This window comes from Mytilus californianus, unplaced genomic scaffold (assembly GCF_021869535.1).
Source record: "Mytilus californianus isolate M0D057914Y unplaced genomic scaffold, xbMytCali1.0.p SCAF_3, whole genome shotgun sequence".
Lineage (NCBI taxonomy): Eukaryota > Metazoa > Mollusca > Bivalvia > Mytilida > Mytilidae > Mytilus > Mytilus californianus.
The window spans coordinates 8,311,459-8,383,547 of record NW_026262679.1 but is presented as its reverse complement, the minus strand read 5'-3'; the positions used below and the strand labels follow the sequence as shown (position 1 = coordinate 8,383,547).

At 33.2% G+C, this 72,089-nt stretch overlaps 1 protein-coding gene across 1 annotated transcript; it reads left to right on the top strand.

The window, feature by feature from the left end:
* The first annotated feature begins 29,421 nt into the window (after positions 1-29,421).
* LOC127733420 (lachesin-like) lies at positions 29,422-66,177 on the top strand. The gene is made up of 7 exons (XM_052242784.1): positions 29,422-29,682; positions 57,504-57,619; positions 60,923-61,136; positions 62,517-62,540; positions 63,271-63,573; positions 65,004-65,027; positions 65,361-66,177. The coding sequence occupies exons 1-7, from the start codon at positions 29,616-29,618 to the stop codon at positions 65,468-65,470; spliced, it is 858 nt and encodes a 285-aa protein (XP_052098744.1). The 5' UTR covers positions 29,422-29,615; the 3' UTR covers positions 65,471-66,177.
* Positions 66,178-72,089: the final 5,912 nt, after the last annotated feature.

Below are 72,089 nucleotides of genomic sequence, written 5' to 3'. Positions count from 1 at the left end.
CCCCCTCTATATGATACATAACCGTAACCCTAACCCTAACCCTAACCCTGAAAAACTGTGTAAAATTATCAATCCTGAGGTACCAAAGGAATAAAATGTTTATGCCGGTAAGAAATAATCAAGAAAAAAGGTAGATATATAGATAAGTAAAACATATATAGCAAACGTAAAATCCTTCACTTTTATATCCAACAATCTATCTTAAGGTACTAAATTAACCAGCCAATACAAGAATATTACTTAAAAAAATATAAATTGTTTCTGTTATCGACACAAATATAAGTAACCGTAAACTTATACAGCTCTCAATTTGCGTAAATTCTCCATCATAAGAATAAAATGTTCATGCCGGCACAGAATATATTGGCACCATTTATACATGCCGGCAACGAATACAGCAACCTCAAACCTCAAACCTTAATTCCTTCACTTTTGTGTCAGACAATCCATCTAAACCTATAAATATTACTCTATTGTGAAGTCAGTACAAGAATATCATAAAAACAGAAGAAATATTGGCACTTTTTATTCTTGTCGACAAACGTTTTAGTAACCGTAGAGTTGAAAAGCTCTTAATTTTGGTAAAAAAACTATCAATCCTGAGGTACCAACCGAATGAATTGTTTATGCCGATAATGAATAACTAGGAAAATGGTAAATATTGCCACCCTGTATTGATGAATAAAACACATATAGCACTTTGAAACCTTAATTTCTTGCTATTTATGTCTGAGTATCCATTTTTACGTATAACAAGTACTATATTATCATGCCAGTACAAGAATATTATGAAAAAAAGAAATAGTGTCACTTTTTATTGTTATCGACATAAATATAAGTAACCGTAGACCTATAAAGGTCTCATTTTGTGAAAAAAAATATCCATTCTAAGAATAAAATTTTGAATAATCAGGACAGAGGGAAAATATTGGCACCATTTATAGATGAATTCAACAAATAAAGCAAATTGAAACCTTTACTCCTTCACTTTTCTTTGTTACAATGCATCTTGAGGTAATAAAAAGTCCTGTATTATGAGACTGGTACAGGATATATAAAAAAAGAAGAAATATTGGCACTTTTTATTCTTGTCGACAAAAAGTTTTAGTAACCGTAGACTTACAAAGCTCTAAATTTTTGAAAAAAAAACTATTTATCCTGAGGTACATAAAGAATAAAATGATTATGTCGGTAGAGAAGATTCAAGAAAAAGGTAAATATTGGCCCCATATATTGATAAATACAACAAATATAGCAAATTGACACTTAAACATCTTCATGGAAGGCTATCATTTCATAATTATTTAGGTGGAACACATTGGATTGTTGTACCAGCAATTCATGACACAGAAGTCAGTACCGTCGTTTTATACCAAATTACTGCTAATTCAGTAAAGTATGTTTAGGTGGAAATTAACCCTTTTTAACACCCTTCACAAGTCATAAGAAATAAATTCGCATTCTTGAACACAGCTTGCTATTTACACATGGTGCACTCGAAAATGTTGTACAAAGGAGTAATAAATTGTAACCTGGTTTTCTTAACGACCTATAACTTTTGAATACCCCAATTCATTTTCAATATCAAGGCATCAAATTGTGTGCAAATAAATTCCGTTTCCTAAACACTAAACAGTTTGTAAATCGGACCATTAACAACAGAGGCAAGATTTTTCAAATTTTGCCTATAAGCCTTACCAGATTATCTCCCCTAAATTGCAATATGCAAATTTTGAAAATTTCAAAACACGTTTGTGTGCTACCTTAGTAGTCATCATAGTATTGCCATTTTCTCAAATATTTATTTCTCTATCGAGGTGTTTTTTCTAAAGGTGTTTTAAATAACTAAGAAATTTTACATTACCACGACTTCATGTGTGTACCGTGTGGTTCTGACAATGTTATGACATATAAAGTTACCAAACAGAAACGGAGATTTCAAGGCGGTGGAATAAGGACGGGAAATCAAACACCACAAACCAAACTAAACAAAGCTAAACTAAAACAACTAAGCTTGTCGACTCCATAACACTCATCAGTGGCGCAAGAATCAGAATAATTGAAATGTCACATTAATTGCGCAGTGAAAGATAAATTCAAAAATAAAAAAGTTGATAAACTTTTGTCATGTCTGTCTAAGTTCATCTATGTGTGGGCTACACGAACAGTCATATATAATGCTTATAATTTAGTAAATAAGACACGTGCTTCGTCTCCGTAAAACACATCAGTGGCGTTTGAATAAAAACAGCTGAAAGTCCAAATTAATTACAATCTGAAAGATAGACGAACGATGGCAAAAAGAAATAACAGCAACAAACACAACAGTCAAGCAGCACACATACATATAATGATTCAGCTATGATAACACCGTCAAAATTAAAGATCGGTTTGAATTTAAGACTATACTCCGCTGGTGGAAACTGTTGTTTAACTCATGAAAAGAAAGGAAAATCAACCAAAAAATCAAAATTAGTCGTATTTTGGGATGCCAAAAAATCAAAATTAGTCGTATTTTGGGCTGTCACCAACCAGGATATGACAATGTATTTATTTGCATGTGCATGTATCCGTATATTAATGAAATCCTATTTTTATATTGCTATGTGCTTGATAAAAAATTTTACAGATACAAATTTTGGTAACCTCAGGAAATTTAATTTTTATTGTAAGTTAATATTGTTTTATTTGCAAACGGTGGTCCTTTGTTTTATTTGAGACAGTTTCTTGCATTTTATTTCATAGTTTAATCATTTACCTTAGGAATAGATTGCCTCAACTGTATTTGGCAAAACATTTAGGAATTTTGGGTCCTCAATCCTCCTCAACTTTGTACTTTATTTGATCTTTTTATTTTTTTTTTATTCGAGCGTCGCTGATGAGTCCTTTATAAAAGAAACGCGCGTCTACCGTACACAATTGTAAGCCTGGTAACTATAATGAGTTTGTTAAGTAATTCTTACTACTTTCATTTGCTCGGGAAATTTACAACAATTGGGAGCTCAAAAATCTAGAAATGCCTTTCTAGAAAAGCAAGCATCATGGAGGATCAATACATAAGGGAAATGCAACATGTTTAAATACAATAACTTAGTTTTTATGCTGACATTTCATTAATCCAATTACCTGGCTTTTGCTCTTGATACCATCAAGTTTCAGCAGTCAATGATTAGCATTTCCGACCTAATGAAAGTCATTTATTGTTACATATTTAAGTGCGTAATAACGAAAGCAGATATTTTGAAACAAGATCACAAATGTTTTTAATGGGAGTAAACTAAAAAGAATAGAAATATGAGCCATATCTTCAAAAATTGCACGGTCATCTTCTTTACTTGGTTACTAAACCGATGACTATGAATAATTCAATTGTCATAGTAATGTTGTTATTCCTCATTCATTGACCTGTTGGTGAATGGAATTGGTGATATGGTGGTAAAATCTCACTAGCAACTCTTCATGTGAAGGTTATTGCATAAATATGAATCCAACTCACTGACAAGGGTTTTACTTTGGTCTGCAATTCATAACTCGTTGTCCTAACGAGATATAATTTTTACAAAAAAATGGCTTTTCGACTGGGAATAATATATACAAATCAATAAGATATTCTCGTTGAAAATGTTGACATGGATGAAGTATAAACATATCACTCTAATCGATTCTGTGACAGGTGATTGATTAAATTCATCTATGAATTACACAATCTTTCAGTAAAAAAAGTAAAGCTACGTTAAATCTTTTTCTCCTGTTAAACTTGCTACAACGTCAAGAGTTAAGTGATAATGAAACTGAATTTCTTTTTTTTTTATTAGTTACTTTTATTGCATCTATATGATCTATCCGTGATAACTACGATTCGATCAACGGCTTTATATTAGAACAGACATAAAATTTTAAATGTTTTTTTTTCTTCAAATTTTAGGGCAATTAAAGTTAATTGATAGATTTTCATCCCCGCCCGCCCCTCGAAAATCGTGCCGCCCCGATTTCTGTTATTTTCTAAAATTTACGATTTCCGGACTTTGTTCATCTCCGTTACCGGTATCCGTGTCAATAATTTCGTTTTTTGTAAACTTCCTGTAACAATTCAACATGGTTTACGTGATTCTTAGAGTAGTAAGCGGTGTGAATGAAAAGAAATCGTGGTACGCTACGAATTTCAATGATGAAAAAACCATTTTTGATTTATATAATGGCTTCGCGTCAGGAAATTTGGACCATAAACCTTCAGTGAATGAAATTCAAAACGCTTGAATAACGGCACACATTGGAACAAAAAAAAGTGAATTAAGTACGGAAATCGACCCCTGCACAAAGTTGTGCGACGCGGTACCTTGTCTTGGACCCTACATTGAATACAGAGTAAATAAAGATGAAAATCAAAAATGTGTAAATAATGCTAAAGTTGATGCTTTCACGATTCTAATGCAGGGTGCAAATAAAGCCAATCATTTGCCAAACATTAAACATGAATTAAACCAAAAGAACAAATTATTTAATGACATAATTGAGTGGCTAAGGGCACAAGGTGTGGGTTTTTTGTCAACAAACAAAGACAGTCTTGGGGTGAATTTGGTGAATACATTGACAGACATTTTGTGGTATGTGGATGGTAACCACCACACATTAGCTAGCCGAGCCTGTGGTCTTCCTGAAGCACTGATTCATTTTAATGGTTACTATAACCAGAATTAAGAAAGAGAAAGAAAATAGATTCAACTAGTCTTCAAGAGAACATTTTACGCAGTCATGCAATTGCACTTTTGCTTCTTACTGAAAATGGCTTTTTAAAACGAGAGAAGTGGTTGCCAATAAGAACTATTCTTTTAGAATTTGGACAAAATTTTAAAAAAGTATGCTGACTTTTTAGTTTCACAGCAATATAGATCTGAATGTAGTGCTTCAAAAAAGTATTCCAAGGGGATAAGGAGAGGTGGGAATATCTAGCACCCGTGTCCAATGTCAATCCTACAAAGCAAGCGAGATACAATTTATTGCATACTGCTATCATACATAGAGACTTTTTTCTCCTGTTGTTGTCAATGACTACTCTCCGGGTGAACCAAACAGACGATATGACTATTTCAAAGACCTAGTTGTTCCAGTCAAATGTTGTCAATTTACTTATACAGGATCAAAAGAACACTTGATGTTTCTGTGGAAAGTTCCCATTGTATCTGAGAGTGACTCATTGACAAAGAACATACAAATAGCATGCAAGTTTCGCAAATCACTCCCGGTTTATCACAGTCGGGCAATGCGACGTGAATTTCTTTCTTTGTTTGGTCGCACAATTTCAAATAAATCTGCTTTTTTAAGAGAAGCTTATGGACGTTTGACCAAGGATCAGTCTGCCTCTCTTACTGCTTCACAAACAGAAGTTGACAAACGTATCAGTGAAATTCTAGACAATGAAGACTCTGAACTTATTTGTGACTTAAGATTGAATAACCGGGGTCTACCTGAAAGGTATAATGATTTTCTTTTAGAGTGCCAAAATTATATCAGTGAGAAGCTTGAATTAGCTGTTGACGATAGAACTTGACTTAATCCACATCGTCCCATGGGGGACATAGGGCGACCACAGTAGCTTTCCATCTTTTCCTGTCCTTGGCTAGTTTCTTTGCTTCACCCCATGTTTTCCCAATTTTCTGTAGATCAGATGTAAGATCTCTGCGCCAGGTGGATTTTGGTCGCCCTCTTTTACGATGACCCTGAGGATTCCAATCTAACGCCTCTCTAGTTACATTTGTGTTGTTTTTACGTAAAGTGTGTCCAATCCATTTCCATCTGCGTGTTGTTATCGTTCTTTCTATTGGTTCTTGTCTTGTCCTCTTCCACAATTCTTTGTTGCTAATGGTGTTTGGCCACTTGATTCCAATGATGTTTCTTAGACACCTGTTCATGAAAACTTGTAATGTTTTTGTAGATGCAGCTGTTAGTCTCCAAGTTTCTGACCCATAGAGAAGTATAGATTTTACATTTGAGTTGAAGATCCTGATTTTGGTGTTTGTTCTAAGTGCTTTGCTCCTCCAGACTGGTTTAAGGATAGCAAAGGATTGTTGAGCTTTTCTTTTTCTTGGTTGGATGTCTTCATCTGTCCCTCCTGATGTACTGATGACACTTCCAAGATATGTAAACTCTCGGACATCTTCAATTTCAGCATCTCTCACTTTGGTTTTGTTAAGTTGGTTTGCGTTTACCCTCATAGATTTTGTCTTTTCCGAATTGATGTATAGTCCTACTTGTTTTGCCGTTGTTTCAAGGTTGGTTGCTTGGTTTTGTGAGTCTTCAAGGCGATGGGAAAGCTGTCAGATATCGTCTGCAAAGTCAAGGTCTTCGAGGCATGACTGTAATGTCCATTTAATACCCAGAGGAATGTTGTATGATTTCCGACTTACCCAATCTATAACTATCAGAAAAAGGAAAGGGGAAAGTAAACATCCTTGTCTGACACCGGTTGATACATGAAATGGATCTGTCAGAGTCTCTGCATGGCTCACTTGACATGTAAAACCGTTAAGAGCTGTTGGAGGACGGATATGATTTTTCCAGGTATTCCATAATATCTAAGGATGTTCCACAGTACTTGATGGTTTATACTATCAAAGGCCCTCTCGAAATCTACAAATGTTAGGTATAGGAATGTCTGCCACTCAATGGTTTGCTCAATGATGATTCTTAATGTGGCAATTTGGTCAATACATGATCTCGCTTGTCTGAAACCGGCCTGTTCATCTCTCAGTAACTTCTTTCTTTAACCTCTGTAGGATGATGTGACATAGGACTTTGCTAGGAATGGAAAGCAAAATATTACCTCTCCAGTTGCTACAGATTGATTTGTCGCCTTTCTTTGGTAGTTTAATAAGGATTCCTTTACGCCAGTCATCAGGTATATGTTCGTCATTCCATATTTTGTTTAGTAGTTGGTGAAGTTTATCAATACAGATGTTATCCATTGCCTTTATAGCTTCAGGGGGTATGTTGTCAATTCCTCCTGCTTTTCCATTCTTTAGTTGTTTTATTGCAGCATTTACCTCTGTTTTAGTTATATCTCCTGTCTTGATATTCAGGACCTGTCTCCCTTCGATGTTAGGTGGGTCTGTTGGAGGGGGTCTGTTTAGCACTTCTTCAAAATGATCTTTCCATCGTTTTAATTGTTGTTCAATTTTGGTAATAACATTGCCATTTTTATCTTTTACTGTAGCGTTTGAGTTGGATCTTCTGCCACTTAGTTGTTTAGTTGTGTTGTAGAGAGATTTTATGTCTCCTTTGCTACACGCAATTTCTGTTTCTTGTGCTAGTTGTTCAACATAGTCTCTTTTATCATGTTTACAGTTCTTCTTCACTTCTTTGTCTTTCTCTCTATAAAGGTCTTGTGTTTGTCTTTTCTGTTGTCTTGTGGGGGCATTTAAGACTTTTTCTTTGGCTTTTCTCCTTTCTTCAACCTTAACCCATGTATTATCTGACATCCAGTTTTTGCGTTTATACTGCATGTATCCTAATGTTTCCTCGCATGTTTCTAGAATTACATTTTTTGTCTGCTCCCATGTGTTGTTAATATCATTAATCTCTATATCAAGGTCACTTATAGCTGAGAATCTGTTTTGAAGAGATATTTGAAATTCTTCTCTTATGTTTGGTATTTTAAGCTTCCCAACGTTAAACTTTCTTCTTTTGACAACTGTTTTTTTTTTTTTTTTTTGGCTAAAAGCTTCATCTTTATTGACCCTATAACTAGATGATGGTCTGATGCTGCATCTGCTTCTCTTTTTACCCTTACATCTTGCAGTGAAGACCTCCATCTCTGAAAAATAGTTATGCGGTCTATTTGGTCTGCATTTCCTGCTGGTGACACACAGGTTACCTTATGGCAATTCTTGTGTTTGAAGAGTGTTCCTCCTATGACAAGGTTGATGGTAGCACAGAGGTCTGCAAATAGTTCACCATTTTCGTTCATTTTTCCTATCCCATGAGGACCGATTTCTCTCTCCCATCCCTTTCTTTCTGATCCAACCTTAGCATTTAGGTCACCCATAAGTACCAATAGGTCCCTTTTTGGTACTTTTTCTATACTAGTAGTTGTTTGTAATGAGTGGTAGAAGTCTTCCTTTTCACAGTCATCTGCACCATTGGTTGGGGCGTATACTTGTATCACGGTGGTTTTTTGGAAACGTGAGTTAGAGCGTGCTGTGATAATTCTTGGTGAGATGGAATTCCACTCCAGCAGAGCTGTTTTAGATCTTTTTGTTATTAGAAATCCAACTCCCTTTTCATGTGGGTCATTTTGTTTGGTGTTTCCGGAATATATAATTGTGTGGCCTGTATTCAAATTTGTCATGCCTGATGTGTTCCATCTAACTTCGCTTAGTCCTGGAATTTCCTAGAACTTGACGATAGAAGGCATGACAAAATTGATAAGGGGGGTGATGTAATTACTCATTTGGCAGATGCATTTTCAGTTCGAGATCTATATGAACAGGTTAAAGCTAAATTACCACCAAAAATTTTAGTCCCTTCACAGCAATGGTTGCGTTGGCAATTTTGGCCTCGACATGCTAATTTTCAATCCTCTCATATATATACAGGCAAGTTAAAAGTAAAATTTATGATTCAAAGTCGCCAATTTAGAAAGACTCATGTAGATATGCATTATGCTTCTGCTACTTTTAGGTACCAAAAAGAGAAATGTATAAACCAATTTGTAATTTTGTGTGTATGGATGATAAGCACAAATTGAAAGTTGGGGAGCCTGGATATCCAGTTGCAACTGTGGAAAGGGGGAAGCAGGTCATTGTCGCCATGGGGAAGAAATTTGAAGTTGCTGATCACGACTTCACACAATTTTCAATAACTCCTAGTGTGAATTTATTTTCAGAGATTCCAGATGAAATTGAAAAAAACATTTTATGGTGGGCAAGCGTTTGTTAGTGTAAAAGAAACAGCATTTCAATCTCCTTTCCCATGGCGGCATGCAACTGAAATGTCTAAAATTTTGAAAAATTCATTTCTAGAAAATGGTATGATTTAGCCCATTTTAATTTTTTACAGTGATGGAGGTCCCGACCATAGATTGACATATGTTTCTGTTCAAATGTCCTTGATTTGCCTGGTTCTTATATTTGATCTTGATTTGATTTGTGTAGCTAGAACCCCTCCATAAAATAGTTGGAAAAATCCAGCAGAAAGAATTATGTCCATCTTGAACTTGGGTTTCCAGTCAGTAGGACTGATGCGTGAAATAACAGAGCATTATGAAAAACAATTAAATTCTGTAAATTCATTAGGTGAAATTAGAAAACTAGCAGAAAAATATCCTACGGTTGAGAAAGAGGTTTTAGTCTCAGTAGAGCCTGTTCGTATTTTATTGTCAAATGTAATAACTAGGCTCAAATGGAAAGATAAAAACTTAAAGGTCTTTGATCCAGAAACAGAGGGTGAAATATTTGATTTCAGACGTGAAATATTAAAAATTGATCAGGATATTTAAGTTACAGATAGTACTCAGCAGGATATTAAAAAAAGAAAATTGTTTATGAGTTTTTTGAATGATCATTGTAAAATTGCTCAGTACATTTTTAGTGTAAAAAAATGTGGTAAAACGTCATGTCATGTTTGCAAAAAACCTCGTTTAAGTAATGAAATGTTTGAAAGTCTTTATCATCTTCCGGACCCAGAGCCGCTTAATTGTGACAAGTATAAATCTTTGATCAGTTATATGGAAAGCCAACATCTGAAAAATATCGACCATCACTCACTTGCAAACCATCATCTGAACATGGATTACCATTTTCTCCATCTTCTCAGTATGCTAAGAATGTGAAAATGGTTGTTCTATGTTCAGATTGTGATAAACCTAGAGTACTCTATTCCAAAAAGGTAGTTAGGGGTGTCAGAAGGACACAATTAGTGAACAGTTTAACTGATATTCAGTACACTTGTGGTTTCTCGTTTGATGAGTTAGATCTTGAAGAAGAAACCCATGTTTTGAAAACTGTGTTTGTACGAAAAAACATTACATGTAACTGTACTGTAGAATTAACTTATTATTCTGCTGGTTTTGAAGATGTTTCTTTCTTTTGTGGAACTGATGAGCTTGAACCTGCTGAAGCAGGTGATGAAGATGAAGCTAATAAATATTATCCTATATGTACTGGTTGTAAGAGAATGGTAAAAAACTTGTCGAAAGACGTACTAGGAACAAATTTAATCCTAAATGACTTTGAAAAATAACCAAAATTTTCTAATCATACAATATTATAAAAATGTTTGAACTCTTTGTATTGATATATTTATGTTATAAGTATCAACAATTTGTAATCTATTGCATTTAATATCATTTTTTGTTTAATAAAACAGAAAGTTTTATTTTAAATAAAACAGAAAGTTTTATTTTAATTAAGCTTTTGTTATCATTCACTTTGATATGGTCAACTGTAAGATAATTTTCCCACTGGATATTTGTCAGAGAAATAAAATTTGAATCTTGTCACATGAGATGGACCATCTGATATTGAAGACTATTTTTGTGACCTTTAGATGTCTTTTGGTCAGCTTAATTCTGCAGAGATTGGAGTTGAAATTTCTATTGTGCATGTTTCTGGAATAAAAACATATAAAAGCCATTTTATAACGTTTACATATTAATAACACCTTACAAAATAGTTTTATATGAAATAAAAAATAAAAAATAAAATTCTCCCACCTGCCCCATTTTTTTCAAAAAGTTGGATGAAAATCTACCAATTAATTTTAGTTGGCCTTAATTCGAAAAAACAGGTAGTGTCATGTTGTGGGGTACATTTTAATCCAGATTTAAATAACTAATACAATAAAAGAAAACCCTTATTCAGAGAACAATTGAAGGTCATTCCACTATGAGACAAGTTTTGTGATAAAAACAAGGAACACAAAGGTGCAAATAGACTGCCAAGCTGTGAGTTAACAAGGTACTGTAGCATTGATTCAAATACTAGTGATAGAAATATACTTGTATGTACTGTCACTTAAGGCGAAGTGTACATAATTAACTACTCCACAGAATTTTTTGATATTTCGCAAATGGATTTTCCTTGTAAAAATACATCAGAAAAAAAAAAATAAGGGGGTAACCGTTTTCGTTTTTGAGATACGAGTTGTTGAAATTAACAGTATGATACGCCAAAAATACATAGGATACATAGGGAAAATCGTAAAAGTCGGCAGATATTTTTACATTATCAAGATTTTCTTTTTTGTTGGTCCACTGAATTTTTTTTGAAAATTGATATACGATTCAAAAATAAACGACCAATCCATTGGGGCAAAGAAAGTCCTTAGCAACCGCGCTAGTTTTCAAGCCATATCCTGTGGAAGTTTGATTTTTAGCGAAAAAAAAACGAAAATATTCGGCGATGTTATTGAGGTCTACAGTAACGTCGCCACAACTTCTATGCTATATAACGCTATTATACTGTACACCGTCGTAACAAAATCGCCCGTTTTCCTAATTATTGCAAATGCTAAAGCGTAAACAATTGTTACGGAAATAAACTGACTTATTTTGAAGGACATTTTTACCTCAAAAAAATGCAAATTGGCAAATACAAGTAAATGTTCTGCATGTGAATGAAAGTTACTGAAGGATTTGACTCCATCTTTTCTAAAGAAGACAGGTTTCTGCACCTTTTTTGTAATGCTTGTATTGTCCTAATTTTTATGAATCAAATATTTGTCCCGGTTAACACAGCGTTGGTAGAATGGTTCTATAAAGACAATAATAGTGCATTGACTTGACATATCAACGATATAAGGATGAGGCTTAGAAACGGGGAATTGCGAGGCTCTGCCGAGCTTTTTGCCCGTTTCGGGCCGAATCCTTATATCGTTGATATGCCAAGTCAATGCACTATTATTGTCTTTATACTGCAATCTAAAAAAAAACATTTTCAATTGTTGTTTAATGTGTTAATGTTATTATTTGATTTAAATATTGGGAAACTACCCCCTTTTATAAAAAGGCGTAATATCATGCAGGCGGAGAAATATACAACACAATGAAATGTACATTACCTGTTGAAACCCGCAATCGATGGTGAACGAATTTGTTTGAGAATGAACTAAAATTTCAACAATAAGCATAAAACATAATGATTTATAGTTTGCAAACCAAAAATATTAACAAGTGAAATATGTTTTTTTTTTCTTCAAAAAAATGCGAATAATTAATTATAATTTCGGCAATTTCTATTTAAATATTCATAAGGAAAAGTGATATCAGGTCAGTGACTGTATATGACATAGAAATATACGGTCAACGCATTTTGACTGCTCAAATAGAACGAGTGCAGTATAAACATATTTAATTAATCGATTATAATATTGGGATCGCGTATACACACGGTAGGTATAGTGTCCGGCTAGCATCGTGGTTTTTCGAGTGAATCTGTCCATTTTTTTCGAGTGTAGATCGGGCTTTTTCGAGTGCGATTAGGTCAATTAACTGCTTATTCGTAATTAAAGTAGTCTTTTACATTACTACCCATCTTATTTTGAATACTATACATGTTTTGAGTAACAAAGAAGCACAAGTTCCTTGTATTCAACCATTAAATTCATTGTTTGTTATTGTCCGGGTTTTTTTCGAGAGGAACTGTGAAACCGCCCGGGTTTTTAAACAAGTGGTCCGGGTTTTTTTAACAGAAATTTTATTAAGAAAAAAGGTATTCTTGACTTTAAAAAAAATGACTTTTCTACTTTATAAATGTAATTCAATGAATGACAATATCATATTTTCTCAATAAATCACCAAAACATATTACTACGTTGATCAAAATTAACCGTTTTCGATTTAATGCAAATTTTCTGTTCGGAAAACGTTCTACCACAACTTTCAAGTATCAAATTAGAAATTATTGGATTCTTTATTAAAAGGTCATTAGAACATAGTGCAGGGGACTCATAATCATTTTAACTTCATTTTATGGTACTTTTGTTGTCACAGTTAAATATATTTTTCGAGGTGAACCCCGGAGTTTTTATACGGGACGTATTATGGTATACCGTTGTCCGTCCGTCTGTCGTTAGCATGTCGGACAATAACTCAAAAACTTTTGATATGACATTGTGAAATTATTTAACTATAGGTTCCAGGAAACTTTGGTGACTGCTTTATATAGATTAAGGTAACCTCCCTTTTAGTTTTTTTTCATAAATTTTTGATATGATATTGAGAAATTATTAAAAGGTTTCATAACGAGTGAGAATGGATATCGCGTGATATCAACTCGAGTTATTTAATTTCAATATAATAATAAACGAGCCTCCGGCGAGTTTATTATTACTATTTGAATAAAATAACGAGAGGAAATTACTTACTTACTTACTAACTTTAATGAAATAACAAGAGTTGATATCAAGCGATATCCCATTCTCACAAGTTGTTAAACCTATTTGTCTTATGGTCAACACCATCATTGTGTTAAATTAAAATTTCCGCGAATCGTTGGTCTAGTATTTTGCACACGAAATGTACATCGTCGTAACCTTTGATGGTCATCAAAGACCTAACGAACAGCCAATGGAAATGCCGTAAAGTCGTCTTATGATGCTGGATAAGCAAATTAAATTAACGCAGATTTTTGTATCATTTTCCGTATTACACTCCGTGCAGTGTGATATGAGAAATGTGTATTCATGCAAGAAATATATAATAAGCCACAACCATATGAGAATGAACTTTATTCTTTGAAAACGCGACGGGCGTATCATACGCCCATGGCGCAGCTGTTATTATAAAACGGAGTAAGAAACCTACTGGACAGCAGAGAAGAATCAGAAAAATGCTATGTAGTAAAAAATATTCTAATAAAAGAGGTATGCCCCCTGTCCCCACAAAAGAAAATTCATTAATAACAAAAAAAAACATTCACACACTTAATCCGACCAGTTTTTATTCAAATTGTAAATAAAATCTGAATTATATTTCATATATAGTTAACAATGAAATGAATAATTCATCAGTTTTATTCACTATTTGTACGTACGTCTCAATCCAAATTGTCTATGCTTACATTAGATTGTTGACATCATGAATATATACTGTACATGTAATTTATAAGATGTGACAAACAACAATATATACAAATGAACGATACTTGTTTATAAAGTGTAAGTGTTAGTACACCTTTATCAAACTGATGAATGCATTGGTTTCGTGACTTAAAAAGTACACAATTTGAATCTTTTTTTATTGTTTTTAAACGGAAATACACTGACACATAACATTCTAAGCTATAGCAAATTTGTATAATCACTCGATAAAACACGGACGCACTCGAAAAAGCCCGGAGTGCTCTCGAAAAAACCCGAACACATAGAAATGAATTTAGTCTCAAAATGTCGTTTTCAATGCATCAACAAGAATTTTTGTAAAGTGTCTGTATATCTAAGGATATATATGGATTCTATGTATGCATTTCCATCGTCATTTGCATTAGTATGTGTATAAAAATGGCTTGATTCTGTTTTTTGCATTGTAAGGCTAAACTCAACTTTTTTAACGAAAAATAATGTCGAATTGATAATATCTTTTTATCTCAAATACTAACACACCTTGTATATCCTTGTATATTAAACTTAAGCTTCTATATCACGTCTTGTTAGAAAGCAAGTCTGTTTGTTTACATTTTTGATCATTTCACTCGAAAAAAAGTGGTTACACTCGAAAAAACCCGATCAAATCACTCGAAAAACCACGATCCTAGCCGGACACAATACCTACCGTGATACACGTCTTTTTTAATCTTATTTCTGTATGTTTGAATTTTAAAAAGTAAACCTAATTTTTTGAATCTTTTCATCCTCACCATTTCTGGTGCTATTCGATGTATTGTGCGCAATATAAAATTGAGAATGGAAATTGGGAATGTGTCAAAGAGACATCAACCCGACCAAACAGCAGAAAACAGCCGACGGCCAGCAATGGGTCTTCAACACAGCGAGAAAATCCCGCACCCGGAGGCGGGCTTCAGCTGGCCCCTAAACAAAATGTGTACTAGTTCAATGAAAATGGACGTCACACTAAACTCCAAAACATATAAATGAACTAAAATTAAAAAACATACAAGACTAACAAAGGCAAGAGGATCCTGACGTGGGACAGGCGCGAAAACACGGCGGGGTTAAACATGTTTTGTGAGATCTCAACCCTCCTCCTATACCTCTAGCCAATGTAGAATAAACAAACACACAGTAATACGCACAGTAAAACTCAGTTTAAAAGAAGTCCGAGTCCGATGTCAGAATAGGTAACTTAAGAAACTCAGCAAAATAACAATGATACATAAATTAATAAGGGACAACTAGCAGTTACTGACATGCCATCTCCAGACCTCGATTATACTGATTGAAAGATTATGTCTTCATCATATGAAAATCAGGCACAATCCCTCCCGTTAGGGGTTTAGTATCATACCATCATAAAGTATATGAGAAGAACATAACCCGTATCATGCCAACAACTGGTTTTAGAATTAATGTGTTTATTTCCGATGCAAAGACCCTATGAGTGAATCAATATTTATACCAAAATATGTCATCTTTAATGATCTGACAACAGTATCATAACTATATCCCTTCTGAAAAAGTCTGTTTAAAGGTTTGGTTAGCTTTTGAGATGAATGTCGACATTTTTGTGCTTTGTATAGAATATTAATTTACCATACAAAATTGGATGTGAAATGCCTGAACGTATAAGGTGTCTGCATGTTGATTTATATTTACGAATGATGTCCTTGTACCGATGATAAAATTTTATTAGTAAATGTTTTGACTAGTTTGTGATATCGAAAACCCGAAAATTTTTCAATAATACCGAGATTTCTTACGTTAAAATCAAATACGTTGTTACATACACGAGCGAATCGAACAAGTTGGGATATATAAACACCATAAGATGGTGACAAGGGCACGTCACCATCTAAAAATGGATAATTAACAATAGGAAAAGAAAAATCATCTCTATTATCATAAATTTTGGTATTAAGCTTCCCGTTAAAGAAATAGATATCAAGATCCAGAAAAGGACAGTGTTCGTTGTTAGTATTAGCTTTATTTAAAGTAAGTTCAGCAGGATATATCTCTTTAGTATACACACTGAAGTCGTCATTATTGAGAGTCAATATATCATCCAAATATCTGAAAGTGTTATTAAAACTTTGTATCAGATATTGTTTCTATGGGTCTTTGCTAATTTTAGTCATAATTTGTAACTCATAACAATACAGAAACAGGTCCGCAACATGTGGTGCACAGTTAGTCATAGTCTACTTCAAAACCCATTTTATTCTACGTGTTACGAAATGGTATATATGGTGGCTTATTTCTGACATCGACGTAATTTTGGTCGACATAGATTTATCTTGATTAGACATGATATTATCTTGACAAGCCATGATATTATCTCGTTATGTCGACTTTCGTGTTATTTCTATCGTGTCATGTCATGATAAATTATCGCTACATGCTGCAGAATGCCAACATATTTTTCTCGTTTACCGTGACTTTTTCTTCGACCCTTTTCACCGGTTTGACATCCTAAATACATGTTCTTGCACATTTCTCTTTGAGGTTTCTGTTCATGCTACGAGTGCACAACTACATGCTTACATATCGATTCTTTGTGAAATCTATGCACAAAATACTTCTTAGTCGACCAAAGAACAACAACGGGACAGGTGTCATTTAATGCCCACAGTGTACGCAGAAATCGACATCCATTTTCGTGCCATTTACAGACCACACCCGAGTCCCCGGGAACAAATTTACTCCAGCAACCGGCATTCCATACATACGCAGGTTTTTATGGACAATAGGAATCATAAAAGATTCACACACAGTAGTTTCCTAGGACAACAGGATGATTTTGAACAGTTTAGTTTAATTCCTTTATTAAACCATGTATGTCATTTTAGGTAATGAAACTACCACATGTCGTTCTCCTCTCGTTACCCTACATAGGCGTCATAAACGTACAGCTAGTTGTAGGTCAAGAACAGAAAGAATATAATGTAAAAAATAAACTTGCGATTATCGTTCGGAAGTCGGATATATGTGGAACACGATTTTAGGCGCTTAAAAACTTTCTAAGTCAGTGGAAGCATATGGAGACTTCCAAAAAAAAAACCAGACTGTAGAGCTCTGTGCAGGTTTAGTTAAGATTGATTGATTGTTGTTTGTTTTTTGTCCATTGACAAATATTACATGCATTTTCAGAACGAGGTTTAGTAATAAAGTGTCAGATTGACATCTTCCAAGAACAGTTATTCATATAAAAAAATCAAACTGGCTTATTATGTGATTTTTTTTTTCAAATTTAGAATGCATACTTGAATTACCATCAACCAATCCCCCCCTCACTAACGTGCACATTTCCCGTTCTAAATCACAAGCAATTATATTAAAAAATGATTCTTCTATATATAAATTAATATAATTTTAAATGAACCAAGGCGTGTGTAAGATACCTGGTTAACATCACACAAATTGAATGTTTTAATCGCTAATCAATGTTTTGACACAGTCCCAACATTTAAAGTCTAATCTGTCAACCTCAGCGTCGAGTATATACCTTTTCGTAACATGTCTATTGGTTTGGTTCACACATATGCATGTGCCACACGTTTTACAAAATTTCCTGTATCAATCGGTTTCCCTTTATTTAACTAAACCAGAAACATATATATACACATGAGTTTATATGTCTCTGACTAAACGACAAAGCATGATATAATGTTTCCTGGCTAATGAAGTTTCAGTAACAAAGGAAATGTTTTGTGTACCATTATTTGTTAAATATCCACATTCATGGCTTTCTAAAAAACTGATAAAAAAATAAGAAAACTGCATCTATATATTCAATTCAATTCAATTCAATATTTATTGGAAAGAGCACAACAGAGGCGTGATCCGAATACAGACAATAATAATGTTAAAACAACATATAAATGAAATATAGGTGCATGTAACAGCAAAGCATAAGTAAATTCTATGGATACCATAACATTCTAAGTATATTCTATGAATACCATCACATTTTAAACTCATATTACATTGTAATACCATACACATATACATCACGATTATTCAAAATTTTCATAATTTTACTTAAAACACACAATCACCTACATGTATATAAGATATATGTGTATATGCACAAACTACTATAAAGGATTATTATCTGATGAAACAGTATGGTGGTCTCTCAAATCAAGAGCTTCTTCAATATACATACAAATAGATTTTAGTTCTTTTTCAGACATAGGATTTAACATTTTGGTAAAATTTTCATCCAAATTATTTGAGTTAATATCATTGATCTTATATTTAGATCTAATTTTGTTATATTGAGGACATTCAATCAAGAAATGTATCTAATTTTCAATTATTCCTGTGCAAAATTTACAAAATCTCTCATTAGAGGGTATTATTGGTCTTGCATACCTACCAGTTTCTATTGGTAATGAGTGTGCACTTATTCTTAATTTGGTGAGTTTTTTTCTGAAATATTTAGGAACATTAAAGTTTAAATATTCTTGTTGTTTAAATTTAGTATAAATTTTACTAAAAAATAAAAGTTTACCACAGTTTCCATCTTTTATCATAGATAGTTCAAATATAATTTTATGTTGTAGAAATTTTCTAGTTTCTGTTTGAAATTACTATAACAATGATTGTTTAAGGGTATTCCAATATATTTTGATAATTCACATAATTTTTTAGACCATGAATTTTCTCTATTTGTGAGAGTTTTGTCCACTTCAAAAGCAGCCTTGAGAATTTCATGTGGATCACCAGACCGTTCACCAATATCACTGAGACGCACATAGTATTTATACATAAGTTGATAACATTTAATGCTAATAGGTAATGTGCCCAATTCGTACCGCACTGCTAGATTGGAAGACTTTCCATGAACCCCAAGTATGTTTTTAAATATGGAGTTTTGTGTTTTTTCTAATTTACTTTTGTCAAATGCTTCAAAATGTGGTTTGAATTCTGATATCCATACTTCTGATCCATAAGTTAAAATAGGAATTATCATTGAATTAAAAAGCTGGAGTCAAGTTTTAACAGACAAGTTTTCACTATATAGGAGTTTAGACTTTAATGCAAAATATGCTTTTTTAGCTTTATCTGAGAGGCTTGACACTGCCTGTATAAATTTTCCAGAGAAAATCAACTCCTAAGTATTTATAACAATCAACGATTTCAATTGCATTAGAACTGTAATAAAAGTACAAGTTTTCTTTATTTACTTTATTTTTAGAGAAAATTATAATTTTTGTTTTCTTAAAGTTCACATGCATTTTCCATTTTGCACTATATTTTTGCAAAGAATCAAGAGAGTTCTGGAGACCAGCTGCAGATTCAGATATCAATAATAAATCATCAGCATACAATAAATGGTTCACTTTTTGATCATGTAAATTAACTGCACTAGTTGAGTTTGTATCTAAGTATTTTCCTATGTCATCAAAAAATATATTAAATAAAGTTGGACTTAAACTGTCTCCTTGTTTGACTCCCTGATTAGCAAAAAAAAGGCTTAGTAAATATAAAAAAGAAGATGTGGTATGATTGCCAATGAGACAACTCTCCACAAGAGACCAAATGACACAGAAATTAACAACTATAGGTTACCGTACGGCCTTCAACAATGAGCGAAGACCATACCGCACAGTCAGCTATAAAAGGCCCCGAAATGACAATGTAAAACAATTCAAACGAGAAAACTAACGGCCTAATTTATGTACAAAAAATGAACGAATAACAAATATGTAACACACAAACAAACGACAACCACTGAATTACAGGCTCCTGACTTGGGACAGGCACATACATACAGAATGTGGCGGGTTAAACATGTTAGCGGGATCCCAATCCTCCCCCTAACCTGGGACAGTGGTGTAACAGTACAACATAAGAACGAACTATAAAAATCAGTTGAAAGAGGCTTAACTCATCAGATGGATAAAAATACAAATACTACAAATACAAGTGGAAGTGGCCGGGTACTTGTACATCCAAACAACAAAAAGACACTAAGTACAGATCTGAGAGTACTCGCAGTTACTGATAGCTAGTTCAAAGCCACTAACAACTAATAAAAACAATCATGCAACTAAGACTTAGTAAACATATTTTGATATTTACATGAATATAAGGAATTAGAGTACATGTCATGCAGTATATTATAAAATTTGCCTTGTATTCCTTTGTTTTGTAATTTTAAGAATAGAGCTGATCTCCAGACACTGTCAAAAGCCTTTTTAAAATCTACAAAACACACATATAGTTTCTTTTTGCATTTAAACAAATATTTGTTCATTATTGTTTTTAAAATTAAGACATGATCTACAGTTCTGTATTTTTTTCTAAAACCACCTTGATTTGAAGATAATAAATTATTTGTTTCAAGAAAATCACTAAGTCTTTTTTGTAATATTGAGTTAAAGACTTTATCAAGACAGCTTTTTATGCTTATACCACTATAGTTCCCACAATCAGATGGGTCACCAGATTTATAAATTGATGTCAATAGAGAAATGTTCCAAATTTTGGGAAATTTTTCTGAATAAAGTATCTTATTAAAAAGTTTTGTCAGAAGTAAAACTAAAGTGTTTGATTCTACCATTAGAAACTCATTAATTATCAGATCAGGACCTCCAGATTTTCCCTTTTTCAACTTCTTAATGCACTGTCTTTGATTTCTTTACATGTTATAGGGACATTAAGGGATGTATTAGTAAAGTTATGGTCTTTGTTCTCTATATTTTGATTTGTTTCAGTTTTATCATTTTCACTTGAAGCAAGCAAATTTTTATAATGAATCTCCCATTCTTTGGCAGAAATAGCAGGCTCACAGTTACATGTATTATTCTTTTTTTTGTAATTATTAATGCTACCCGAAAATTCTTTGGTGTTCTTTGGATTTATATCATTTATTTGTTTTATCAAGGATTGAAAAAAATCCTTTTTCAGTTTATTTTTAAGTTTATTGTATTCTCTTTCACAGTTGCAATAAGTCAATCTTAATGCATTATCATTAGGGGCTTTAGCTAATCTATTTCCAAGGGAACGAACTTCTTTTCTAAGGAGTAAGCAATCATTTGACATCCATACTTTTTTAGGTTTTGCCTTTTTTGTATGTCTTTGCATTATGGATTTTTTAAAATTTGCTTTAAAAGAAACGGACTTTTTTGCAGCTTCTAAAAAGATTTATATTGAGAATATATTGAGAATTGTTATGGCTGTAAAAGAAGAACCCGCATATGAATTTTAACAAAATAGAACAGATCGGAGTTTTTGGTATAACTTCCCGTAGCACATAGTTTATGCAAATTCAATACATACACCTAATATTATACTTTAAGATCGACGTATACCTAGTGCATTTACTACAGGATCATTATGACTTGTTATGCCATAGGATTGTGTATATTGTAATGTTATAAATGTACCGGTGCAGTGCTATAAGAAATAAATGTACCGGTGTAGTGCTATAAGAATTTTATAATAACGTACCTAATGTAAAGCAAGGAGACTAGCTGTTCATATTGTAATGTTATACGAGTTTACCTAGTGTAGTGTCATACGAATGGTGCCTGTATATAATGCAAATTAATTGGTTTTTTTATTAATATAATATAAAAATAAGGAGATGTGGTATGATTGCAAATGAGACAACTATCCGCCACAGTTCAAATGAAGTTGATGTAAGGAATTATCATAGGCAACTATACGGCCTTCAACAATGAGAAAAGCACATACCGTATAGTCGGCTATACAAGGTCCCGAAATGAAAAATGTGACACAATTCAAACGAGAAAACCAATGCCATATCTATAACACATCATTTTACAAAAAAACAAACATGACAGACATGAACCAACGACAACCACTGAACCACATGCAGGCTCCTGAATGATAGTTAAATTTTGAACAAGGTGATAGAATAAACCTGACCGTGCGAGATCCTCATGGATAATCGAGGTCGTTAAACATCCCTTGTAAAAGAATATGGTAGCATTTCTGCAAAGATTTCAGTTACAAGTGTCACATTATTTTCTTGACTTCCCTTACCTTATACTCTATTCAGTCATAATCTTGATTTGAGATTTGAGAAGAAACATTTTACTTAAAAATTGTATTCACTACTTCTGAATGATAACACAAAGGCAACAAACGCTATCCCTTCGATAAAGTTATCATACATGTGTAGTTTTACTTTCCCAAAAAAATGCGGACAGAATAGAAGACATTTATTTTCTGCTCCTGTGGAAAAGTAGAAAACGGAGAGATTTTACGAATTCTGAGATAAATGTTAGAGTGCTCAAGTCTTAGTTTCTGTGTAATGTTTTGTGAATATGATGGATTTTTGTTGTTGTTATCTTTGTTCGTCGACTTGTAAATGTGGCGCTATTCATTGCCGTATTGGTCGATTACTCCCTTGGCTTTGGTATCTTCTTACTTTTTATATGTATATATAAATCATGCATAAAAAACAAACATGCCAACGTCTTTCTAGTTCAACACACATATTCACATGTAATAAAATTATTCGTAACCTAAAATTTTACGCTACTGTGTGTATTTCATGAAAACTACGATTTTTCAAAAAAAATATTGTGGGGTCAATTCTGGTTTGATTTTAATCAATTTGGTACAAATAGAATCAGAATTGTCACTGGTTTATTTGTTTATTTGGTTATAATTTTGTAGTTTTCACTTTCTATTGATATAATCACTAGTTATATTTTGTACCCACTTCTGCGTGTCTAATACAGTGGTATCTATATAGAGTCAGGCTAACTACTAATACGATACTAAGATTTCTAATTGGAATCATGCTGATAATTTCTTTGAAGTTCTGAGACAGCACAGGCATACTTGTTTGGATTCGTGATAGACCGCACGAAGTCATTTCTCTTTCGTGTGCCCATTTTTTCTTTCTTGGAGTAAGGGAAATAACTCGCGTAACAAACGACGCACGTTTTTTTTTATCCCGAATTCCGCAAGAGGCGTGCAATTACGTATATTTCACCTTAAGGAAAATAATAAGCTACTTCCGATTTACAAAATGTCACTTACGGTCACATATGAAATGTGATTTTATACTGATTTCAAAAATAGAAGGTTTCTAGGGACTTTCTGTAAAACAAGAGAGGTAATCAAACACTTCCTGGTAACAAAGGGTCATTCGCGGTGTCATGCAAACACTTACTTTACGCTGATTCCCAACTTTTATGGTTTATATGTACTTTCACTTGAAGGGTGATAATTAGATACAAACTTTACACGCACGAAACAAATATGGATGTATATAAAAAAATATAATAAAAAGTCTTTTTACAGACAGGTGGAATAACCAAAACATAAAAACAAAACATTTAATGTTAACAAAATATCACTGTGGATAACAACAAGTTGACATTCCAATCAACACTGCCTTGTTTTAAAACAAACCAGACACAACGTTATAATTTTGCAATATGAGGAACTCGATTTTTAAGAAATACGTTCATATAATAACTGATAATTTGTCTGACTAATAGATAACGTTGTATGGTGTTGTTGCCTCATGTCATCTATTGATGTTTTTTTTGGGGGAGGGGACCTAGAGTTGATAGCAGATATTTGATTACTTCTATTTAACTTCTTCACACCTGCTTTTAATTCCGCTTGATTAAGAGCGTGACAAATTGCATTGACATTGAAAACATTTGACATTTGAGTAAACAGAGCGAACATATTGGATAATACAAATCATATGAATTGTTCTTATAACTTTAATGTAATAGCTCTTTGACGATTATCTATTCAATACCAATTCTTTAAACGTTTCCGTAGTACTGTACCGATAGACAAAGTCATCAAATCATTTTTCATTATTAATAGGAAAGAAGTGATCGTGACTGTGGTGTGATTCGTGCCACGATAATTAGATGGATGATGTGTGTGAACTACAATTACCGAGCAATAGTTATGCTCATCATGGGATAGCTAATAATGTTTAATTTAATTTACAGTTATCTTTATAATAAATCTTACAATATCCTGAACGTAATGTCACTGTTGCAAAGAAAAACGTATTTGACGCATCGATTTTCTATTATTATAATAAGAAAAGGGTTGTTTTTTTTTTTAGTTTTTTTGTTTTTGATTCGATTACTACTGAAAAAGGGTTTATTGGCTCCTGTGGTATTTTACAAATCTATGTAAATTTTACATATGCCATATAATATTCAATAGAGAGGTGGAATATACTAAAGAGATATTCAAAGTCATAAGTTGAAGACAAACGGACGACGAGAAAACGAAAAAAATACAAACAAAAGTCTACAAAAAATGAAACCAACACGTTATGAACGCTCAAAGCGGACTATTTGAAAGCCAATAATGTATAAGATCCGAAACAGTTGAAGAGCTTTATAACCAAAAAAGACCTAAAATACAAAACACAACATAGACAACTGAAAACTGAAGACAAAACCTACCAAAAAACATTGTTGATCCATGTATACATGTAGCAGTTGAAATATTGCAGACAATGGGACATTTCTTGAGACATTCATTATTTGTGTATCTTATAAAGTTTCTTAAGATTATAGATTGGAATGTTTATACAGACATAACCTGCATTGTTCTTTACCTTTTATCATCTGTTCGTGTTTTCAAAACTGGATCCAGATTATTTACCCAAATTTAAACTTGCTTTCAACATAATCATATATTGCAGTTACTCACAGTTTCAAGTGAATGTGTACTGCACAACACAAAAAGATAAGGAAAGCAATCGTATGTCTTGAAATGTTGTTTGTGCTGTATTTAGACCCCTCTACCAAGAAATTTGTTTTACATGCACACGTATAAAAATTGCGGTTTTTATCCAACGCAATCATAGGTTTGAACGTTGTTTTCAATTTAGACTTGTTTATATATTATATATATTATGGCGGGGTTAAACAGGTTTGTGAGCGCTAACCTCTTCCCTTATCTAACACAGTGGTGTAATAGCGCAAAATAAGAAAAACTTTAAAAACAAATTGAAAAGGGCTTGACTTATCAGATCGACACAAAGCACGAAAAAAAAAAAACTGGAACACATAACGTTCCGATGCAAGGGTACTCAAAGTTATTGAAAGCTATAGTTCAAAGCCTATTACAACTAAAACATAAATTTCCCAGACTAAAATGTCAATCTGGTTCAGTACACATCCAACAGATTAAGTGTACAAACGTCAAAAACAGACTTAGGAAAACATAACATTATGCAAAGCCAGAATATAAGTATCGACAGGATGTATGACCGTAGGAGATCATAACTATTTAGCAATACATCATGTTTATATGAAATATAAATAACAAAGACATTGGTACTACCGTTATAAACAATATTCAAAGGTCTTATTATAGTATTGAATTGATAACTTTTATGTTAGTTTATTCAAAGCATCGATACAATTATATAGATCTTATTTAAGTTTACGGGCTTTTTAAACAAATCACCGTAAACATAATGATGTGAAATCCCGCTTGCGTACAACCTTACTCCAAAACCAATCGTTTTATCTATGAAAGAATTCAGTAAAGGTTTAAAGTAATCCGATGCTGACAACAGTGAACAAGAAGGATACTCGTTTCTAGTGAAAATAAATGTATTTCACGTTATGGTTAACTTAAATGGTGAGCTAAAATGTAACAATAAGCTCAATATATTTTTTCTATACGAACAGCAGTGTTTAAAGAAGTGAACTTTGTAAAGTTAATTCTATAAACATTTACGACTGCTGAAAAACAAATAAAAACATTTTCAGCCTTCCAAATACATGAAATAACTATTTGTAATGTTAGACACTAGGTCTTTCTCCGTAATAAAAATGCGGCGTTCACACAAAGCCGACTATATCCCCCGTTTTTGATCAAACAGCGCTACGACACGAAAAGTGAAATGTTGGGTTACTAACCTAAATGCCCTAGAATGTCATTTTCATTGGCTGATCGCAGTCGAATACGTTTGTAATAGAGTCCTTATGATCGGAAAAGCCCGGATACATCTGTTAAGGACTCCCGACAATTAGATGCATCCGCTTATGCCTTAGTCACACATTCAGATTGTGTTTACCGTCCTCGATAAAACCATTCCTTGTTGAAATTTGAAACAAGTCGGGTCAAGATTCTGTGATTCTTGGCTAGAAGTTTGAAAAAAAAACATTTATTTAATCACGACAATATTTAGATATTGTTTAGAAGCATCCCGAACATCTCATTTTCAATCCGATTCTGATCCGATTTGTATTTTTTGCATGGTAAGAAACGAACAAATCATTCCCGACAGCGTTCAGGTTCTCCCGAATGCAATCCGACATATATCATACAGTGACATAACAATGAACCGACGCAGGGCACTGTTACAATCTTAATCTGATACAGTAGAATCTGTCACGACAGAGTTAGGATTGTAACAAAATTGGCAGAGTTGGCCGAGAGTTACGTGACGCACTTATAATTAATGAAAGTAATCCTATATGTTCACTGTAAGTGTCGTAGCGCTGTCTGATTTCAAACGACCGCTGCATTAAGGAATCTGTTTTTCAAACTAAACGAGTTCACAATACTTGTTCTATTAAAAAGTAATGATGAAAACAAGTAACAATGAAACTTGGTTATAAAATTACAGTCCTAGCTTATTTTCTCGTTATGAGTTTTGTGTGAAATCAACACGTTGCTATGCTATGAACAACTTTAGATGCTAGTTGTCCAACTTCGGTTAATTCATCTTGCCGCTATATATGTCATAGGAACATGTTAGTATGTCATATGCATGAAGACAGAGCAGAAAAGTTCAAAAATGAAACCTCTTAAGAAAGCAAAGGAATTTAGGCACTTAGGTAAATTTAACGGAATGTTATAAGGATATAAACACATGTTAATAAATCACTTAATATCAGACCGGTTGATGATGTTATAACAAATTGAAATTAAAATTAAGGTTAAAGCTGTGTTTTGTATTCTTTCTTTCTTTCTTTTTTCTTTTGGATGATTTTCGTATTTGCAGAATTATGAGTTTGAATATCCCTTTGATTTCTATCGCCTATTTTTGATAGCTTATGTTGTTACCGCATGACACGCATTGTCTTATTGAGATACACCCGCAAGCAAAATAAAAAGTATTTGCCAGAAAAAATCATTCTGCCGTAAAGATAACCACACGAGAAGAAAAAATATATACACCAAAAGAGCAATATCATGCTTTGAAATTAGTATTTTCTGCTTTTCCGCTATTCAAGCGACGTTTTGCAGTGAAAGCCATACTGTTCGCTTCGGAGTGGGATATATAATGTATTAAGCATAGAGTTACAAATCTGAGTTAGCATGTTAACCTATCTAAAGTGGGGTATCTACATAACATATCAATATGTTATTACACTGAATATATGTGTAATATTTGTAATTATCTAGTTGGGCTGTTGTAAAACAATCAAACTATCAACCTTTCTTTTCCTTTGGAATATGCATTACGCGTTTCCGACTACTAGTAGAAAAAAACTTTTTAACTAAAAATCTATCCTACTAAAGACCGGTTTTTATTTGAAAGAACCAGTAAGAATTTTAGAATGCATCAAGCTGCGAGGCTTATTTCTTAATTCGCAAACAAAAGTCAATTTTAAAACAAGTCAGAATGAAAAAGCACCATTGTTTGTTACTTTTATTTTGATTGCTTAACATCACAAATTTCAAGGTATCAATTTCACGATTGGTGATCTGAAATTGTGCACGCATGCGTAGAAGATATGATCAAATAAAGGTTACTTTTCTTTATTGAGCTGTATTTTAATCAAGATATTCTTGCTTTGACAAATATGTGTTCCTATTTAAGTTATCTTGCTTTGTCAAGTAGTGTTCCAGTAAAAGTTATATTGCTTTGTCCAGTTAATGTTCCAAAAAAGGTAACCCTGTCTTGTGAAAAAGTGTTCCAAATAAAGGTTATTTTGCTTTGTCTAGTGAGTGTTTCATTAATGGTTACCTTTCTTTGTTAAGTAAGTGTTCCAATATTGGTTGTCTTGTTTTGTCAATTAACTGTTCCACTGTAGGTTACCTATTCTAACATCGGACTCGGACTTCTTTTGATCTGGTGGCTAAAGGTATAAGGTAGAGTTGAGATCTCACAAAACATGTAACCTGTAAACCCCGCCTCATTTTTGAGCATGTCCAAAGTCAGGAACCTCTAGCCTTGGTTATTCTTATGTGTTTTTTTTCAAATTTTGACTAAATGGTATATTTTGAAGTTTCGTATGGCGTTCATTTTGCTGAACTAGTATACATTTTTGTTTAGAGGCCAGCTGAGTCTCGCCTTCGTGTGCGGGATTTAAGGCTCTTTGGTCGGGTTGTATTTCTTTTTGAAACACTCCTCGTTTCCTTTCCCTATACTATCTTGCTTTGTCCAGTTAGTGTTTTAATAAGGTAACCTTGCTTTGTTATGTTAGTGTGTCAATAAAGGTTAGCTTGTTTGTCAAGTTAGTGTTTCCATAATGGTTAGCTTGCTTTGTCTAGTGTTCCAATAAATTGATTTCTGTTTATAATAGTTATTGTGTTTGAATTATTACGAAGCAATCTCCATATTGTTCTGCCTGGTTGTTGTTGCATCTTTTTGTCGACACTGAGTACATGGAGCATGAAATAAATTATATAACATATAAAGTGTATGCACATATAAGATCAAAAGAAATTAAATTGATGTGCATGCATAAATATATTATTCAATACTGAAGAAACAGTATCTTTTTAATTTCATTGATTGTTAATTTGCTTTCGATATTTCCATACCGAACCATTACATTATATACTAGACAGAAAACAAAATAGTTTGTTATGAGTTAAATTAGTCCGAAAAAGTTTTGTAGAAAAGTGCATGCCAATTTATGATATGACCCACTGAACCAATAAAACGAGACATAAATATTGACCCTGTGAATTTAATCTGGAAATGTTACTGTAAAGAAAATATCAGTAGATAATTAAAGTACCTTACATTTTAGATAGACTTATATTGATATACAAAGTCACGTGGTTTTTATCGATGTTTATATTAAGCAGTTACTTTTATCCATGAAGAAAGAGAGTACGTTTTATTTCAAATTAGATGATATGATATTCATTATTGAGTCCATGAAGCGTTACAAGAAGTATGTTAAAGATTAAAATTCATTATTGATAACTCATGATTTTTTCTAATTGGGATAATGCAATTTAATTGAAAGTCATTCGTTCCATAAAGCTATAGAATTGTAAAACCTACGCGCCTTATAAGAACACAATAAAACATTAATTGTTTGTGCAGTTTGTTATTCCATGAACAGTGAAGGATGAAGATACTGAGTGAAAGTTCCTAACAGTATTTATTATTTTCCGATCTTTAATTGTCTAGAAATGAAAAGTGAACGATAGAAAATATCATCAAATAAAAGAAAGGAAGTTACAAAGTCGTTCTCATCTAAACTATACAAGATATCATAGATTGTAATTTTCTTTTTTAATGGACACCTGAGTTATTCTGAAGATATTTCGTACCAATGGATTTACTGATGGCAGCTTTAATTGTATTATGGATTATAAAAACATTGTTAACACAACTGCGTGGTAAGTACGCACTATACATTACTATGTACCGTTTATCACAAACTGACTGGCAAGTATGTTATTCTATTACAAATCACCATGTACGGTTTACCACATAGTTACTGGCAAGGTTGTTTTTGCTTATAAATCACCAAGTACCGTTTTTCACAAACTGACTGGAAAGTATGTTGTATTATAAATCACTATGTGCGATTTATCTCACAATGACTGGCAAGTATTTTATTTTATTATAAATCACCATGTCCCTTTTATTACATACTGACTGGTAACTGTTAGTGTATTACAAATCACAATGTAACAGTTTACACAACTTGCTGGCAAGATTGTTATTGCTTATAACTCACCAAGTACCGATTATAACATACTGACAGAAATTGTGGTATTATAAATCACTATGACTTTTTTTGTGCGATTTATCTCATAATAACTGGCAAGTATTTCATTTTATTATAAATCACCATGTCCCTTTTATTACATACTGACTGGTAACTGTTATTGTATTACAAATCACAATGTAACAGTTTACACAACTTGCTGGCAAGATTGTTATTGCTTATAAATCTCCAAGTACCGTTTATAACATACTTGCTGGTAAGTATGATATTCCTTATAAATCACCATGTACCGTTTATCACTTACTGAATGGCGAGTATGTTCTTCCTTATAAATCACAATTTCCAAATTATCACACACAGACTGGCAATTATGTTATTATATTATAAACCACAATGTAACAGTTTACACTACTTGCTGGTAAGTATGATATTCCTTATATATCACCATGTACCGTTTATCACTTACTGAATGGCAAGTATGTTATTGTATTATACATCACCATGCACGGTTTATCATAAGTGACTGGAAAGTATGTTACTCCTTATTAATAATCATGTACCGTTTATCACATACTGACTGGCAAGTGTTATCGTATTATAAATCCCAATGTACCAGTTTACACAACTGCTGGCAAGATTGGTATTGCTTATATATCACCATGTACCGTTAATTACATACTGACTGGCGAGTATGTCATTGTATTATAAATTACCATGTCCCGTTCATCTGATACTGATGACAAGTGTTATTGTATTATAAATCACAACGTTGCAGTTTATAAAACTTGCTGGTAAGATTGTTATTCCTTATATATCACCATGTACCGTTTATCATATACCATGTATACTGAATGACAAGTATGTTATTGTATAATCAATCACCATATCACGAATATCACAGACTGACTGGCAAGTATGTTATTGTATTATAAATCACAGTGTTACGGTTAACACAAAAAGGTGTGTTGCTTTTTTTTTATTTCTATAACTATTTCATAATGTCTGGCAAGATTTAACATGTCTTGATTGCCAAGACTTATTTTAAAGTATATAAATCACCGTTATCTGGTTATCATTACTGACTGGCTAGTATATTTATTATTATAAATCACAATGTATCGGTTTACATGATTTACTGTAAAGTATTTTGAATTATAAATCAATGTGTAACTGGTTGCTATGACTTACTGTAAAGTTTATAAATTACCGTGATCTGTATATCACGACTGGCTGGCAGATATATTTATTATCATAACTCAGCATGTACCAGTTTACACGACTTACTGTAAAGTGTGTTTGATGTGTTAAGAATCACCCTCTATCGGTTTACACAACTACTGTAAAGTGTGTTTGATGTGTTAAAAATCACCCTCTATCGGTTTACACAACTACTGTAAAGTATGTTTGGTGTGTTAAAAATCACCCTCTGTCGGTTTACACATCTATACTGTAAAGTGTGATTGATGTGTTAAGAATCACCCTCTGTCGGTTTACACAACTACTGTAAAGTGTGTTTGATGTGGTAAAAATCACCCTCTATCGGTTTACACAACTACTGTAAGGTATGTTGATTTGTTAGAAATCACCGTGTTCCCGGTTGACACGACTACAAAAAATGTACAAAGTATATAAATCACCATGCTCTAATTATGACGACTGATTGCTAAGTACGTCAATCTATTACAAATCACAATGTCCAGGTTTACTGACTCAGTCTAACTAGGAAGTTGATGTATTATAAATCATCATGATCTTGTTACCACGACTGGCTGGCAAGCATGGTTATCAATCAAAATCTCAATGTCCAGATATACACAACTGACTGTAAATCATGCTGATTTGTTATACATATTATGCAATGACTGGCGAGTATATTGATTAATTATAAGTAAAAGCATACTTGTCGATAGATATAGGAAGATGTGGTATGAGTGCCAATGAGACAACTCTCCATCCAAGTTACAATTTATAAAAGTAAACCATTATAGTTCAAGCTGTTGGTTTTTTTTTTATTCATTACAAGTCATTCCGTCCTTGTTCTTATGACTCACTCCTATGTATGTTGATTTATCACAAGTCATTCCGTCCTGGTTCTTATGACTCACCCCTATGTATGTTGATTTATCACAAATCATCCCGTCCTTGTTCTTATGACTCACCCCTATGTATGTTGATTTATTACAAGTCATCCTGTCCTTGTTCTTATGACTCACCCCTATGTATGTTGATTTATTACAAGTCTTCCCGTCCTGGTTCTTATTACTCACCCCTATGTATGTTGATTATTACAAGTAATCCCGTCCTTGTTCTTATGACTCACTCCTATGTATGTTGATTTATTACAAATCATCCCGTCCTGGTTCTTATGACTCACCCCTATGTATGTTGATTTATTACAAGTCATCCCGTCCTGGTTCTTATGACTCACCCTTATGTATGTTGATTTATTACAAGTTATCCCGTCCTGGTTCTTATGACTCACCCCTATGTATGTTGATTTATTACAAGTCATCCCGTCCTGGTTCTTATGACTCACCCCTATGTATGTTGATTTATTACAAGTCATCCCGTCCTTGTTCTTATGACTCACCCCTATGTATGTTGATTTATTACAAGTCATCCCGTCCTTGTTCTTATGACTCACCCCTATGTATGTTGATTTATTACAAGTCATCCCGTCCTTGTTCTTATGACTCACCCCTACATGTATGTATGTTGATTTATTACAAGTCATCCCGTCCTTGTTCTTATGACTCACCCCTATGTATGTTGATTTATTACAAGTCATCCCGTCCTGGTTCTTATTACTCACCCCTATGTATGTTGATTATTACAAGTAATCCCGTCCTTGTTCTTATGACTCACTCCTATGTATGTTGATTTATTACAAATCATCCCGTCCTGGTTCTTATGACTCACCCCTATGTATGTTGATTTATTACAAGTCATCCCGTCCTGGTTCTTATAACTCACCCTTATGTATGTTGATTTATTACAAGTTATCCCGTCCTGGTTCTTATGACTCACCCCTATGTATGTTGATTTATTACAAGTCATCCCGTCCTGGTTCTTATGACTCACCCCTATGTATGTTGATTTATTAAAAGTCATCCCGTCCTTGTTCTTATGACTCACCCCTATGTATGTTGATTTATTACAAGTCATCCCGTCCTTGTTCTTATGACTCACCCCTATGTATGTTGATTTATTACAAGTCATCCCGTCCTTGTTCTTATGACTCACCCCTATGTATGTTGATTTATTACAAGTCATCCCGTCCTTGTTCTTATGACTCACCCCTATGTATGTTGATTTATTACGTCATCCCGTCCTTGTTCTTATGAATCACCCCTATGTATGTTGATTTATTACAAGTCACCCCGTCCTTGTTCTTATGACTCACTCCTATGCATATTGATTTATTACAAGTCATCCCGTCCTGGTTCTTAAGACTCACTGTTATGTGCGTTGTTAAACATCAACATCAACAACGCTAGAACCGGTACTATGATGTCAAATATACCTACTGACCAGAATATCAGATACAGACTTCATATGCGGAAATACCAACCGAATCCAGCAAAATCACTCGAACGAAAACTCCTAGTTATAGAAAGAATTAGGAATTGGGTATACACTTACACAGGAAGTGGCCTAGTTATTATGTAGCTTATGCAGCTACATATGAACTATTCAAATTTGCTGCCATTGAATATTACAACAGCTATCTTACCTAACGAGGGTCTGTACGAGTAAATAACTCCAATGATAATACATCCAAACATGTTGTTCATAATAAAGGTAAATGCCCAATACACAACCATATGTACCATACTAGCTCTACCGTGCTCAGCATTAAAAACAGCAATAATTAACATCAACATTTAAATAGTCAAATATTTAGATATGCAACTACCTTCTATGAAGCTATGCTTTTCATAAATATAGGAAAAACAACAGATTCTGTATGTATGTGCCTGTCCCAAGTCAGGAGCCTGTCCCAAGTCAGGAGCCTGTAAATCAGTGGTTGTATGTGCCTGTCCCAAGTCAGGAGCCTGTAAATCAGTGGTTGTATGTGCCTGTCTCAAGTCAGGAGCCTGTAATTCAGTGGTTGTATGTGCCTGTCCCAAGTCAGGAGCCTGTAAATCAGTGGTTGTATGTGCCTGTCCCAAGTCAGGAGCCTGTAAATCAGTGGTTGTATGTGCCTGTCCCAAGTCAGGAGCCTGTAAATCAGTGGTTGTATGTGCCTGTCCCAAGTCAGGAGCCTGTAAATCAGTGGTTGTATGTGCCTGTCCCAAGTCAGGAGCCTGTTCCAAGTCAGGAGCCTGTAAATCAGTGGTTGTATGTGCCTGTCCCAAGTCAGGAGCCTGTAAATCAGTGGTTGTATGTGCCTGTCCCAAGTCAGGAGCCTGTAAATCAGTGGTTGTATGTGCCTGTCCCAAGTCAGGAGCCTGTAAATCAGTGGTTGTATGTGCCTGTCCCAAGTCAGGAGCCTGTAAATCAGTGGTTGTATGTGCCTGTCCCAAGTCAGGAGCCTGTAATTCAGTGGTTGTATGTGCCTGTCCCAAGTCAGGAGCCTGTAAATCAGTGGTTGTATGTGCCTGTCCCAAGTCAGGAGCCTGTAAATCAGTGGTTGTATGTGCCTGTCCCAAGTCAGGAGCCTGTAAATCAGTGGTTGTATGTGCCTGTCCCAAGTCAGGAGCCTGTAATTCAGTGGTTGTCGTTTGTTTATGTGTTACACATTTTTTTTTCGTTCATTTTTTGTACATAAATTAGGCCGTTAGTTAGCTCGTTTGCATTGTTTTACATTGTCATTTCGGGGCCTTTTATAGCTGGTTGCGGTATGGGCTTTGCTCATTGTTGAAGGCCGTACGGTGACCTATAGTTGTTGATTTCTATGTCATTTGGTCTCGTGTGGGGAGTTGTCTCATTGGCAATCATACCACATCTTCTTTTTTATAAATACTTTGATTTGACGATTGAATACTTTTTATGACAAAGATGAAGTCTTGGACTGTACACACAAAATCATCCTAGCAATATTTAGTATGAATGGTACTAGGTTTACTAGTGTACAAACACAAAGATTCTATCGTAGAAATACAATACTAGAGGGATAACCGTTCTACCAGAAAAATTATTGAAAGAATCCTCAAATACAGAATTACACAAAAAAACCGATACACACCAATATAACCTACAACGAGGATTTACAAATAACTTTGATCCAACAAACGCTGATTTCATTATGGAAGAGGCAAGGAGAGTAGCGTTAGACCTAAGAATACTCTTTATCAGGTAAGTATCAGTGTTAACCTCTCATCAGAACGATGCAGCGCTACAATTAAAGAACCGCTCAACAAGCCACTGTAGCACTACAGGTACGGTTCGGTTCTAATTTCTAATTAGACCACTGACGCACTACAGTTAAGGATCAGTTCTAGCCTCTTATCAAACAATAATAGAGCTACAGATAAGGATAAGCTCTAACCTATCAGCAGACCACTTTAGTGCTGCAGGTAAGGATCAGTTCTAGCCTCTTATCAATCAATAATAGAGCTACAGATAAGGATAAGCTCTAACCTATCATAAGACCACTTTAGTGCTGCAGGTAAGGATCAGTACTAACCTCTCATAAAAACACTGTAGTGCTAAAAAAAATGATCAGTTAAGGAACAGTTCTAACTTCTCTCCAGAACGCTGTACCGGTAAACCTAAGAATCAGTTCTAGCCTCTCAGTAGAGATGACCAGGATATTGACGAACGAACGTACGAAAGCGTAACTTGACGAATCGTACGAAAGGGGGCTGCTGTTTATACATAGTACATTTAAAACATAAATCTAACATAAAAACGCATGTTGAAGTTAAGTAATTCGCATCGTCTGTACGTGAGATATTTCCTGTCTCTGTATAGCTAGCTCCTCACGTTGAATTCATGATTAATAATGTAATGTTTTCTACAATAGAAAAAGGTGCATTAGATATACAAGACTCTGTTTTGACAATGAGGTTCCAAAACGGATTTAAATGAGTTACAGGGTTAATACAAGGGTGATAGCATAGATATTGACGCTTTTTATATTGATATGATTGATGATCAATTTCAAATCAGTTTTTTTTTCACTAAATTTAGTTGGCTTATGCCCCCAGACCAATCGAATTAGGCTGGATGTAGAGAACCTCTGCCCAAATTAAAAAAAAAACTGTGTAGACAAAACAGTTTTTTACGAATATTTTGTGATAAAAAGTTGATACTTCAAAAGAAATTGAAGTTAAGTATATTGATATATTGATAATAAAATTGGAGATGCAACACCGCTATTGCATCTTTGATGCTCATTGCATTTACTAATTGCAAATTTAAATGGAAATCAACGAGTTTACAGACCGAAAACAACAACAGACTCATGTAAAAACGGCCACATTATCCAACATACCACGTCACATGAGTTGCATACTGGTTAGGGTCCAACTTTCTTGGTAAAAATGAGCATAACTCTAGGAAAGTTTACCAGATCATCCTACTCACGCGTACACATTGATATAAAGTACGTTTCACCTTGCTGAGTATCACTTTATGGTAAAATCTGATAAGATAAGGAGAATATCATTTTGAAATTTTGATTTAAACATACTTACGGCAACTAATTGTTGTGACATGTTTCCATCTACTATGGCTTGTTCTCTACTCAAGTTGAAATTGGGACAAAGCTTAAGTTTTTGATAAGTACAAAATAACTTATTTGCCAGTGATTTCATGTTAACTGTTTTCTACACTATACCAATAAGTATATAACTAGCCGAAATAGTTTCTACATTCTAAAAGTTAATAAATAAAAAAGACCTATAGGTTTATTATTGGGGGGACAGAAATACCCTATTTTCCCACGTGAGCTTAGCAAAACGGAAAGGCAATATATCAACGTTCCGAAATAAAAAAAGGTTGACGTACCATCATCTAAATGATATTTATTACCGATCATATCATTTGCCTTCGGGGTATTTTGTGAAGTCAATGAAACTTGAAATACTTAAATAATTGAAACGTATTTCAACAATCGCAAAAAAAAAAACAACATGTCAGAGGATGCCATGAGTATGTGCATATTGAAGAGGATTAAAATTTATATAGTTGTAAGTATTTAAAGTTGTCTTCGTGTGCGTTATAAATGGACCCTTGTGTCAATTTAAATCCCCTTTTGAAAAACATTATTTACTCTCATGACTAGTGGTTTTTTTTTACACCTAATAAGTTTTGCCATCCTCAGAGGTTGACAAATATGATAAATAAAAAACACCCCGAAATCATTATTTTTAAATGGTTCAAAATACTATATGTTTTTTGGTTCTAAAAGATTTGTTTGTTTGAAATTTGATTGATTGATTGATCTATTGTTTGCTGCTAAACGTCCATTGGCAAATAGTTCATCCATGTTTAGGACGACAACAAATTAGCAATAAATACAAAGTAATAGAGCCAGTAGGTCGGGTAAGTTTAGATTGCATTTGCAAACCGAGGTTATATATTGGAAAAGAAATGTATCCTTGCAAAAGGCCACCTACGTATACCTCTCATAAAATTGTTGCAAGGGTTTGACAATCTCTCTACATGAGGCATCGGATTTAACATTCCCATTCTGTCCGAACGTATCTGCGTACTTGTACATCCTGCATTGCCGAACGGACGCCCCACTTTGGAAAAGGTTTTACTGCGGATCGGAAGAAGACCTGTAATGACTATATTTCTATTCCCCAGTCACCCTTGGCGGGGTGTTTGTGGGGGGAGGGTTTAAACTTTAATACCCAAATAAAACATTGAACAAACATGCAAACCGACAACAGTTATTTAGTAATCTTATAATTTTATAAATTGTTTCAAATCTTCCAAATCCTGAATCAATATTTGTTTGAGCATTGCGAAAGTCGTCGGTGCACTCAAATAATCCTATGTGTGATGTACATTATTTCATCATGCTTTCAACAATAATAATCTCATTGTATCGTAGTAGATATGTTACACTTACGGAGACTTTAAAACGTCTTTCATATATATTATGAAAACGTTTTTAACATCGGTATGTTTTATGCGTTCTATTATCATGATTACATGCCATCCAAATAATAACATCGTTAAGTTTAAAGTCCGTTGCCATCTCTAAAGTCTGGGTGGGGTGGGGGCTCACAAGCCTGTCAACACTTAGGTTCTGAGTTCGAATCCAACACGTGGCAGATGCGCTTGACTCCAATCTTCGCGGACTATGATAGTCAGTTTTCCAACAGAATGTCGCTGGTTCTCTCCGGGAACTCCGGCTCCTCCACTAACAAAAAACTGAAACTGAAGCACGAAATAGCTGATATAGTGCTGAAAGTGGCGTTAAACATCAATCAATCAATTACTCAATATAAAGTGTATGACTGCTACAGAAGATGTTCAGGTTTATCCGTGCCATTACAAGGCAACTGGAAAGTCTACGGCGGCTACAGAAGAAGTACTATTGTTTGCCTGTTGGTCTTTTTCTGTTTTAGCCATGGCATTGTCAGTTTATTGTCGACTTATGAGTTTGAATGTCCCTTTGGTATCTTTCGTCTCTCTTTTTCAGACAACAATGTTTAATACTAATTTAAATAGAAAATATACGTTGATGGCCCTCAAGTTTTTGTAGATTAGAATACTTTATCCATTGCTTATAGTTTTAACTTGCCTGTCAAATATCTGTACTACCCCAATTAATCATTTTTTGTTCTCTCTCTTTCTATGTACGTAGGTATGTAGGAGTTGAATACATTGATCGGTTATTTATTTATTTAGACCGTTCGTTTACGTGCAGTATATGATTGTTGGTTTTAATTTCAATAAATAAAACTCGGAAAAGAACTTTTTAATTTTAGAAGGATTTCTATTGCATAAAATACAAATGTGTCTTCTACCAAAACTTTACGTCAATTTACCTTCTCTACAAGGCCTTGTATGAATATACAAATTGATTTTCCTAGTTTTTGCAGTAATAATGTTTTGATCTCTGAGGTATTTTGTTATTCTGAATTATTGTAATAGAAAAGAACGGTTTTGTTAATGAAACTCAGAGGGCATTTCCCGACGGAACAATAACAATATTACTGTGTATATCACGACGAACTAAGATATAAATATACATTATTATTCTTGTTCTTATGTTGCACTGTTACACCACTCCCCCAGGTAGGGGGGGGGGGGGGGTTGAGCGCTCACAATTATGTTTAACCCCGCCACATTCTTTATGTGCCTGTCCCAAGTCAGGAGCCTGTAGTTCAGTGGTTGTCGTTGGTTCATGTCTGTCATATTTTGTTTCCGTAAATTGTTTTGTTATAAAGTTGGCCATCAGTTTTCTCAATTTAATTGTTTCATATTTTTCACGTCGGGGCCTTTTATAGCCGACCATACGGTATGGATTTTTCTCATTGTTGAAGGCCGTACGGTTGCCTCTAATTGCTCACATCCACTTCATTTGAACTTTGGTGGATAGTTTTCTCATTGGCAATCATACCACATCTCCTTACTTTTATATTATCCCTTTACTGTTTGCGTCAGTATATATTATACATAATCAATCACTTTACTGTTTGTATAAGGACTAATTTAGATATATACATACACAATCATTTACTGTTTCGATTAGGACGAACTAAGATTTATACATACAATATTCTTTTACTGTTTGTTTGGGATTACCTCTTATCATGTTAATATTAACAGACAATTTAGAGCGTGTCTGACACACGACCATTGATCAAATACTTTATCATAACCAATAGTACTCTACTACAGCAAGTCCACATTAATTCAATAGCCAGTAAATTATTTACAATGTTTTCCTAAAGTTCTCTAGGCGTTGTCAATTATTCAGCACTTAATATTGTTAAAATACTGCCACAATTACACATAACTGAGTCAGTTTTTGTTGTATAAAACGTAATTTAGATTTGATGTGTAAAAATGGGTCAATCTAGTATTAATATTTGGTTAGAATAAACAATTGTCGTGAACATTATTTTGGGAAGTATAAACCATTACTAAACATTATGATGGCAGTTGCATTAATTTGTTCTGACAATAGACATAAAATCCCTTCAAATCATTTGTAGATAGAAATACAGAAGTTCCCCATTCCTATAGATTGAATGTTTTCATCCAAAGCTGCATAAACAATACTATGCATGTAAGTAATTTCTGATACATTGTAACACTTTTCAAGAAGAAAGAACTTAACCTACTATCAAAGAACTTATCATTAAGTTTTGTCATAAAACATATTAAAATAGTGGAATTAGCCATCTTTGGAGTGTAAAAAGTTCTTTGGATGTTTTAGATAAATAACGTGCTTTTGATGGTCCTTTTACTTCGGTAGACTTTTCCAATCTTCATACTACACTTCCACACGATATCATCAAACAAAAGATTTCCTATTCAATTAAATGGTCGTTTGGTCAATCTGATTGCAAATTTATTTGTTACAACTCATATAAAGCCTTTTTCCCAAATGAGAAAGGTAAATATGCTAGATATACTTACTGGATGTATGATTAGATGATTAAAGCCATATAATTTCTCCTTGACAACACTTATATAAGTTTCGGCAACAAAGTTTATCGACAGATTGCAGGTATTACTATTGGTACCATTTGTGCCCCTTTGATAGCGGGGTTGTTCCTGTACTGTTATGAATCACAGTTTATGACCAAATTGAGTAAAGACCCGTCTAAATTCCATTTAATGGATAAATTTCACTACATTTACTGTTATCTTGATGATATTTTACGCTAAATAATCAAGAATACTCTAAATGTACTGCCGAAATTTACCTATAGGAACTTACCTTAAATAAATCAAATATTAACAGCAATAATTGTCCTTTCCTAGATTTATATATTTAATTGTTACTCCAGAAACTCTACACAAAAGTTTACGACAAAAGAATGATTTTTCTTTCCCTATTGTTAATTTTCCTTCTTTGGATGGTGATGTTCCTTTGCCACCATCTTACGGTGTTTACATATCCCAACTCGTTCGCTATACCCATGTCTGTAATGACGTTTTGGATTTCAATGAGCGTGATTTATGTATTACTGGTAAATTGATTAGGGATTTCGTTACCACAAATTACTCAGAACTTTTACTAAATTCTTCCATAGATACAAAAATGTGGTTTGCAAGTTTGGCTTTACCTGTAAAAAATTTATTACAGACGGAATGACACATCCTAAATTTTACGGTGATGTTGTTTACCGAGCCCGGAAATTTATAAACGATCAGGGTAAACTTATCAAGCCTTTAAATAAACTTATTCTTAAAGGTAACCAATTCAACACTTTAATTAGATCTTTGAATATTGTTTTTATTGGTATAAAGATTGATTATGTTTTCAGTAAATTAAAAAAAATACTGAAAGTATTGTTATACACATATGCACTTTCACGGCAAAACAATCTGTCGATACATATATTTTGGCATTGCACAAGGTCGTGTTTTCCTCAGACTGTTAATGACATTTTTACACTAAGTCCATGGGATGTTGGATGTGAATTGATTGATATATTAGTCCTAGATACATGATTTTTTTATTAGTTGTTATTGGCTTTTAAACTAGCTGTCAGTAACTGCGAGTACTCTCACTTCTGTAATTTTTGTCTTTTATGTTGTTAGGGATGTATAAATACCCTGCCATGTCCGGTCTGTGTTTTTTGTTAGATGTTTTTCTGCTTTGTGTAGATCAGATGAGTTAAGCTATTTTAAACGGATTTTTATAGTTTGTTCTTATGTTGTGCTGTAATACCACTGTTACAGGTTAGAGGAGGGTTGAGCGCTCACAAACATGTTTAACCCCGTCACATTCTGTTTGAGCCTGTCCCAAGTCAGGAGCCTGTAGTTCAGTGGTTGTCGTTGGTTCATGTCTGTTATGTTTCTTCTTCGTAAATTGTTTTGTTATAAATAAGAACGTTAGTTTTCTGAATTGAAATAGTTCATATTGTTCATGTCGGGGCCTTTTACAGCCGAATATACGGTAAGGGTATTTCACATTGTTGAAGGCCGTACGGTTGCCTATAATAGCTTATGTCCACTTAATTTGTACTTGGATGGATAGTTTTCTTATTGGCAATCATACCACATCTCCTTATTTTTATACTTGTTGATCATTTTGTCATTCTTAATTCTGTCAATTAAAACAGTCGTTTTGATCTCTGGCTCAGTCAGCTCAAAAACTAAGAAAATGAGTTTAATCTGTTTCCTTCTGAAGCATTTATATGTATATGTAAGGGAAAAAGCTACCTATAAAACGATTTATGAAGACATGCCTGATTTCCGTACAGGACAAGTTAACATGCGGGTGGCGACGATCTAAAATAGGGCAATATCTGCACTCATATTATACCCCTTTGATTTAAAATATTAAAAAAATTGCTGAAAACTGAAAAAATCGAACTAAAAAATCCAATTATTCCAATACAAAGGTTCCGCAAAGTAAATCATTCGGGATTAAGGGTTGAAACAGTCAGTGGGAAAAGATATTTTCTGTGTGACGTATAGTGGCCGACATCTTTCATTGCAACATACAAGTTATAGACCCTCAATAAGTTTTTTCTGTGGTTCTTTTAACGAGCAGAGATGCGTGGTTTCTCGTTACACAAGGCATTGTAGTTCTAAATTCGGACTGCATAAGCATTACAGAATTTTTTTTAGCATGTATTTGAATACTTGATTTGGTAAGACCAGTTGACCTTAGTTCTATATCCGTTAGGCATCCGTCCCTTAAGATTGTTGTCAGGGTAGAATAAATTGGGAGCCAGCCGGAGAAAATGGGAATGAGTTAAAATGCTATTGGAGTTGCAGATTTGAAAGCAATATGAAAAGAATATCGATAAGCTTTTGTCAAATATAAAATCGAAAATGAAACATTCTTTACTAAATCCAACGGTAATTACCCAAACGTGTTGCCTTGATAAAAACTTAAAGAAAAAAAAATAGAGAGTATATTTTCAGAGCTTATAGATTGCACAAATTGTATAAGCTCATCAAATTCTTTCTAAAACCAATGACATCTAAATTGCACACTCTACCTGGCTTATCATTTTAACAATCACTCTTACAAAAGACGTTATCTGCACAGGAATGTTAGAAGAGTTAAAATGTTCATAACGAAAACTGCACTTGAAGTTTCCTCGTTAGCTCTGAAGTATCTTGAGAAGGAAATGATGTTATTATAACTTTGTATGTAATTAATATGATTATTGTGACCTATCATTCAACGTCACTGAAATACAATTAATAATATTTGAATGAAGCAATACCAATAACTTGGTTGATCTATCGTTACCTTGTTTTTATTTATACGATCGAATCATAATACTGCAACCTACCAAATAATACTTATCACCTGATTTGTACTCATATGAGCAACACAACGGGTGCCACATATGAAGCAAGATATGCTTACCCCTCCATGAGCACCTGAGATCCCCCCCACCCCCCACCCCCCAAATTTGGTGGAGTTCGTGTGGCTCAGACTTCAGTTTATTTAGTTGTGTTTTGTGTACTGTTTGTCTTTTCTCCGTTTTCGTTTTTTGCCATCAGATCTAATCCTCTAAACATTATACTAGTTAACTACAGCTTTTATTAGAATTCTTCAACTGCCCTTCTTAGGTCTACTCATTCTGTAATTATGATCCTAATTCAAAATTTTAGGTCTCTTTTACTTTTCTACTTTTAAACAATATAATATCATGATTTTAAGAAACGGTAAAATAACAAAAAACCTCTCCACACTTCGAATATTCACGTGCTTAAAAAACCGCTATCCTAATATAAATTCAACTGCTGCTAATCGAAATTCAACCTTCAAAATTTAGCACAATTGTCATTTTACAATTGTGTTATAGGAGGCAATGCCTCTTCAGCTAGATTGTTCAACAAAAACGCACGTGGATATCCACAAATATTCCCGTGCAATGCCACAAAATGACAATCTGCTCATGATTATTTTCAGATGTTACCATTCGGTCATCAGTGAACGGAACAACTTTTTCTCTCTCCTTTTCATATGACATTACTTGAAAAACCTAAAGCCTCATATATCTTGTAGCATGAACAAAACCGAAATGTGGTATTCAATATGTAGGGCAAACTGGCCGTGAATTGTTCAAACGAACACAAGAACATCTATACCGTTTCCGCAGACCTAAGAAATTCAAAAGTTTAATTTACCAACACTTAGAAAAACACAAACACAATATTGAATTTATCAAATTCTAACCACTTCAAACCGTTCATAAATAGCCATGATAATCACATAAACAGTTTGAAGATTCCCGTAAAAGTTGCGAACTGTCTTGGAATAATTAAACGACTACAGACAACGTATCCCCTAGATCTAAATGACAATATCATTGGCCCAGGGCACATATCTAAAACTTCCTGTATTGAAATTATGACTATTGTTGATAAAAGACAACGCAATCATAGGTCTCATGGCAATCGCATTAACCGCAATCAACGAAATAAACATCGTTTTACAATTGATGATTTTTGTATATATATTTAAAAACAATTGCAGACATCAATTATTATGCAAACTTGGTCAAATGCCAATTAGTAAATTACAAAATTTTTATAACGAGTGTGACACAATATCTTTTTTCAGTCCAAAATATGAGTGTTCACGGATTATTACAGCTTTTTGTCACCATAAAATGTTCCCTCAATTGACAAACCTGAAGATCATAAAAAAAGAATTTTCTAAAAATAAAATACATTAATAGAGGTAGTGATTTTATAAACTTGTCTAGTATTTTTCATCACTCTACCGTTTTGACAACATTGAGCTATCTATAATTTCTTATTCGTATAAAAATCCAGTAGAAGTTTAATTTTTAATTATACGTCAGTTGAATCAGACGTCAATATAGAAAATGATGCTCCTTCAACAGGAGACTGTGAAACATCGAAGTTAAGATATGATCCCTATGGCCATATAATTACAGGGGACCTCAACATCCTTCAAGACCGAGAGGTTATAAACTTTCCGAAAAAAGGACAACAATATCGTCCACTGTTGAAAATACATTGGGAAGAGTGTCGTCAGGTTATTAAAGATGCTCTTTCATCCTATTTTTAAAAAATGGTGTAAACGGGAAAAATCTGACAAAAAGTCACTTGATTCCTATTTAAATAAAAGTCTGAATATCATTGATATTCGCATATCACATTTCGAAAATAATTTGGAAATAAATAAAAGAGAAATAATACGCCCATTTCTAGGATTAAAAACAAAATTCAAGTACTCTCAAAGCGTTTTGTGTTCGTACCGGCCGACAAAGCAGCCAACAGTGTGGTTTTGGAATGACGTAAATACTACACGGAAGTCCTTAAGAATGAAATTATACATTCAACAACATTCAAGGTTGTACGCGCCACAGAGAGTCATATAGTAAATAATCATGTCACTACCACAGCTCAGCGTAAGGCCTCCTCTGAACATTTGAAGATCCCCACTATGTATTGGTTACCTAAACTACAAACAAAAAAAAACGTAAAATATCGGCCTTAAGTAAGTGTTCTACTACTAAACTTTCAGTGCTTTTAACGAGTTCCTTAACTACTATCAATCAATTTATCGTTCATTTTTGTAAAAACAGTGGAATGAACCATTTGTGGAGTGTAAAAAGTTCTTTGGATGTTTCAGATGAATTACGTTCTTTTGATGGTCCTTTTGATTCGGTTGACAGTTTTGACTTTTCCACTCTATATACTACACTTTCACACAATCTTATTAAATAAAAATTTTCCTATCTAATTAAATGGTCGTATGATCAATCTGGTTGCAAATTTATTTGCTGCAACTCATATAAAGCATTTTCTCTAATGAGAAAGGTAAATATGCTAGATATACTTACTGGAGGTGTGATGAGATGATTAAAGCAATTTTTTTTCCTTGACTACATTTATGTAGGTTTCGGCTATAAAGTTTATCGACAGGTTTAAGGTATTCCTGTGGGCACCAATTGTGCCCCTTTAATAGCCGATTGTTCCTTTACTGTTATAAATCACAGTTTATGGCCAAATTCAGTAAAGAACCGTCTAAATTCCATTTAATTGATAAATTCAACAACACTTACGAATTAGACTATTTACCGGATTTGTAATAACATAAGCAACATGACGGGTGCCACATGTGGAGCAGGATCTGCTTACCCTTCCGGAGCACCTGAGATCACCCCCAGTTTTTGGTTGGGTTCGTGTTGCTTAGTCTTTGGTTTTCTATGTTGTGTCATCTGTACTATTATTTGTCTGTTTGTCTTTTCAATTTTAGGCCATGGCGTTGTCAGTTTGTTTTCTATCTATGAGTTTGACTGTCCCTCTGGTATCTTTCGTCCCTCTCTTTTACCGTTATCTTGAGGATATTGTTTCGTTAAATGATCAAGAATGCTCTAAATATACTGCTGAAATTTACCCAAAGGAACTTACTTTAAATAAATCAAATATTAACAGCAATAACTGTCCTTTCCTAGATTTAGATATTTCAGTATTACACCAGAAACTCTACACAAAAATTTACGACAAAAGGGATTATTTTTCTTTCCATATTGTTAGTTTTCCCTTTGTAGACGGGGATGTTCCTTTGGCATCGTCTTACGGTGTTTTTATATCCCAACTCGTTCGCTATGCTCGTGTCTGGATTTCAATGAGCATAATCTATGTATTACTAATAAATTATTCAGTCAGGGATTTCGTTACCACAAATCACTTAAAACCTTTACTAAATTCTTCCATAGATACAAAGTTTGGCTGTACCTGTAGACAACTTATTTCAAACGGAATAGCACATCCTTAATTTTACGGTGATGTTGTTAACGGAGAACGAAAATTTAGATACAATCCGGGTCAACTTTTAAATCCTTTAAATAAATTCATTCTAAAAGGTTACCAATTCAACACTGTAATTTTTGAATATTGTTTTTATTGGTATAAATATTGACTTTGTGATCAGTAAATTAAAACATTATTAAAATTACACATATTTACTTTCACAGTATTACAATCTGTCAGTACCTTTAGTTTGGCATTGCACAAGGTCATGTTTTTCTCTGACTGTTAATGACGTCGTAACACTAAATCCATTGGATGTTGAATTTGTGCTGATTGATATTTTAGTCTTAGATACATGATTTGTTTTATTAGTTGTTATTGGCTTTGAACTAGCTGCCAGTAAATGCGAGTTCTCTCACATCTGTACTTAGTGTCTTTTTTTGTGGGGATGTATAAGTACCCGTCCACGTCAACTCTGTGTTTTTGTTAGAGGTATTTTTATTTGTATCCATCTGATGAGTAAAGCCTTTTTTCAAATGATTTTATAGTTTGTTCTTATGTCGTACTATTTTACCACTGACCCAGGTTAGGGGGAGGGTTGAGCGATCACAAACATGTTTAACCCCGCCAAACTCTTTATGCGCCTGTCCCAAGTCAGGAGCCTGTAGTTCAGTGGTTGTCGTTGGTTCATGTCTGTCATATTTGTTTTTCGTAAATTGTTTTGTTATAAATTAGGCCGTTAGGTTCTCAATTGAATTGTGTCATATTTTTCATGTTGATGCTTTTTATAGCCGACCATATGGTATGGATTTTTCTTATTGTTGAAGGCCGTACGGTTGCCTATAATTGCTTACATCCACTTCATTTGAACTGTGTTTGATAGTTGTATCATTTACAATCATACCACATCTCCTTATTTTCATACTGACGGGTATTAAAAACGCAACACTAAATTTTTCACTTTATTTCTCAATTTCAAATATGCAATTTTTGTAGAACAAATGTATAAATATCAATTTCATTCATGAATTTATTGTCTTAAATAAGTTTGCAGTTCGAAAGTTGAATTAATTACGTCATGTGTAATGTTTAAATCATGTGGTGTGCACTGAAACCCTGGTTTTGCCTTATCAGAAGATATATCGGCGTCGAAGGCAATGTCTGCCTGTAACCAACGCCCAAACGATTGACAAAAAGGTCCACCAATTGTGTTGGGCATGTTTTGAGTTCTGTTTTGTACCTTCTGATTTGAGCTCTTTCCCACCCATTACATTGTGTTTTGGTAATTAAAAAAAATATGCAGTTTAACCTTTAAGGCTTTTAATGTTTTTCTGCAGTCGATTCTTTGGCATTTCAGTATATGGGAAACATTAATGGCGTGAATAAGTCTGCCATGGCATTAGACGACTTGATTAGCAGTTGACGTACGGACGTAAACACGTTGCGTAATCAAGTTTTATTGACGTGGCGTTGTCACTACATATTGATCTGGTCACAGGTGGTCATCAAAATATCCCGTACCGTTGTTGTTAGAACAGTGTGATGAGTTTCTGACGTACCTCATGTAACACAGGACTTGTTTTTATTTATCCAATCCAAGCCTTTTATCATTATACTATGTTGATCACTCATGTACTTGTTTTATTAATCTGATCAATCCTTCAAACATTGGTCTATGTTGATCTGTCATGTATTTGTTTTATTTATCTGATCAATCCTTCGAACATTGGTCTATGTTGATCTGTCATGTATTTGTTTTATTTATCTGATCCAATACTTCGAAGATTATACTGAATAAATCTGCCTTATACTTATTTTTTTTCCAATCAAATCCACCATCATTGTACTAGGTAGATATGTCTTCTACTTTTTTTGTCCGATCCAAGCCGTCAAGCATAGTCTTGATAGATTCCTCCTGTACTTGTTTTCTATTTATCCGAGCCAATCCTTCCAACACTATATTAGGTTGATATATCGTACATATTTGTTATTTATTTATCCGATCTAAACCTGCCAAAATTATACAAAGTAAAGCTACATGTAGTTGTTTTTTCTTCTTCTTCTTTATCCGACCTAATCATCTCAACGTTGCACTGAGTAGGTAATTGGGTTTTTTATCCAGTCCAAGCCTTCCAGCATGTTACTGCGTAGATTTGAAACATTTGATTTGTTTTCTTATTCCAACATTTATTTCCTTTATTTAGATCATGGAAGGTTTACGTAATTTTTACTAACAAATTCATTATCAAGCAATATTTTATTAAATTAAACCATTGGTGTACAACTGGAAATCTAGCTTTATGTTTTATGGATTGAGCACATTTTTCTATGTGTAATGGTGTAATCTTCAAATTGACTGACCACTACAGTTCAAACAATAAAACATTAACGAACAAAACGTGTACTTATTATGGATATTGATTATACAGATAAGAATAGATATATCTCCTGTGGGTATTATTTCAATAACATGTATGTCATAAGATGATTGTTTATATCTGCTACTTTACCAACTGTATTTATAATTTAAGAAATAAAAAATCTTTAATGTATGCAAATGATTTGTCTGTTGTTGTACCCTGACAAAGGTGTAACCAAATATAAGTTCATCTCTCACTGACTTACAGTTGAGGAAAACAATAACTTGGATATTGTAAGTCCTATGATCAAAATGAAGTCTGCATCAATTGTAACTTCTTCAAATCGTCGTTCAATCTGACGTTACCTTCTCAAACCAAGGTTTTTATTTTTGTACCCTCCTATCGACGTCCAATGTGACGTCATGTATTGCCGAAACGACGTTCGCTTGATCGGAGTCTCCTTAAATCTATGTCTAAAGTTATTATAGGCTTTATTTCCATCTTTATTTATTTTACCTGTAGTGATCGTTCAAAAAGAATCAAGTAAAACAAAATAAAAGAACTGCTTTCATAATGATTTGGCTAAACAGAAATGTGGGTAAACGTAATAAACAGAAATGTTGGTATACGAAACAAAGACAGCAGCCTAATGACATAAATAACCGAAAAATATCTATAGAGGACAGCATACAGATATCTATAGAGGACAGCATACAGGTATCTATAGAGGACAGCATACAGATATCTATAGAGGACAGCATACAGATATCTCTAGAGGACAGCATACATTCTTCAACAGCAGATATCTGTTTATACAATATGACATGCAACTAATCTCCAATCTGGGATATGGAAACAGTTCAGATACAAAAGTAACTGAAATCCCCAGACCATATAAAACAATGTCTCAAGTTAATGCTATGGCACAGAATCAGATAAAATACTGGTACATGTATGTTAATTGAAATTCTAATATGACGTGCTTCTTTCGCTTTGTAAACAACACCGTGATAAAATTCTCGATATATTTATACTTAGCGCAGACTCAGAGATATACATAATAATACAATATACCTCCCTCGTAAATCCACATGTATTGGAACCTATTTGCAAACGCTATGCCGATTTTATTGTTTTAAAAATTGCAATTGAAAAAAGACTACAGAACTTTTATTCTTATTCGGATGCATAACAAAAAGATTTAATGCACAAGAGCTCGGAGAAATCTACAAAATCAAAATAAAATAAAATTCCGCGAAAGTCCATTAATGCTTTTGGCGCATTTAAGTCATTTCAAAACATGACGTCATACAAATGAAAACGCTAAAGCTGAAGGTTTTTTCCGTTACGTGAACCATCGAAATTCGTATAATATTACATTAAAATGGATTTTTGAGGTAGGTGTTGTTTTATTTTCTATTTTATTGCATTATTCGCATATTTACTGATTTCAGCAAGTCATTATATGGCGGTTCCTTAGTTACGAAATGTCAACTTTGGATTTGACGGTAGCTTACGAGGAAAACATGTAAATTAAAAATGGCAAATGTTGGGTTTGAGAATAAAAAAAATTAAGCACATTTTTCTAGCGGTTGTTTACGAAATAATTCTTGCAAGCTACTGATTTATTAGAATGTTTTAGCTTGATCTAACAGGGAGTGAAAAAGAACAGCCACACACACGGCATACCCACCCTCGCTTCAGTTTTTTAATGACCGTATTTGTCCTATTAGAATCGAAATAATTCACGGAAGCCATAGATTTGTTGGAAATTTACACATGGCCTCGGCCGTGATATTCGTTAATTTTATCCCTCGCTAACGCTCAGGATAAAATTCGAATATCACGGCCCAAGCCATGTGTAAATTTCCAACAAATCTATGACTTCCGTGAATTATTTCTTAATTGATATCATTACCTGATTACCACGATGATAACATTATGAGAACAATTTTTATAAACTTAATTCAATATTTTTTACATTTTATGGTTAAGATAATGGGCATTTTTAGTCGTGAGTTCTCAGCCAAGAACTAAACGTCGATTTCAGAACGGAAAAGACTTGGAATACAGGCAAAAAGTACTGGCCTTCAATTTGGAACTTTACTCTTTAACGTCAGAATAAACGTCGATTTTATAAACGAACGTCGATAAGAGACCGGACGTTGATCTGAATCCCAAAAATTCGCAAAACGGTCCTATCATATTCTTGTTTTCTGTAAATGTTAAACAAAACCAAGGAGAAACCAAGCATGATTCACAGAAAGATAAACAACACAATGACAAAAAGACAGTTAACAAAATCTTAACATACAGTTAAAGATTGAATTTATTGTTGGTTTTTATTATCCAGTGGCAAATATTACAGGCATATCAGAACGAGAACACGATGATGTATTATAAATAGGAATAAAAACCCTGCTTTTATTTCGGACGACCAGATGACCCAAATTTGTTTATGCCAGTCTTGTGCTAAATCACAACATGCAGCATGAGAAGCAGCGCATAAAAATTTTTAATTCTTGGTATTGAAGCCATGACCTCCGACACTCACGGTGACCATACTAACATTAAAACATCAAGAAGAAAAACACCAAACAACACCAAATATCCATAGGTTCAATAGCTTCTGAATGAGAGGCAAACCTTTTGACATTTAGGATAGATGGTAAAACTGAGAATGGAAATGGGGAATGTGTCAAAGAGAAAACAACCCGATCAAAGAGCATAAAACAACCCATGGGTTTTTTTTATGCTTTTAAAAATGGGTTTTCCCAATACATTTTCATCATACATAGCTAGTATGGAATTGTATGAAGAATCAATTTTATCTTCCATGCCAAACTAAGATTTTATTATAAATCCATGATAATTATTTAGATTTTAATTTGAATATAGAACATGTTATGGTCCCTGACTAATATTTGATATGAAGTAGAGTTTTGAGAAAACACTGGATTAGCACAGATCATGATGATACAATATAGCAATGATGTATTTCTTCTATTTACGGATGTTCACTGAACACATTGAAAGTTGAAGAGGACTTACTCAATCAAATTTTCGGAATAAAAATACATATGCACTCTTATTCATCGGTATTGTCACGGTTTGTTTGTTTGTTTGTTTGTTTGTTTTTGTTGTTGGTTTTTATTTCACGTGCGTTCTTGACAATTCAATATTTTGCTAAGATACCGGATTTCTAAAACCATTAGGATGCGGACTTTACCGAGACTTAAGATCATTTGTGAATAGTCCGTTCATTGTCTACAGATGATTTCCCAAAAGACACTACATCAATAATACATCGGAATCAAGCTATTACAAACCAATAAAGTTAATGACAATCAATGAAAGAAGTTTAAACTGTTTCAACTGTCATCACTTGCTTGGATATTAATATAAAGTAAATGTATATGACTTGGCAGTTTTACGTCTTTCTTAAATAATGAAAAGCTTATACAAATTCTCTCTAATATGTGAAAGTAAAAATGATAACAGAGATTAAATAAAAGCTATTTATTTGAAATTAGCACCTCATTAATTCAGCTAATAATTTATAGCCAGAAAGTTTGTTTATTTAAATCGACTATCGCAGTATAATATAATAAAACGCGAATAAAGAAACCAAACTTGACTAATCATATTTGACAAAACAGAAGTAAGAAGTTTCTAATTTTGGAAAAAAATATCTTTGAAATAAAAATATATTGCAATAAATCTGCAATTTACTCATAAATATGTACTTTAAAAATGACTACCGCATCCAATGTGACATGTGCGCATCTACTTTTGCTGTACTATAAATTTGAAGTACTTAAAACATACTTGCATTATTTAGTACTTTTTCATTGTTTCTAAATGGTAGTTCTGTTTCAGTATTATAAAACTGAACTTGTACTGCAACTGTAAATTAACGGTTTTGAACCTGTCCAGATTTTTAAACTAGTACACAATTAATATTTTCTATCAAATTATATAAGTAATAGTTTGAAAAAGTACTATATTTTTATTGTATCTTTATAGTACTAAACTACGTGGGTACTTCAAATTAGTTTTACAAATTTAGTACTGTCAAATTATGCCATCAATATAGTACAATACTTTGAAAGTACTACATAACTGCTACATGTCAGTACTATAAAGTAATAGTATTGAGAAAGTGCAAAAGTAGCTTTGTACTATTCGAACTCTTGGTAACATTGGATGCTGACTTAATGAGATGAAGAATTTGAACTCATGGTAACATTAGATGGTGTTTAAATGAGATGTAGAATTCGAACTCATGGTAATATTAGATGGTGTTTTAATGAGATGTAAAATTCGAACTCATTGTAACATTAAATGGAGTTTTAATGAGATGTAGAATTCGAACTCATGGTTACATTGTATAGTGATCTATGAGATGTAGTATTCAAACTCTTGATTAAATTGGATGGTGACTTAATGAGATGTTGTATTCGAACACTCAATTATATAGTATAGGTTGGTGATTTGATGAGGTGTGGTATTCGAACTCATGAATACATAAGATTGTGGTTTGATGAGGTGTACTATTATCACTCTTGGTTAAACTAGATGATGATTTATTGAGATGTAGTATTCGAACTCTTGGTTATATTTGTTGATGGTTTGATGAGGTGAAGTATTCTCACTCTTTGTTACATAAAAAGTAAAATAACAGAAATACTGAACTCCAAGGAAAGTACTTAAGCAAAGGGCAAAATCAAAAGCTCAAACACACCAAACGAGATGGAATACTACTGTCATATTATTTACATCGACAGGTGATTTAATGAGATGTAGTATTCCAACTATTGGAGGTAGACTTTTTCAACAAATTGTCGGCATTCCCATGGGAACGAACTGTGCGCCTCTCTTTACCGACCGCTTCATATTTTCATATGAGTCGGAGTTCGTTCAGAGTTTTGTCAAAAACTAAGAAGATCAAAGAAGCCAGATCATTAATTTCTCATTCAGATATATTGATGATGTTCTTTCCATTAACAATCTAAACTTTTCTGATTGGGTTCCATTGATGTATCCTCCAGAACTAGAAATTAAAGAAACAACAGACACGGCTTCGTTCGATTTATTTTTAGACTTATACTTCGAATTTGACATCAGCGGTCATCTCAGTACCAGAATCTATGACAAACGAGACGATTTTAATTTTGAAATTATCAATTTCCCCCCACCTTAGTAACAATATACCAACTTTACCTGTATATGGAATATACATTTCCCTACTCATTCGGTATTCAAGAGTTTGCAGCTGCTAGCCAGACTTTATAAAGCGTCACCAGTGTGTGAGCAGAAAGTTGATGAACCAGCGTTATGTCAAAGAACGTCTCGTCCTTTTTCTAAAAAAGTTCATCGGAAGACCTTGTTGATAAATATTTCGTTTCAACTTCACAAATAATACATGATGGTCTTGAAGTATAGATTCTAAGTACTGACTTGTTTATCATCTTAATTTCGTCTTACATTGTTCTTTTAATTTGTAAATTATTAACCTTTACTGTTAAGTACATTATTGGTAATATCCTTTGGCGTGGCTTGGTACTTATGCATCTCGCCAATGTGTTGTTGTGCTGTGGTCATTTTTTGTATTCTTGTCTTTTCATATTTGCTTATGTGCTTTGTCCATATGCCATTTTGTTTTTCATTTTTGACATATTTGTTTGTTTTATAGTGATTAAGATTATAACACAATGTTGACTGCTGTATCCCTATTTTTGACATTTTTACCAATTATGTCTGTTTGTTTTGTTCACACATTGTTGTCAATATAATGAAGTTTTAAGCCACTGTCATACAAGTGAGAGGTTGAGCTAGCTATAAAACCAGGTTTAATCCACCATTTTCTACATAACAAAATGCCTGTACTAATGTCAGGAATATAAGAGTTTTTTTTTTCATTTGTTTGATGTGTTTGAGCTTTTGATTCTGCCATTTGATAAGGGACTTTCCGATTTGAATTTTCCTTGGAGTTCGGTATTTTGTTATTTTACTTTTTGGTAACATTGGATGGGGAATTCATGAGGTGTAGTATTCGAATTTTTGGTTAAGTTGGTTGATGAAGTCTTACGTTTGATTGTATCAGTTTTTTATGGATTTCCACTTCTTGAACTGAGCTTGTAGTTTTTTTGTTATACAAATTTGGATGGTAGTTTAATGATATTTAGTATTCGAGCTCTTACTTACATTTGATGTTGTTTAATTGAAATATGATTTTAAATGATTTATTTCTTTGAAACATTGAATGATGGTTTGGGGAGATGTAGTAAGTGAAGAATTCGAGCTCTTGGTTACATTGAATGGTGATTTAATTTTATGTAGTATTCGCATTCTTCATGGGTTACGTTGGTTAATGAAGTCTTACGTTTGATTTTATCAGTTTTTATGGATTCCCACTTCTTGAATTTAGCTTGCATTTCGGTATTTTTAGTATACAATTTTGGATGGTGGTTTTAGGAGATCAAGTATTCGAGCTCGATCTTGGTTATATTGGATGTTGTTAAATGAGATATGTTTTTAAATGATGTTTTTCTTTGTAACATTGAATGATGGTTTAAGGAGATGTAGTATTTGAACTCTTGGTCAAATTGGACTCTGGTTTAATGAGAGGTAGTTTATTAATTACTTCTCGCGACATTTAGATGTGGTTTAAATAGATGTAGAATTCAAACTCTTGCTGACATTGGATGGTGATTTATTGAGCTGTTGTTTTCGAACTCTTGGTTACATTGGATGGTGATTAAATGAGATGTAGATTTTGAACTATTGGTTAGATTGGATGGTGATTTAATAAGATGTAGTATTATAACTCTTGGTTACATTGGATGGTGATTTAATGAGATGTAGTAATCGAACTCTTGGTTAAATTAGATGGTGTAGTATTCGAACTTCTGGATACATTGGATGCTGATATAATGAGGTGTTATATTCGAACTCTTGATAATATTTGATGATGATTTAGAGTGATGTAGTATTCAAACTCTTGCTAACATTGAAGTTGGCTGAGGAAGAGGTTGCATTTGAGTAATTTGAGTATTGTCCAAATATTCACCAATATTCACACAAAACAAATGATTGAAAAGCTTTTTATAAAGTATTTCACTGTTTACGTCGATATTTTGAAGCTAGATTTTCCACATTGTGTAATATGATAGAATATTGCACGCTAAGTTTTCGTTATGTTCTGTGGGAAATGTTATGTTGCTATACCATTACATTTTTCATTAAATGAAATTAAATTTATATCATTTCTTTATTATTTATCACCACTGCAGTCGCAAAACTTTAAATTTATTTGACAATTAAAAGTTCATAAACATTTTGTTTTTGAAGAATTATCTTGGCACAAAAACTGTTAAAACAATTCTCATATTTTAAAATTGAAACGCCAAAAACAACATTATATTTTCCGTTCTATGCATCCTGCGATACGTTTTGTATTCCGAACAACATAGCTTAATTACACGCATACTCAAACAGAAAAGGATGTATTTAATTTCTTGCAAGTGACAATTCAAGCTTTATCTCGCACTACATGTATTTTGACCTTAATGTAGCTGGGGTGTCATCCTCCATCTTGGATTTTGAAATAGCAGATAACAATCGGTCTAGATCTTTAATGCAAATGTGCAAATTTCGAGAATAGTATGTAATTCAAGTGTAAGACTTGTCATGTTAATATGGAAAATAATGTGTTTTATCATAGTTACGGCTGTATTTTACAAAAAACAGAATATTTTTGTTTGATTCATTTTTTTTCCAAATTTGCCACATAAGGGTCGATAACTCAGATATAAGGGGACATATCTCAGATAAAGTAACTTTTATAATAGAATGTATTGTGCATTTACCTATTTTATTATGTAGCAAGAAAACAAGTCCGGTGACCCCATTTTTTCTTTATCTTATCTGTAAGCATATTATTAGAGCTATCTTCTCATATTTTATCTAAAAATTCTATGGTGTAGTTTTTTTTATCACACAAAATTGGGTTTTCCATGCATAATCTATACAAAATCTGACAATTTTGCACAACCTGTAGCGTGATCAAAATCCCGGTGACCCATACATTTTATTATATTTTTGAAAAAAAAGTATGACATAAACTACATTTTGACAAGGTTCTGAATCGATATCGATATTCAACCAAACAGTAAATGTTTTCATTTTAAGTATTTTTTTTCACTGGCCAACACGTATTACATATCTTGTAGATGCTAACCGTAGTTTTCCCGATCCATATTAATTCCTGCTTTTTAAATTTTAGCCTTTTCTTTACATTCACACCACCCTAGACTTTTGCCTGTTAATACAACCGTGACTTTTCACAGAGAGGAAACTGCCATCCTAGAGTGTGCAATAGACCATTTAGGAACGAAAACAGTAAGTTATATATATATATATATTTTATATATAATTTTAATTAGAAAACCTAAGTCAATCAAGAATGTGTACTAGTTAAAATGCAATAAACATCTGAATAAAACAACATTAAGAGTTCCGATGCCAGATGAAAAAAGAACAAGAAAAAATATCATACCTAGAGGGAACTCCAACCATATGTTGGTGCTGCAGCTGGATATTCCCCCCAATGACTTTAAAACACTGTTAAAAACAGAATTAAACAAGTTACTAACGTGTACTTGGTGGTGTTGTTCGGAAAATGGAGTCTTTCGCCATTAGCTTCTGTCATATATAGGATCGGCCCATAATCATATTTCAATATATAAAAGATTCACAAACTATGCAAAGTTGTTTTATTATGAATTTACACAATTTTAATGAATTGATATGTTATTTTCCACGGCAAAGTCTCGATTACTATTAACCAAATAAAACCACTCGGAACTTGTAATCAACAAATAATGGCATCGTTACAGTGGTAGTAATTATTTTCAAGTCCTTTACTGATACTTAAATCAGATATTGTTAATGCAAAAAAGCTTGAATAAAATGGTTGGATACAAGAACGAAAATGCAAACGAGGATACACATGAAACTTAAAATAATTTCGATAATCTGAAAAGGACGACTCGATTCGAGCGCTCCAACCATTTCCAAAAGCAGCTGTAAAATATCCCTATCATCTGTAACATATATGTCATACCGTCATAGTGGCAGCTCCAATTACTCCAAATTGCAGTAATAAAATATCATTATTATCTGTTAACATATATTTCATACCGTAATAGTGGCGGCTCCAATCACTTCCAAAAGGAATTGTTCAATATCCTTATCATCTGTTAACATGTATGCCAAACCGTCATAGTGGCAGCTCCAATCACTTCCAAAAGTATCTGTTCAATATCCCTGTCATTTGTAAACATATATGTCACACAGTCAGAATGGCAGCTGCAATCACTTACAAAAGTAGCTGTTCAATATCCTTAGTATCTGTCAGCATATATATCACACCGTTATAGTGGCAGATCCAATCACTTCCAAAAGTAGCTGTTAAATATCCTTAGCATCTGTTAACATATTTGTTACACCGTCAAAGTGGCAGCTTCAATCACTTCCACAAGTAGCAGTTCAATATCCTTCTCATCTGTAAACATGTATGTCATACTGTCATAATGGTAGCTAATCACTTTCATTTATTAGCATACATGTATATGTCATACCGTCAGAGTAGCAGCTCCAATCACATCCAAAAGTAGCTATTTAACGTCCCTTTTATCTGTTAACATATATCATGTATATGTCACACCATCAGCGTGGCAGCTCCAATCACTTCCAAAAGTAGCTGAGCAGTATCCTTATCATCTGTAAACATAAATGTCATACCGTGAGAATGGCAACAGGCTATTTCTAACGGAATAAAGAATATTATGTATTCCAAAAGGAACAGATATTATGGCATTGTTTATAGCAAGGTTTCGATGGGCACTTCTCTTAGGCGGAACAAATATACGTTGATATACAATATAAAATTGAGAATGGAAATGGGGAATATGTCAAAGAGACAACAACCCGGCCAAAGAGCAGATAACAGCCGAAGGCCACCAATGAGTCTTCAACACAGCGAGAAAATCCCGCACCCGGAGGTGGTCCTTAGCTGGCCCCTAAATAAAAATGTGTAATAGTTCAGTGAAAATGGACGTCATACTAAACTCCAAAACATATAAATGATCTAAAATTAAAAAAAAAACATACAAGACTAACAAAGGCCAGAGGCTCATGACTTGGGACAGCCGCAAAAATGCGGCGGGGTTAAACATGTTTTGTGAGATCTCAACCCTCCCTCTATACCTCTAGCCAATGTAGAATAAAGAAACACACAGTGATCCACACAGTAAAACTCAGTTTAAAAAAAGTCCGAGTCCGATGTTAGAATAGGTAACAAAAGAAACTTAGCAAAATGACAATGATATATAAATTAACAAATGACTACTTTACTAGCAGTTACTGACATGCCAGCTCCAGACCTCAATTGAACTGATTGAAAGATTATGTCTCCATCATATGAAAATCAAGTACAATCCCTCCCGTTAGGGGTTTAGGATCATGCCATCATAAAATATATGAGAAGAACATAACCCGTATCATGCCAACAACTGGTTTTAGAATAAATGTGTTTATTTCCGATGCAAAGACCATATGAGTGAATCAATATTAATACCAACATATGCAATCCTTAATGACTTGACAACAGTATCGTAACTATATCCCTTCCGAATAAGTCTGTTTAAAGGTTTGGTTAGCGTTTGAGGTGAATGCCGACATTTTGTGCTATGTAAAAAATATTACCATGAAAGATTGGATGTGAAATACCTGAACGTATAAGACGTCTGCATGTTAATTTATATTTACGAATGATGTCCTTGTACTGATGATAAAATTTAGTAAATGTTTTGACTAGTAGTGATATCGAAAACCCTGGTGTAATAATTTTTCAGTAATACAGAGATTTCTTTCGTTAAAATCAAATACGTTGTTACAAACACGAGCGAATCGAACAAGTTGAGATATATAAACACTATAAGATGGTGGCAAGGGAACGTCACAATCTAAAAATGGATAATTAACAATAGGAAATGAAAAATCATCTCTTTTGTCATAAATTTTGGTATAAAGCTTCCCGTTAAAGATATAAATATCAAGATCTAGGAAAGGGCAGTGTTCATTATTAGTATTAGCTTTATTTAAGGTCAGTTCGCCAGGATAAATCTCTTTAGTGTACATACTGACGTCGTCATTATTGAGAACCAATATATCATCTAAATATCTAAAAGTGTTATTAAATTTTTGAATCAGATGTTGTTTCGATAGGTCTTTGCTGATTTTAGTCATAAATTGTAACTCATAACAATACAGAAACAAGCCTGTATGAAGTATGCCTCTTACGAGTAAAGGTATAATTCTGCAGGAAATAAATGCAGTACTCTTCCATATATAGAAAAAAGATTTTAAAAACTTGTCCACAAAATATGACACATATGCTGCTAACTAAAAAAAATGAATGTCACTTTCAGATAATTTTTCGTATAAATTTGGTTTTTGTTGGTTTTTGTTGTTTTTTTTTTTGGGGGGGGGGGGGGGTATATTTAGGTAGGTTAGCTTAATTAACTTGCAAAGTAGTCAAACTATTGATATCATTTTAAATATCTGGTTCAAGGTAACATGTCGAAAACTGTGATATATACATACAACAGCAGGAATTATACGTTAAATATCTGTTTTAAGGTATCCTGGCGAAAGCTTCCATACATAACCCCAATAACAACCGGAGTAACACGTTTTGCACAAGATAGCAGGTATGAAGCAGTTCACGTTCCCTGGAAAAAACAGTGGAATTTAAGCATCAAAAGCGTGCAGTTACATGATGCCGGTGTATATGAATGTCAAGTTGGAACCCATCGAAAAATGTTACGACAAAAAATAACGCTGCATGTAATAGGTGAGTGTGTAATTACAATAATTATCCTATATCAGTATTTGGTGACAGCAACTTATAACATTTCTCTAACATTTATTCTTGTATTTTTCTCAGGCGCATTTCACATATCTGTAGTCATGTTGCTAAAACCATTCCAGTTCAAATTTAAATAACAGTAGACAAGAGTTCTCCGAACGTACGTTACATGCACACGTGGATGGATGACTAGATTATGGGTTTATTAAGTACACATAGTTCTAAACTGAAGCAGTATTATGTGTCGGCATTCACTCATCTAATTTTGCATTAGTATAAGTTAGATGTAAGAACAATCGACGTGTATATTACGCCTTAAATGGATAATCAAACAGAAGACAAAGTAATTGAATGCAAAATACATTAAAGCAATTATATAAAAAGATACACACATATACAAAATATAGATAACAAATTGAACTGTGAGAGTATTCGGTAAACAGGAAATTATTGATGAGCATTGGAAAAGAAAACTGTTTAACATGATAACATGAAAGTGGATGGCGAAATTAACGATGCTCTCGTTGGTAGTACTTGATGAAAATGTGATAAAAATTTCATAAACGTCCATTATGTGTAGGCTTATAAGTTTGGGGTAAACATAGTGAAAGTGAAATGCATCACACAGCATAGGATCCTTTCTGATTTATAGTTCCTGAGAAACATGCGTCATAACATGGAACGGACAAAGGGACGGACGGTCATACAGACATGGGTACGATAGTATACCCACTACCTTGTAGCGGAGACATAAAAGAGAGGCGAAATAATACCAAAGGGACATTCAAACTCATAAGTCGATAAAAAACGGACAACGCCATGACTAAAAAAGAGAGCAAATGACAAACAAAAGAATACAAAACACAACATAGAAAACTAAAGACTGAGCAACACGAACTCCACCTAAAAAACCGGGGTTGATCTAAGGTGCTCCGGAATAGTAAGCAGTTCCTGCTCCACTTGTAGCACCCGCCGTGTTACTCGTGTAAGTACAAACTCGGCCATAAGTCTAATTCCGTAGTTAACACTCCGGAAAAAGGAGGACGGTATTGTAGGTAGGACGATTGGAAGATATTCGTCGTCATCTGTGAAACAGATATTCCATTACGGTAAACCAACTCGTGATGGCGTCCGTAAAATTTTCGAAGGGATGATTTCATCTTCACCACTTGGAACTCTTGGTTTGATAGCTTTCTTCTGAGCGTCATGTAAGATTACAATTCTATTTATTTAACTTTAATCTGGACAATATTGAACATCAGAGGCAGCAGCAGAAAAAAAAGCTTTCAAAGATAGACTAGCAAAAAATTAAAATCACATTTATTAAAACAAAATGCAACTTTCTTGTCTACATTTACATTACAGATGCTGTTTTATTTAGGAAAGCTGGTATGTTGTTAATTTATTTAAATCATTTAAATATAAAGGGGGCGGCACATTTTTATTTTATATTTTTCATAAATTCCGAAACATGAACATGATAAACATGCGTTTATCTTTAAATTTATGGAGTTATTATCTTTTGTTTCATTGTTGGAAATACTAGGTTTACCTTAGCTGTAAAATGCTACGCACCTTATCTGACCGCTTCTTTTTTGATAATGAAAAGTTAGATACATACCATTTTTGTCACAAACAAACCGCATAAACTTTAGAGAATTAGAGTTACCGGTAATATTATTTATATAATTCAAAAAGAATGTCATATACCCTTGGTCTAATATATATGTCATCATGAAAATTTGAACTCATACCAGTGTTGTCCCACCCAAGTAGTACTGACATACCTTGTTACTAAGTAAGAAAAATCTCAGAAAAAAATACCAACACAAAAAGATAAATACCGTCTGAAGGACATGTGAATATACAATTAACTGACATTATCTAAAATTAAATTAATTATACAATTAAAATAAGTCTTATATTGAAAAGAATGAGAATCAAAATACAGAAAACGATTTTTTTTTAATTTTTTTTATATTTTTTATTTGTCAACTGAATATGTTCATGTTCTGCTTTGTATCAGACACTTATTATTTTGTTCAAAAACACCTTTATATTGTTATAGAAAATATGTATTACAACATTTTGTTATATATTTGATGAAATTTGTTTGTAGATATAAGGATAACAGGAACACAGTTTCCAGAAAAAGGAGGTATTATGTTTCTATTTTGTAATGCAACAGGCAGGAAACATGCTCCCAATAGAATCGATTGGTTTAAAAATGGAGAGAGACTGTTTTCTGAACGATCAGAGAAAATGTCAATTAAAAAGACTATATCTATTGATACCGGTGTCATGACCAGCTCGTTAGTAATAACAGATGTACACCGTAGAGATAATGGGACGTATGTCTGTAGAGCAACTAGTCTGGAGGATGAAACCCTCATAACAAGTTTGAAGGTTAATGTTTCAAATGGTATGTAGCCAATATTATCATCTCGTTATTATACTTTGATAATCATGTTTTTGTATTGTACGAGGACAGGCGTTTCTCAGACTCAATCTTAGGGAGCTACCATTTGAATTTTAGGGGGGGGGGGGGTGGCGAGGGGGGCTAGGATGAAATTTGAAAAAAGGCAGGACAGAAGTTTTGAGTAAAAAAAAAGCAGGATGAGCAACCTGGAAAAAAAGGCAGGATGACAATTTATGTAAAAAAAGTCAGGATAAACTAATAAAAAAGTCAGAACCGAATAGAGTGAAAAATAAAAAGGCAGGACAGAGATTACAACTAAAAACAAATGCAGGACAAAATTTTTCATCCTAGCCCCACTTGGGTTTTACTGTCGCAAATTGAGTTTACCTCGTCGTATGAATACGGCCAATTATGAGTATTTATGCGTGTGCGCTAAAAGTGGATATATTGTGATTAAAATGGTTGACGATATGTAGGTCGTCTTATTAGAATACAGAAAAATGAAATGTTTGTATTTTAATGAATATGTCAAGTTGTATTGTTGTGCTTCTCATGATCGTAACAATTGTGTATATGATACCATTTGATCCGAACGTCATAATTAGTTTTTTTTAATACAAAATATATAAACAAGATTTGGAATTCATTACAATATAAATAATAAGGAGATATGATATGATTGCAAATAATACAATTATCCATCCGAGTCTCTAACCCTAACCTTAACATGGCGTGAATGTAATCAATTCGCTCGTCTACATAAAATTCATCAGAGGTAGTCGAATGAATCAAATCAATAAGAAGGCCAAATCGTTAACGAAGTTAAAAAGCATTGAAAATCTACCAAAAACAATTGAAAAAAAATGTTGTGCAAAATATTCCTAAGGTCATCAATATGGCGGTAGGAAGAACACATTTGTGCTTCGAGAAATATTGAAATTTTACCAAATCATTATCTAATGGGAGTTAATTGAATAGAAAAACAGAGGATATGGGTATCCTTCCATGACACAAAATCAGTACATACACAGTAAAATAGACACATAAAGCAAACAACAGCGCTTTTTGTGCTGTTCTTCATCTCACAGTGAGGCCTTCAACACGGACCAAACAAACTCCTATTTTACTGCAAGTTTAAATCAGCCCCTAACACCGGTTTGAGCGGAATTCTTTGCAAATAATTCGGCCAGGCTTTGTAAGATGTTACACCACGGGCGCGGTCAAAATGAACATACTGGAAAGTTGTACATATCTAAAACATTTATTTCTTACGCATAGGTGTAAAAATATATGAATGAAGAGGTTTATTCAACTGTCGGCATACATCATCGATGCTGCTGGATATTTGTTTATTGGACAGGTTATAACATTAACATTCTGTCCCAAGTTTTATTTTTTTATTTATTGTTATATTTTTTTGTTTTTATTTTCAGGTGGATCAAGTTATCCAAAGAGAGGTAATTATATTTGTCTAATTTAAAAATAAAGTTTTCATAATATCAATATAACTTCCTAACAAAAATGGTCTTGAGTTTTGACTGGTCCAATTTTTATAGATTGTTTTAGACTTTGGCCAGATATAAAAGGTCATTTTGATCGGAACAGCTCTTAAAAGATAAAACAATAACTTATTCCGTCAAGTCTGAAAATTGACTGAAAAGCTGAACATGCTTGAATGATTTATTGTTCAGACTTTTTAGATCCTTGTAGAGATCAGAATGACCGTTTCAGACTAATATTCACGTACTAGTGTTTTCCTCTAAATATGCAACATGTTTATTATTTTTCAGATGTCACAAGAACGGATACTCTTGAATCCAGTACTGCTCAAATAACTTATATGCATTCTACAGGTGGATTGCTATATTTCTTTCTGATAGTGTTACATGTAGTATGGTGATACAAGAGCTGCAGTAATATATGAATCCGAGGTGCCTTAATAACTATATTTATTATACAAAAAAAACACTTTGGTTTAGAAGCGATCCTTGTCAAATGCGGTGAATCTGAACCAGAACTTGAAGTTGAGTACTCAATTGAATATGTATGATAACCTTATGTCATTCATACGAAATAGATAACGTGTAAGACTACTAGAACAAACTACACGAAGTTCTGTGAGTAGTTTGGAGTAAAAGTAATGTGAACGTAATTATGTAAGACTACAAGGATAAAATACACGAGGTTCTTCGAGGAGTTTGGAGTAAAAGTAATATGAAGATCATTGTGTCAGACTACTAGAATAAAACAGAAATTTATCGAAGAGTTTTGAGTTAAAGTAATGTGAACGTGAACGTATAAGACTACTAGAAAACATACACTTAGTTATTCGAAGAGTTTGGAGTAAAAGTTATGTAAACGTGAAAGGGTAAGACTACTAGAATAAAATCAACATTAACGATGGTACCGTTTCAATGATTTCGGTCGGATCTTTGTGATTCAAGGGAATGCGCCTGACATGGACTAACATATTATGCGGTTTTTGATAAATTGCAAAAAAAAAATATCAATGGCAGTTAACACAGAGATAAATCATCCAATTGTTCAAAGACTTAACAGGCGGTTATCAAATTGTACTATGTATATTCTTAATATAAGAAAATTACTTATAAAATGGCTAAATATTATATGACCTAATTTTCTTAGTTTGAATAAAAAAAATTATGATAAAGCAGAATGGATACAAGGTCAATGAAACAGTACCTTATTAAACACATACAACCAAATGAGACATTATAAGTTATGTAAGTTAATAATCGTAGATATGGATATTTTAAAACTCTTAAGTATCCCATTACACCCTGAGGCGAAGCCGAAGGTTAAAAGGGGTACTGAAGGGTGTGCGAATCGGGCAATAATTAGGGAATTCGGGCACAAAGCGTAACGTGTTTTAATTGTTCAAAAAAGTTTTATTGATTTTTGGGAAGTAGACATTTTTAGTAGAACCCTACAGGTTGTCAAATATAAGACCTTTTAAATCCTTAAAAACTAGAATAAATCATATTAAGTGCTTAATATTGCAAGCTTCAAGTCATAGACGGAGTGGCGTTTACAAGGGTCATTTGCATAACCAAAAAACCCAAAACACGTTCAGTTGTCCCGTTCATTGACGACGTGGTAGCAACGTGTCGAATTTAATAAAAAGAATGTGGATGACCAATTTAATTACAAAAATCTAGAATAATCTATAGAATGCAAATTGTTTAATTTTTTGTAAAAAATTCCATCTTCCATTTGGGAAGCAAAACGCTTTGTCATTTTGAATATTGATGCCAATACCGTAGAAAAGCGCAAGTTCACTGAGGTAATGGGTACCATCGCCTTAGTTATATATTAGCAACACCCGGGTTAAAGGGTTTTTAAATGACGTGCCACCAGTCAATCGAAATCCGAGAAATATACTAAGCTGGGGATAGTCAGAGGTGTAAACTTATTATTGACTATTAAAGTGAAAGGTTTACTCTTTAAAATACTAGTAAGGATATGAGGTCACTTACAAATGAAAACAACGTTTTGCGATTTGTTTGTTTAAAAAGAGTGTAGAAGAAAAAGGCAATTAACAAATGAGTAAAAGGAAAAGCATACATTAAGGCAAAAAAAAGGAATACAAAGACTTTGAGATGACGAAAAGCAATAAAAGCGCTGTTTCTTTCCTTTTTTGTGTGTGTTTTATTTTGTGCATGTACTGATTTTGTGTCATTGTTGGATACCCCATACCCTTTTTGTTTTTATATTACACAAAAACCTGCAAAACATTACATGGAAAAGTATACAAGAATGGAAACTTTCGAGGGGAACTTTAAGAAATTGAAAGATCGTAAACCTGATAATACTAGAAGTTATTTCAATAACCAATTCCTTGATCAAAGCCGCAGAAATTATCAAAGGTTTAACTCAAGGGGTTGATGTATGATTAACTTTGGCATCTGGGCTACGAAGGGACAAACCAGAAACTTCTACAGCCCTGAGAATAAGCCTAGTCCTAACCTTTTAGATACTTGTATAAAGAGCATGTTTGGCGCAGCATAAGATTAGGTTAGCAAAAATCTTTTATTTACATACATGATACAACGTGTAAAAGTTTGATTGATACTAGGTCCATACTAGCAACAATATTTAAAGATATCATGAATGAAATATTTAAAACCTGCACTTCAATTGAAAAGTTTAGGGTATTAATTGTAGTGCAAGGAGAGACCACTTTTTGACGATACATAAGAGGTACGATAAAGGTTCATTTTGTACAGCAAGATTTTCTTGTTCCACTGATATCTGTTTTGAGTGTTTTGGGTTTTTGAATGTATAAGACACTACCAGTCTATATAGTTATAACTAGAACTGTGAAAAACGACTTAACAGGTGTGTCGGTTTGTCCACGGTTAGTTTACGTCAACTGGTCGGTCAACCTGTCGTATTCCTGCTATAGTGTTTTGCAAAACTACTAAAGCTATGGTAATAAAACCCAAACCACACTTTGTCAGATAATGAGTTGTCCTCTCTGGGTATTTATTTAGAGGATGTCGGTGCACATTATGAAATTAAACTGTGATTAAAGGATTTGGTAGTAAGTGGAAGTCTATTTTCTCTAGGTCTCACAGACATAAGACTCACATTTCTGATTATAAATCCTTTAGACAAGCATACAGGCGTATTCAAGAAGCGGTGTTATCATTTACTTGTCATTTTGGTATATTGAACAGACCTAGAGACTATTCATCACGTGGAGGTCGATTTATGGAGTGAAATCTTGTTTTCGTTTGAATATAAATTTTATTTGTGGTTCAATTATTTCTTTCAGGGGTTTTTACATGCAGTTTTATGCTCAGTTTTGAAGCGGCAGCGTTTAAATGGTCATACAACTATATCCCATTTGATGACACAGATCATCCCAAATACCAATTACGAGGGTTAGCGTGTCGTATCGTACAACGGCCAGTATTTATGTTATGTGGCAGAAAATATGTATTAAGCGTATACAGAAGTTGGTGTTAATTTTGCCGGAAGTTGGTGTTTAATTTACCGGACGTTGATGTAAATTGCTTGGTAGTTCCGCTTAATTTGAGAAACCGGAAGATATTGATATAATATAAATTGCCAGAGGCATTGTAGAGTAAATGTTGTTTATATTCATGATTCACAATATAAGTTTAAAGGTTGGTCATTGAAAAAATCATCATGATATCAACCGGAAGTGTCATGTCAGTAGAAAGCTGTGAAATAAGTGCAATATTAAATGAAGTAAATATATAGTGAGCCATACACCTTATTGCAGTTGATATAGTTATATAAGTCAATATTAAATCAGTGAAATGTTTTGTAAAGTTAAATTTAAATTAATTCGATCTGAAAGTAATTGAAGTTCCAAGTACAGAAATGTCCTAGATCAAGACTGCAATCAGAGTGTATGGTAGTAGCTGTGATGACACATATTTTGCTGATTTGTTTTAATATTTACTAACCAACTTTTTAGTTGTGTGTATTATGTTTGAATTTTGACTTTTTGTTTGTAATCATTTTTCCATTTGCATGTCCATTGATTTGTGTTCATTTGCATGTTGTAATTGTGTTTAGTTTTGTTTGATTTTTGTTCAGTTTAGTTTTAGTAAAAATATTATTTTTTACTTTTGTTTCTATGAATGTTGGCCATCTGACAATCCGATTATCCTACGTCTTTACCCTGACCCGTTAAACAATTACTAATCTCCTAGCAAAACTGTAAACAAATCGAAAGTGAAAGTAAAACAATAGGTCATATCCAACTAAGTAAGACATCACGTGACCTTGGTGACGTATACGAACCGCCATTTTGTGTCATTTTGTCCCATATAAAATGCATAGGTGCTTCATTGAAGTTCAATTTTCTCATTAATCTGACCCGTTTTCTAACTTTTGTAACTATATCCTTGGTATTCGAACATAATTCTACCTAAAAGTGTTGGTTCTGACAGTATAATTTTTTATTAAATTACGTCCTTGGAGATTCGTAAAACTCGTACTTTTCCTCGTCATTTCTCCGTTGACTCAATGGTAAATCTAGCGACCCCATGTCTACTTGTACATTAAATTCACAAATTCCGTAAATAAAAGTAATACTTTGCAACTCGATTGAGAATATTAAAACATATATCTGGCGAAATATTCTACTGAAAACAGTTTAAATTGAGGGCAAATTACGTCCCACATCGATTTGAAAAAGTGATTTTTTCGGGATTTTTCAAAATGGCGGATGTGTTTGGAAATTTCGCATGTATTTTTCATGCAGAATTTGTGCCGTTTATTTATTTTCTTTTTTGATATTTTGATGTGTTTGATTTCAAAATTTCTTGATCAAAAATTAAATTATTTCAAGTGTGAAGTGAAAAAACAAATTAACACTGAAATTTATCAGAAAATGATTTTTCATTTTTTTTTTAGGTTTTTCCCCTTTTTCTCTTGTATAATTTATCTTTATTTAGAAAAATTCATATATTCTTTTAAAAAAAAATGTTTTCGTCTAAAGAGAAAAAAATATGCCCAATAATAGATAAATGCTCTGTTCCTTTTAAAGTTAATGTCCCTTGACCAATATACGAACAGGTGAACTCAGATTTAGGTTATAATGTTACATAATAACTAATCATCAGATAATGTAAGGGAATCGTGTCAAACCAAAGGCCATCAGGTGACATTAACATCCTGTGTACACATGTATTTCCAGAGTTTAGTTTTTAGTGATATACAAAAGTTTTCTGAAATGTACAAATAAATATTTTCCCTTTTCCGTGTACACTACCGAAGAAATGTATATCATAAAGAACTTTGAGAAAATATGAATATTATGAAAAATTATTCGATAATTTGATTTTGACTATTAAGAAAAATAACCAAATATTAATGTTTCACGATAATTGTTTTAAAGAAATACTCTAATTCAAATTTTATATCTAATATATTTTTTTTATTTCATAGAAAATTAAACAAGACTTAAATGCATATGATTTTTGACATTTACTTTTTAAATGCAATGTTTTAAACAAATTTCAGGCATTAAAAACAAAATTGATATTGAAATTTTAACTTTTGTACAAAAATATGATATTGCATACATTTCAACATTGTATACACGCCAATGTTTATCGACAGAGTTATCGGTACTGAATAGGACTGATATAGTTGGGTATGGCATAAATTGAGGGGATGAATGATATTCCTTTCTGTTGGACTTAACAATTGGATTATAAAATAAGCTAGGAACAGGTAAGTTTACAATTTATCACATTATGGCATTGTTTATAAATAAAGGCAACAGTAGTATACCGCTGTTCAATAGTCATAATTCGATTAGGTAAAAACAAAGCCGGGTAACAAAATAAACCCAAGGGAAACACATCAACTATAAAAGGAAAACAACGGAACAACAGAAACACTGAACTACAACAAAAGCAAACGCCAACATACTCTCTATTTCCGTGTGACCCTGTGATCTCTGGTGGCCGACTCTAGCACCAGGAAGGCATTGTTTCAATATATTATCTTGAAACAAATATACGGGTCGAGGAGCACTTTTTGGGTGTTTATTACAGGTTACGTATTTGGATAACAAAGTTACCATATTATTGTTTATACCTGGTATTGTATAATCTTAAGTAATGATATATATTTGGTTTAGTATTATCATGTAAGCTTTGGAACACGATAGTGACAACAGATCCTAAATGAGTTAATAAACGGTGTTTTTTTGTTGTTGTTTTTGGTTGATCAAATTTGATTTAAAACCACAAATACATATCCAAGAACAAAATAAGATTCCCTAACTTTTAGACAATTATTTATGTTAAACCTAATGTTATACCGTTATATATTCATTCCATTGTTTTTGATTTAATATTTCCTTACTGTGGATATGCCATTCTGTATACCTTTTTTCATACATATTGTGCTAGCTTTATTGTTACAATAAAGTAAATTCATTATAAACAAAAACAGTTCATCAATTAAAAAAAAATTAAAGATAATAATACAATTTTAAACATTATCAAAATGATGTTGTTAATTATGAGAAAAAACAATAATATAAAAGAATATCATTATTGAAATGATATAGATAAAATTTTAGAAAAGAAATAGATAAATAGATAGAAAAGGAAAGAAAGAATTATTTAGAAAAATGAATCAATTAATTCTAATTTAATTCAATCATGTATTGATAGATTATAAATAAACTGATAAATTGATAAATGAAATAAAATAATTTGATAAATATATTGAATCAGATATAGATCTCTGATGCATGATATTTTATTATTAATTGTTTAACTAGCTTTCAGTAACTGCGAGTACTCTCAAATCGTACTTTCGTGTTAATTTGACCTGTTGATACAATTTGTATTGTATGTTTGTTATTTAATGTTTTCTTATTTTGTGTTATATATCGTCTTACTATTTTAGTATATACCACCTTTGATAAGTGTTTAGTATGACGATAAATTTTCACTTTTGTTCTCGTACTAGGAACAACAAAATTATTTATTTAGTCCTAA

Coding starts and splice junctions, on each gene's coding strand:
- LOC127733420 (XM_052242784.1), top strand. CDS start 29,616: ATGGATTTACTGATGGCAGCTTTAATTGTATTATGGATTATAAAAACA. Junction 61,137..62,516: donor AATAACGCTGCATGTAATAG/GTGAGTGTGTAA, acceptor TTTACATTACAG/ATGCTGTTTTATTTAGGAAA. Junction 65,028..65,360: donor ATCAAGTTATCCAAAGAGAG/GTAATTATATTT, acceptor ATTATTTTTCAG/ATGTCACAAGAACGGATACT.